The sequence below is a fragment of the Oncorhynchus gorbuscha genome, linkage group LG21, assembly GCF_021184085.1.
Source record: "Oncorhynchus gorbuscha isolate QuinsamMale2020 ecotype Even-year linkage group LG21, OgorEven_v1.0, whole genome shotgun sequence".
Classification (NCBI taxonomy): Eukaryota; Metazoa; Chordata; class Actinopteri; order Salmoniformes; family Salmonidae; genus Oncorhynchus; species Oncorhynchus gorbuscha.
In genome coordinates, this window is record NC_060193.1 from 42,183,707 (window position 1) to 42,251,622 (window position 67,916).

The 67,916-nt window shown below is 45.6% G+C and overlaps 3 protein-coding genes across 4 annotated transcripts; all 3 read left to right on the forward strand.

The window, feature by feature from the left end:
• The first annotated feature begins 1,432 nt into the window (after positions 1-1,432).
• LOC124008561 (A disintegrin and metalloproteinase with thrombospondin motifs 5) lies at positions 1,433-29,882 on the forward strand. Its single transcript, XM_046319930.1, has 8 exons — positions 1,433-2,823; positions 11,675-11,807; positions 12,431-12,598; positions 12,973-13,256; positions 21,496-21,679; positions 21,937-22,112; positions 24,636-24,811; positions 26,618-29,882. Exons 1-8 carry the CDS (start codon positions 1,729-1,731, stop codon positions 27,288-27,290), a joined length of 2,889 nt encoding a protein of 962 aa, XP_046175886.1. The 5' UTR covers positions 1,433-1,728; the 3' UTR covers positions 27,291-29,882.
• A 4,967-nt stretch (positions 29,883-34,849) lies between these two features.
• adamts1 (ADAM metallopeptidase with thrombospondin type 1 motif, 1) lies at positions 34,850-42,519 on the forward strand. Its single transcript, XM_046319925.1, has 8 exons — positions 34,850-36,016; positions 37,178-37,521; positions 37,767-37,899; positions 38,051-38,508; positions 38,988-39,174; positions 39,474-39,652; positions 39,924-40,099; positions 40,365-42,519. The coding sequence occupies exons 1-8, from the start codon at positions 35,392-35,394 to the stop codon at positions 41,101-41,103; spliced, it is 2,841 nt and encodes a 946-aa protein (XP_046175881.1). The 5' UTR covers positions 34,850-35,391; the 3' UTR covers positions 41,104-42,519.
• A 2,253-nt stretch (positions 42,520-44,772) lies between these two features.
• cyyr1 (cysteine/tyrosine-rich 1) lies at positions 44,773-57,121 on the forward strand. 2 transcript variants are annotated; one of them, XM_046319926.1, is made up of 4 exons: positions 44,773-45,264; positions 47,738-47,840; positions 51,717-51,877; positions 56,145-57,121. In XM_046319926.1, the coding sequence occupies exons 1-4, from the start codon at positions 45,183-45,185 to the stop codon at positions 56,276-56,278; spliced, it is 480 nt and encodes a 159-aa protein (XP_046175882.1). In that variant the 5' UTR covers positions 44,773-45,182; the 3' UTR covers positions 56,279-57,121. The 2 variants fall into 2 exon arrangements, with proteins under 2 accessions (XP_046175882.1, XP_046175883.1); XM_046319927.1 differs by having other exon boundaries at positions 47,741-47,840.
• The last annotated feature ends 10,795 nt before the right edge of the window (positions 57,122-67,916 follow it).

Sequence of the window (67,916 nt, forward strand, 5' to 3'; positions counted from 1 at the left end):
TCCCCTCAAGTACTCCCCGTATACCCACGACTGCGTGGCCTCACACAGTTCCCACTCCATTATCAAGTTCGCCGACGACACGAGAGTAGTAGGCCTGACTAACAAAAAAACGACAAGACGTCCTACAGGGAGGAGGTAGGCATTTTGATGGTGTGGTGCCAGGTAAACCACCTCTCCCTCAACATCCAGTAAAACAAAGGAACTGATTGTGGACTTCAGGAAGGAACCAAGCTGGCCACCCCCCCCCCCCCTTCAACGGGGCTGCCGTGGAGGCCGGTCAAAAATATCAAGTTCCTCAGTGTACACATCTCGGTGGAGTGGTAATGGTCAAGCCACATGGACACCGTGGTGAAGAAGACACGACAGCGACTATTCAACGTCCGGATGCTGAAGGAATTCCTCCCGCACACAAAGAGAAAGACGTGTCCTCAGCACTGTGAATACAGGACACACCACACACACACGCTTTTTGAGACAGTTGAACTGTGAGAACTTCTATTCTGAAAATGCCATCAATTATCCATCTCTACAGTTGTACAATTAAGACTTCAGACACTCTCCAGCCCACTGTTACAGTTGCCCCTTCAATTATTAAAAGAGCCACACTTAGGAACTTTAAAAATAACAGGCAAGTGTTAAATACACCCATTTGAATGCTGAGCTAAAGAGTGCTGTTTTCTCTTTGGCCTACTGTAAAAAATAAATGTAACCTTTTATTTAACTATAAGAAGAGCGGAAGCTTATGAGTTGTGGTGGTGGCTGGTGTTGTTGTTGTTGTTGACGTTGTGTGACTGCTAGTAGTGATGATGTCACGCTTGAGTGAAATGAGCTCCAACAGAGCCACACATCACCAGAGTGAATGCCCCTGCTCCGAGCACACAATAGCCGTTATTCTGTAGAGTAGGCTAAACCCGCGGGCGACTGGGGTAGCTGGAGCGTTGTAAGCACAGCGCTGGTTTTCCATAGCAGTCCATAGAGTGACTGCAAATGACATAGCACTCCATGTGACTGTAAATGACGGCACGTTTTGTTATATCTCCAGCCAAAACACGAGTGTCTTTTTTTTTATCTCACAAAGGAAGAAGATTTTGAGGGATGACCCCTTCGAATTGAACCCTTGCGCGCGCTCATATTTAGACTACACGCACGCTCGCGCGCTTAAAAACGCATACAGACAGACTGCCACGCTCTTTCTATCCCAACTAGTGGGAATACTGAAGATATGGGTGACTATTGAAAAATGCATTGTTCTAGTTCTCCTTTACTCTCCTGTTTGCGTCTCGGCGCCGGGGACATGACCAAAAAGGGGAGTTGGGTGGGGCGGCAGACTCGGAAGCCTCCAGCACTTGACTTTGCTTTGATTTCTGCAGACACGAGAACACAGCAGGGAGAGAGACGAGGGGGGTGGAGTGGCGAGTCAGTGCAAAGGGGCAGGACTTTTTCTCTCTCCTCTATTAAGAGGAAACTTTTGTGTTTTGTTCTCCAAGTTCAGCTCGGTCCTCAAGCCGTGTTCTCCGCTGCGCTTTTCTTCAATCTCCGCTCTTTTCTTCCATTCCCTCCGATGCCTTCATTTTTCTGCGTTTTTTTCACTTTTCATTGCAATTCTGGATATCGAGATCATGCGCATTCAAAGGGGACCTGTTCTGAAAATGGTTTGTTCTTCGTTTCCATTACTGTTTTAGTTGGAATATAAATGTTTCGCCGTGCACTACTTGTTTTGGGGTAAAGATGACCCGTGTCTTTTGCGCTTTTGCTGGAGTCATGATGGTGTTTCGCGTTATTTTGCTGTGCATCATGGAGTTGCATACTGGCTGCGATGCCGTGCTCGCCGCCGGTCTCACCACTTTCAGGGCTTTCGCTCCACCTGCACAAGAGGGTGTTGTACGGACCGTCGATCGGATTTACCATGGAGGTGGGAAGGTTGGTTACCTACTCTACATGGACGGGAGAAGGTTTCAGTTAGATATGGAGAGGGATGAGTCAATTTTGTCACATCACTTCAGTCCGAAATATGTGATGGCCCTGATGGGGGCGGTAGAAGGCGCCGCGCCTCTGCACCGGGAGTGTGTTTACAGGGGAACCGTGGACTCCAACCCCGAGTCCCTGGCGGTTTTCAGCCTCTGTGGTGGGGGTCTAGAGGGATTTTTCGCTTTGAAACACGCACGCTACACAATCACACTTCTCATCCGAAGCAAGGGACACGATAACGACGTGCGTTCGCTGGATGACAAGGATGCGAAGAGCGCGCTCCACTACTTCACGCGGGAGCGCTTCAGCTTCGAAGCCATGCCTGTGAGCGAGAGCTGTGGGACCAAGGAAGGGCGCGGGCGCATGGATGCACCGAGGAAACACCGGCGTAAGGGTCGAGGGAAGGGGAAACGCGACCGGCATGGTGTCACCCTGGACAGGGGCGAGGAGCGCAGCAGAGCGCACGGCAGAAGATGGTGGACGCAGTTGTCCAAACCTGCCTCTCCACCCTCACTGGGAAGTCGGCGCAAGAGGTCGGTTTCGCGCGCCAGGCACGTGGAGCTCCTGCTGGTCGCAGATGAGTCCATGTCCAAGAAGTACGGCAAGGACCTGCACCACTACCTGCTCACGCTGTCCTCCATCGCTTCCAAGTTGTACGGTCATGCCAGCATCGAGAACCCCATCCGTCTGTCCGTTGTGAAGGTGACCATGGTCACGGAGAAGGAGAAGGGGCTGGATGTGTCCAAGAACGCAGCCGCCACGCTCAAGAGCTTCTGCAAGTGGCAGAACCAGCAGAACCCACTGGACGACGACAACCAGCACCACCACGACGCCGCCATCCTCTTCACCAGGCAGGTAAACAAACAAACAAAACCAGAGTCCGACCCTCCCCCCCCCCTTCCCCCATCACCTGGCGGAGAAAACACATACCACTGCGCGCCAGGTCAATCCCTTCCCACTCACTGGACTAAAGCGCATTTTACACTGAGGTGTTACCCCAAGCATGACGTCAGTGTTTATTGTTGTTATGGTACTGCTTGCGTGACAGACCGTTTCTGTACTCGTACCTGTTATTCGGGGGAGTCATTTGACCCTAAATATGTTATTTACATTTTTGTTATCAAGCCGAAATCTGCTTCGGTTTAGTGTTTCCAATTTGAGTGATTTTGCGTCACTCTCGCTTTTCTCTCTGTCTGTCTTGCACAGCCTCCCACCTCTGTGTGGGCTCCTGCGTGTGTCTTATAACAACCCTAAAAAAATAGCGTTTCCTCCGCTGGTGTTTTTATGGGCAGCCTCCTCCGTCGACTCTCCCAGTCCCCTGACAACCAATGTCTCGAGCCTGTGTGATCTATCGCACCCGCTGCGCACGCACATTCTTCCACGGTTGAAGGGATGCAGTTGAAATCAGCTGCTGGTTAGAGTTCAGAATGTTACTCTCAACCAGAAACCGCAGCCAGCCTTCAGCCTTAATTTATTTTTTTCCCTTAATTTTTCCCTTTCCACTTTTTTCCCCCTCCTACATGTTTTTCTCTGAGCAGAGCTGGGACTGGAAAAAAAGCAAACACATGCACTACCATTCAAAAGTTTGGGGTCACTTAGAAATGTCCTTGTCTTTTAAAGAAACGCAATTTTTGTCCATTAAAATAACATCAAATTGATCAGAAATACAGTGTAGACATTGTTAATGTTGTAAATGACTATTGTAGCTGGAAATGGAAGATTTATTTTATGGAATACCAAGGTAGACTTACAGAGGTGCATTATCAGCAACCGTCACTCCTGTGTTCCAATGGCACCTAGTGTTAGCTAATCCAAGTTTATAATTTAAAAACGCTAATTGATCATTAGAAACCCTTTTGTAATTATGTTAGTACAGCTGAAAACTGTTTCCTGATTAAAGAAGCAATAAATCTGGCCTTCTTTAGACTAGTTGAGTATCTGGAGCATCAGTATTTGTAGGTTCGATTACGGGCTCAAAATGGTCAGAAACAAATAACTTTCTTCTGAAACTCGTCAGTCTATTCTTGTTCTGAGAAATGAAGGCTATTCCATGAGAGAAATTGCCAAGAAAATGAAGATCTCGTACAACGCTGTGTACTACTCCCTTCACAGAACAGCGCAAACTGTCTCTAACCAGAATAGAAAGAGGAGTGGGAGGCCCCGGTGCACAACTGAGCAATAGGACAATTACACTGTGCACCGGGGCCTCCCACTCCTCTTTTTATTCAGGTTAGAGACAGTTTGCGCTGACCATTTTGAGCCCTTAATCGAACCCACAAATGCTGATGCTCCAGATACTCAACTAGTCTAAAGAAGGCCAGTTTTATTGCTTCTTTAATCAGAACAACAGTTTTCAGCTGTGCTAACATAATTGCAAAATAGATTTCTAATGAGATTTCTAATTAGCCTAATTAGCCTTTTAAAATGATATACTTGGATTAGCTAACACAACGTGCCATTGGAACACAGGAGTGACGGTTGCTGATAATGGGCTTCTGTACACCTATGTAGATATTCCATTAAAAATCAACCGTTTCCAGCCTCAATAGTACCTGCCAGCTGTATGTTGATAATGTCGTCGTTCAGCCAGCATAAGATATTACAGTTTTTAATGTCCCGTTGAGAGTTTAATCTTCCTTGTAGGTCATCAATTTTATTTTCCAATGATTGCACTTTAGCTAGTAGAAAACGGAACGCAGGGGGGTGTTTATGTTTATTCGATCGCCTACGAATTTTCAGAAGGCAGCCCAACCTCCGTCCTCTTTTTCTCCATCGTCTCTTCACGCGAATGACGGGGATTTAGGCCTGTTCCCGGGAAAGCAATATGTCGTTCACGTCAGGCTCGTTGGACTCGTTAAAGGAATAAAAAAAGCTTCTGCGTGGTGAGTAGTTGCTGTTCTGATGTCCAGAGGTTATTTTCGATCATAAGAGACGGTAGCAGCAACATTATGTACAACATAAGTTACGAACAACACAAAAAAAGCAAACGTAAAAACACAATCGGTTAGGAGAATGTAAAATGTCAGACATCTTCTCCAGCGCCGTCTTCTCGACATTTTATGTTACCCCTCTGAAAACCAATAGCCTACATTTACCAAGACCACACTCGTTTACACAAGATCTCATGGTTTTGCCAATTTGACTTCAGATTCTGACCTATATTCTCATTTCTCCAAACATCACATTTCGAAGTTGCTCCAAATGTCAAATTTCGAATTGTTTTTGGCACACTGGGTTGACTCCTCCCGCTCAGCATCTTTCCATTTCTGCAAACATAAAATTTGAAGTTAAGGGTTAAGGTTTTGGATAGGGTTAAAACATAAAGTTTAGGCCTTTATTCCGAATGGTTAAGGGTTAAAAGTTGTATTTATTTAATTTTAATTCAACTAGCGTCTACCACAGGGATTGAATATATGACCTACGGATCCAAATCATGGTATTATGATGGTAATAGTACTCACTGTTACCCCTAGTGGCCGGTTGTGAAGGTATTTACGGATGTCCTCAGGACATGGACAGACCTCCAATTTCTAAGTCAATCTTGAGCGATCTGCCTGCGTTTAACACACACACACACACACATCTCAAACCCACTAAACTCTCTGCATTTTTCACCCCTCTGCTGTGGTTTCTTGGTCCGTCGGCTGTGGTTGAGGTGCCAGGTATCTTTCTTGCCTCAGGATTGTGGTACGCGTAACTAAGTCATGCAAGGTTTTTTTGTGCTGGAGATGGCTCCCACTACCAGGGAATACCGAGGTAACTTTTTTTGGCCCCGGCGCCCCTGTGGATCCTGTTGGCAGTGCCACGTGAGCATACCTGGGCTTGGTAGGTTGGCAGAGCAACGGTGCGCCAACTATTACCACCACCACCTGCATGGGTATGGACTTCCCACCCACTTGGCAGTGCTTTCCCTCTGTGTCACCTGCAGGGGGGGTAGGGTGGCATGGCTGGCACAGTGGCTGGCACACCGGGCACGGAGATACTTGGCGCTGGCACTACCCAGGGGCAAGTGACAGGTCATAACAACAGTAACAACTCTATAGCATAACAACATGATAACACCTGCAAGGTGTTTGGAGTGGGTCATGACTTATCAAAAGGTTAAAGGTCAGTGAAGCCCCCCTCAGCCGATAGGATTTGAACTCTGATTTCATGATTGGCTGTAGTGTCAGATCACTGTGTCTTTAACCCTTCCATTCATTTGTCTCTTATTGCTGTAGCTTGTCATCAAGGAAGTTAATGTCGTAGCTTGGGTGAGTCGCGCTCATTCAATGGAAGTCAAATCCATCAGCAGACTGCATTCTCACAGTCACAGACGAGACCCATCCATTCTTTGGCGATATGGGGGGGGGGGGGGGGGGGTATTGGAACATGCGGTTATTCATGCATGGGTCCAATTACTCCAGTCCCAACACCCCCCTCACCTACTGAGTGAGCTGACCCATGTGCCAGTGTCACCGGGCTCTGTGCATGCAGCACCGCGACAGAACAAGAGACACATTGAGGGGACTCGGTGTGTGTGTGTATGCATTTGTCATTTGTATGTGTGTGCAGTTGTGGGTGTGTGCATGCGCGTGTGTATGTGCGTGCCTGTGTGTGATTATTAGGTGTTACGTCACAGTGTGACCGGACGCATGACTGCTCTCGCCAGGGGACCGGGACATTAAACAAAGCCTCACTGTGAGGAGAGGAGCTCTCTACTGACAGAACATAGAGCAGGGATCATGGACTAGATTCAGCCGCGGGCCTATTTTCTTCTGGAGCAGATGTTCAGGGGGCCGGGACATAATTACAAATCATTTGTGGACTGCAAATTAGCCGCAAGAAGCCCAAACATATATATATATATAATAATATTTGACTAAAACATAATCATTCCCAACCTTGCTCACATTTGTACACGATCACATAGGTTTCTCTATTATGTGTGAGAATACTTCGAAACAGATTTCCAAAATTGAAATCAATTGGAGTTGATTTACTGGTGTCCAACAATAACAAAAGTAATTCATTTTCTTTTCAAACACTAAGAGTTTTTTTGCTCAGATAACTTGGGAGGCCAAATAAAAATTGTCCCATGGGCATCCAGTGAAGGAGCCCTGACATAATGAGAGACAGACAGAGCCCAGAAATAATCAACTTGAAATAGCCAAGAAAACATCACTAATGACATGAATATGCAGCATGGAAATATTCACCGTAGATATTGCATCCTTCGGGATGATCATGTTTATTGTAGCCTCTTACGTTGATTGTTCCCTCGTGCACTAGGACTTACGTGTTTTACGGTTTCCTTGTTGCCAGAGAGAGAGGTAGAGAGAGAAATATAGGGGGGGGGGTAGAGTGATAGAGGGAGGACACAGAGTGTTTATTGTGTGTTTACTCTGAGAAAGAGAGAGGGAGAGAGAGCAAGGACTCTGAGAACGAGAGAATGTGACTGCAGGGGGCGGAGAAAGCATAGAAACGTTAGGCTACGTCGCCGTTTTTGTTGAAGGTTACGCATCTGTTTGAAGGTTAAGGGCACGTATTCGCCACACGTCCCAAAGTAGGACTAGACTACTGATCTAGGATCAGATCTGCCCTCTTATTCATAATGAGAAGTTCAATTATTGTTGTCTCTATGTTAAAGTACAGTGCCCTGCAGATGTCCCTGTCAGTTTCACCAGACAAACAGACCGACCAGTGGTGCGCAGCCCAGAGGCTTTGCTCCAACCAATAACACCTAGGTCATTTTCACTTCATACACAAAACACACAATCACCTTATGCAGTTGCTGGGTCTGAAAAGTGAATTCATAATCTGTGAGGCAGAGTAGCCTATCACACACTCTTACTAGGCAGCTATGGCATGTAACAAGATGTTCCTTACCAGTCACGTGGACCGAGTGATGGGTCGAAAGTTGAATGGCAGAGTTTATATCGGCATGAAATACAGGATCTATGAAATACCCCAGTCTTATAACAAATAGAGGAGATATAGTCCTACCTATGGGAGTAGAGGACCGGGAAACACACACCTTAAACACATATACACACACACACACACACGCCCTTTAAGCAGACACACACAGTGCACACACACACACACACACACACACACACACACACACACACACACACACACACACACACACACACACACACACACACACACACATACACTGTAAGCAGAAACACTGTAAGCAGACACATGCACGCACACATACTGTGAACACACACTCACACATACACACACACACATACACACAACAAACATGAGCGAGGAGAAGAAGCGACGGGAGAGAGAACATAGGACATACTCTGCTCAAATCAAACACGTGTGTACATACTCAGTTCTCCACGGCACATGATAGAATGTGCGCATGTGCACTGGAGTTGGAATGATAAAGAGTATGGACATATGGACGTTTTGGAAGGGGGTCCGTCTGTTGCTGTCTGGTTCGTTTTAGTAGACAAAACAACGCCATGAACTGAAAGGATCAGCTAGTAGTTAAGGTCTGGGATGATATTCACCAAGCATCTCAGTGTAGAATTGCTGCTCTAGGATCAAACCTTATTTATTTATTTATTCTACCCCTGGAATGACGATCACCGGCTCTCTGATAAGCTGATATGGTTGAATATGAAGGATACCACCAGGTTATTGGATGAAGGTAGCCTCTTAGATGTGTGACACACGTCACAGGAGGTTTGTCAGGGCCTGACCAAGAAAAAACTTTTAGGGGTGGGCTCTAGCCTAGTACGATTGCCATTTAATAGGCTAATGTCATTCTCACCGATGACTGGCAGGCCATTCATTTCACGGTTAGTTGATACTTACATTGTTGACACTGATTTTTGAGTGACAAGTTGTTGTGGTTAGTCTCTCTGGACTCTCTCCACGATACAGTAATTGCGGTGTTTGGTGTGTGTGTGTGTGTGTGTGTGTGTGCATGCGCGCTAATGCCACAGACTGACAGTGTGTGTGTCTGTGATTGACGCGCTCCTTTACTCAGAGTGGCAGTGTGTTTTTCGAACGCAGCTAGGGTGTGTTCCCCGGTTGACCCGAGACACACACAAACGCACATACACGCACACATGTACATGTACACGCACACACAAACACACCCTGGCTCTCTTTCTCACACACATACACACACACACACTCAGTCTTCTTATATGATCGTCTACTGACCTAAATACCACCGACGCTGAGGTTGTTTTTCTCCATATTTCCATAACGGCCCTTTCCCTCCCTTCTTTCCTCCTTTTTTTTCATTTCCTCCATCCTCCCGTCCCCTTTCCCCAGGTGTCTGATTCCATAACTTTATTTCTTTTGCTCTCTCCTTCTCACCCGCCTGCTTTCTTTCTCTCGCTCACCCTCCCATATGTTCTGTGAAAGCCCCTTGGGATAAAAGGAAAATAGCAAGCTGGAAACACACTGGAGAGCGGGAGGGAGGGGAGAAAAAAAGAGAGATTGGACAGAGAGTGAAAGTGAGAGAGAGAGAGAGAGAGAGAGAGAGAGAGAGAGAGAGAGAGAGAGAGAGAGAGAGAGAGAGAGAGAGAGAGAGAGAGAGAGAGAGACGCAGAGGGAACATGAGAGGGACAGGGACAGAGTGCAAGGGACAGAGTGCAAGGGGCAGTGGGAGGCAGAGAGAGTCGGGGACAACAAGTTCAAGTGAACAAAAGAGAGTGAAGGTGAAAGAGAGAAAGAGAAACCGGGACAGCTAGTAAGTAAGAAATAGGAAAACCAGCACATCTATGGTGAATATGTTGGTTTCTACAATGTCCCTCCCGATTGGCTAGGGAGATTAGCCCTTTCTTCATTGTCCCTCCCGATTGGCTCGTTCATCTGATAGTGACAACAAGGAGTTGAAAACATGTCATGTCTATTCTCTCCATCTACACCCACATCAGGGGGCAAAATCTTAACAATGACCAACACAATGCATTTAGTGGAATGGAATCAGACTGGACTGTATTTGACTTTGTTTTTATCTCTCCTTTAGTATGTAGTATGTTTCTCGTTGAAGAGTCTCTGTCTAAAGAAAAGGGGTGTCCAAAATGGCACCCTATTCCCTACATAGTGCATTATTTTTGACCAGAGCCCTAAGTAGTTCACTATATAGGGTAAATTGGGTACCACACTAGGGCTACGGCCGAAATGGCACTGATGGCCCTATGGACCCTGGTCAAAAGTAGTGCACTATGTAGGGAATAGGGTGTCATTTCGGACACTGCCAGCGTTTGTGTCTGGAGTGAGTGTATGAGGCGTTCCCCCCCGTTGGTCATGTGTTGGAGAGCCCAGAACGGAACATAGACGGGTTTGTTCCTAAAGTGTTTCATCCGAGACGAGTAAATACACAGCCCAGAGAGTCTCTCACACACGGCACAGCGGGCCTGTCAACGCCACTTAACTAGGAATTCATCCTGTCCCCAGGGTTTTTATTTCACCTTTATTTAACCCAGGTAGGCTAGTTGAGAACAAGTTCTCATTTGCAACTGCGACCTGGCCAAGGTAAAGCATAGCAGTGTGAACAGACAACAACACAGAGTTACACATGGAGTAAACAATAAACAAGTCAATAACACAGTAGGAAAAAAAGGAAAAAAAGAGTCTATATACATTGTGTGCAAAAGGCATAAGGAGGGTAGGCGAATAATTACAATTTAGCAGATCAACACTGGAGTGATAAATTATCAGATGGTCATGTGCAGGTAGAGATACTGGTGTGCAAAAGAGCAGAAAAGTAAATAAATGGGGATGAGGTAGGTAAATTGGGTGGGCTATTTACCGATGGACTATGTACAGCTGCAGCGATCGGTTAGCTGCTCAGATAGCAGATGTTTAAAGTTGGTGAAGGAGATAAAAGTCTCCAACTTCAACAATTTTTGCAATTCGTTCCAGTCACAGGCAGCAGAGAACTGGAAGGAAAGGCGGCCAAATGAGGTGTTGGCTTTAGGGATGATCAGTGAGATACACCTGCTGGAGCGCATGCTACGGGTGTGTGTGGGAGGGGAGCCTGGGGTGGTGGGTGGAGTGGAGAGGAGTGCGTGTGTGTGCCCGTATCTCATTCATAGATGACACTTGCACTTTTACAGTTAATAACGTATGTATGTATACTGTGAGAGTGTGTGTGCATGCTTGCATGCCTATGTGTGTCTGTGTGTGCGTGCATGCTTGTGTCACCGTGTATGCGTGTGTGTGTTTCGGAGAACGAGACAGTCGATGGCATAGGGACACAGTGTTTGATTGACTGATTGATTCCTTTTTACACAGCAGAGTAGCTTCAAGGCCTCTGGGCATCATCTGTATAGATCTGTGTGGGAGCTGGAACACTGGTCAATACACAGTGCTGTATCTAAGAGAGAGAGAGAGGGAGAGAGAAACCAGGATTGGCGAGAGAAAGAGAACAGAGAGAGGAAAAAGAGGGCAGAAACGGAGAACTCAATAGCATCAACAAAATATGGGTCAAATAATGTCTGATCTTCTCTCATTTCTCATCTCTAAACTATCTGGCTTGTCCTTGCATTGTCTGTGTTTTGATGTGCATGTGTGAGTTCTACAGTATGTGTGTCTGCCCTAACTTGACACTCAACATTTAACATGATACATACATTCAATCTCAGGCGATGGGCAAAGTAAAGCAATATACCTGCTGCCGGCAGGTATTTTTTACGTCATTTCACCCTTTCCACCAACCCGCTTGCTTGTGCCCCCTGTATAGGACCTGTGTGGGCACCACTCGTGTGACACACTGGGCATGGCCGACGTTGGCACCATCTGTTCACCAGAGAGGAGCTGTGCTGTCATAGAGGACGACGGACTCCATGCCGCCTTCACCGTGGCACACGAGATAGGTGGGCACCGCTCGCACACCTGCATACAAACACACACACACACACACTCGATTACCTGCCAATACATGCATACACACTCACATTCCCACACATTTGTTTTATGTACGTAAACGTATCCAAACTCTATTGCTATCACTGTCACCTGAGGTCTCTTTATTGTCCCCAAATCCAGAGCATACTCTGGAAAACACACAGTACTACATAGACCCATGGCTACATGGAACTCTATTCCAGTAAGATCTGATTTAAACAACAGATACAACTACAGGTTAAGGAACGAAGCTGACTGAAGAGACACGAACACAGGCACACGCACGCATATGCAGGCACACGCTAACACACGTACATTGTAATGTTGTAACACTGTTGTATTGTGGTATGATACATTTCGTATTGTAGATATGTAATGGTAGAGTAGTGGTGTAATAATGTGTTGTATGTTGTACTTGCCTTGGCAGCAGCTAATGGGGAGTCTTCATAAATACAAACACACACTCTCAAGAACACAATACTTACTGCATAACACCCCTCCCCTCCACCCCCCTCCTCCCCCCCTGCCCCCCCCAAAATGATTTGTATTTCTCTCTGCCTGCCTGTCCCGTCTCTCTGTCTGTGAACCAAAGGTCACTTGCTGGGCCTGTCTCACGACGACTCCAAGTTCTGCGAAGAGCGTTTCGGCGCCAGCGCGGACAAGCGTCTCATGTCGTCCATCCTGACCTCCATCGACGCCTCCAAACCCTGGAGCCGCTGCACCTCAGCTACCATCACGGACTTCTTTGACGATGGCAACGGTAAGACATGAAGAGGGGGAGGAAAGCCGGGAGGAGAGCAGGGAAGAATATCAGGGTAGGATTGAGGAGGATGAGAAGAGGAGAGAGGAAGAGGAGAGAATGAAATCCAGAAGTATTTTGGCACTCCAGGCCAACCAGGTAACCAAGTCTTTATTGTAAAAGTCAGGAGAATAACCTCAATGACTTACTTGGTTAAACAGGGGGTTGGGCTCACCTACTGCGCATAGTTAATGTGCTGTTGTCTTTGTCCAAATTGAATCCAATGTCCCTTCACACCTATCGAGTGGCAGATTAGAATGATCGGAGGATTGACAAACCAGACAGACAAACAGCCTTTGGCATTGGCCCACGTCCACCCCTCTCTCCCTCTACAGCCGAGTGTCTCCTGGACTCCCCCCGCCTGCCCCTGCTCGGCTCAGAGGAGCTTCCCGGCCAGAGCTACGACGCTGTGCGCCAATGCCGCCTGGCGTTTGGACCCGAGTACACGGTCTGCCCGGGCATGGACGTGTGCGCCCGCCTGTGGTGCGCAGTGATACGCCAGGGGCAGATGGTGTGCCTGACCAAGAAGCTGCCCGCCGTGGAGGGCACGCCGTGTGGCAAGGGTCGCATCTGCCTCCAGGGAAAGTGTGTGGACAAGACCCGCAAGAGACACTACTCGGTAAGGAGAGGGGGGAGGGAGGGGAGGAGAAGGAATGGGAAGCAACAACGCAATAGGCTGACAGCATAGACGGAGTGGAAGACAGTGGAAGAGCAGAGTACGACTTTATTATTATGTATTATTCTCTAGAGATGGGAAGGAGGGAGGGAGGAAAAAACACAAATAAATATAATTGTATTGTATAAATATAAATATATTGTCACAAACACAGGATAGGTGCAGGGAAATGTGCTCATCCATAGTAGTACTGCACCCCTGGAGGACATTAGGGTTAAGTAGCTTGCTCAAGGGCACATCGACAGATGTTTCACTTTGTCGGCTCATGTATTCAAACCAGCGACCTTTCGGTTACTCACCCAACGCTATAACCACTAGGCTACCTCCTGCCCATTAGGGTGACAACATAGACAAGTCTCTCAAATTATACTACTTGGTGAGAGGAATGGTGGGAGAGAGGTAGTGGGGGGGGGGGGGGGCTGTGGAGTAGGGTGAGTACGGTGAGAGTGCCAACATTAGCGATGAGAGACACTATAAAACAAGGAGAGAAGGAATGATGGGAGGGAGTGTAGAGAGAGGGACAGAGAGAATGGGAGGCTGGGATGGAGTTAGGTGAACGTGTGGACAAGAGTCACAGGAGATATATACTGAGTGTACAGAACATTAAGGACACCTGCCCTTTCAATGACATAGACTGACCAGGTGAAAAGGTAGGATCCCTTATTGATGTCACTTGTTAAATCCACGTCAATCCGTGTAGATGAAGGGGAGGAGACTGGTTAAAGAAGGATTTTTAAGCCTTGAGACAATTGAGACATGGATTGTGGACATGTGTCATTCAGAGGGCGACTGGGCAAGACGAAATCATTTTGAACGGGGTATGGCCAGGCGTAGGGCTGTGGTGGTCATGACATTCTATAGTCCCCTAACTAGAATATAGTTCTAGACCAACTAGGCATCTATATTCAGTGTTGGGGAGTAGTGAACTGCATGCAATGCAACTCGTAATTTAACCAGATTTTAAAGTAGCTTGTTAGTGTTTTCAGGAGTTAATTACCTTTTTGCCATGTAGTGGTGTAGCTAACTACTGGAAATATACACTACTTTTAAAAATTGTTGGTTGTTGGCAAGAATTTCCTTTCTTTTTCAGCAGCAGACCTGCCTAATTCTCACTTGAAACACATATTTTGTGTTTAAAAGGCGATAGTACACACTCTGTTAAAGTATGACTCCAGAGTGATCTGTTCTTGTGTTTAAAAGGCGATAGTACACACTCTGTTAAAGTATGACTCCAGAGTGATCTGTTCTTGCCGTTTCAGATTTAATAACTTGAGTTAAGTAAACTATATTTTTTATTAAGGGTAGATTTAGTGTATCTTAACTTCGTCCAGTGTGCAGTTATTTGGTAGCTTGGTAAACTATATCTTCAGAGTAGACTCCCAAACACTGTCTATATTGTATATCTAGACCAACTTACTTACTAGAATATACAGTAGATCTTGTCTAGACCAACCATCTATTTCAAAGTAATTGCAAACAAAATGTTCAATGAAAATATGCATGTTTATTTTAGATGGGGAGAGGGGAGGGGATGGGAGGGGATGATGGGAGGATAGGTGACGAGAGCATAGGAGAGGACATGAGGTTTCACACCTGCTGGAGGGGGGCCCCCCTAGGGGTCCTAAGGGTGAAGAGGGGGGTACAACGACCCATTGAGAGCTGCAACAAAATAAAAACAGGACATAAGGGGGTTAGGTTAATCCTAGGATCAAGGGTGAGGGGTTACAGTCCATTGTTAGTTTATTGGTTATGTGTTGGGTAAGGGCTATACAATGTTCTACTCCTCGCCTTAATGCTACATAGCAATTTCCCCTGTGGGATTGAATCTCTCTTTCATTCTCGACCATCCTACTCACCAGCCTCGTCTCTCATTCACCAATGCCTCTTGTTCCTCCTTCCTCCTCTCCAACTCCTTCCTCCATCCACTCCTTGTCTGCGATGTCATTTGCTCTCTTCTCTATCTCTCTGTTCTTTATGTCCAGGAGTTTGGCTTGACTCCTACCCCAGTCTATTCATTTCCATCCTCTCTCTCTCTTTCTCCATCCACACTCTTTCTTTCCACCTCTTCTCTCTCCTTCCTCAGCCTCTCCTTCTCCATCTTCCTTACCTTTCCCTCTGTCAACTCTTTGTCTTTTGCCAGCTGCGCTCTCACCCTCTCCACCTCCTTCCTCTCCTCTGCCACCCCCTTCCGCTCCTCCCCCACCTTCTTCCTCTCCTCCTTCAACCCCTTTTTTCTCCTCCGCTACCTCCATCCTTTCCACCATCACCTGCTCCTCTCTTCACCTGCAGCTCCCTCTTCTCCACCTCCTTCCTCTCCACCTGCTCCTCCCTCTTCAACTGCAGCTCCCTCTTCTCCACCTCCTTCCTCTCCACCTGCTCCTCCCTCTTCTCCGTTACCTCCTCCCTCCTCTTAAACTCCTCCTCCTTCTTCTGGTTGGACTCTGCCCTTTTCTTACCCTCCTCCATGGCTTTGAGCTGAAGGACAGTCTGTAAGAATGACACTCCGTAAGTCAGTAAGAGAGGACATGTTCATTTTACAGCCTATCTCAGCCCAACAGTCAGTCGCTGGTCATGATGACCCACTCAGACCTGGGTTCAAATACTATTTGAAATCTTTCAAATACTTTGAGTGTTGCTCTTTACTGCTTGGAGTGCCAGATGGGTTGGGTTTACCGTTTTGGGACTATTCTATTGGTCTATTGAGCCAGGAAAGCTCAATCGAGCACAAGGTCCTGAACCCAGGTCTGAACCCACTACAACTAACAACCCATAGAATAAATAGAACCCACAGAATAAACCAAGAGGCTGAAGTGTAGTGTGATAGAATATAGAATTAAAATGAATTATTGTAGTTATATAGGTTGTTAGTTGTAGTGTTATAAAATTAGAATGAATAGAACCCATAGAATGAATCATTCTAATTCTATGGGTTGGTAGTTGTAGTAAGATAGAATTCAGAATGAGAATGAAGAGAACCTGTAGAATGAATCATTCTTATTCTATCTAACACCTCGACCTGAGTTTAAATCTGTGCTTGATTGAGCTTGCCTGGCGCATTGGAACCAATGGAATACTCCCAAAAGTGTGAACCCTGTCCATCCGGCACCTCAGACAGGCTTAAGCAAACGCTCAAAGTATTCTATATATTCTTTGAAGAGTTCAAATACTAGGCCTATTTGAACCCGGATCTACTAACAACATTATACATTTCCATGATGAGGGACTTGTTACCATTAGTCTAATAATTGCATGGATGTGTATAAACTGTCAAATACACAAAGTACATAAAATACATGAAGTAAAATACAGAAACTTGACACTCACTTTAGAGACTGCCAGCCTCCGTGACCTCCCCTTCATCGTCAAGACCAAAAACAATACAAAATACTGTACAAACAATATATAGAAAAAAAGTAAGAAATCAACAAAGTCAAAGCAACAAATAAAACAAAAAATAAATATATGATGTACAAAAAATAAGAGTACAATAAAATAGAAATAGAGTAGGCTAAATAGTAGGTTGAATATTTCGCAGGTGTTTGCAGCTAGCTGCAGATAGTGTTGGTAGCGGTCCAAAAATAAATACTGCTAGCTAGCCAGCTAGCCCCCGAATAGCAGCACTGTAGTAACTATTACACTCAACGGAACGACTTGATTAGTGTAGTGTCAACAACGCAGCCACTGCCAGCTAGCCTACAAAGTCAACAACGCAGCCACTGCCAGCTAGCCTACTTCAGCAGTACTGTATCATTTTAATAATTTTAGTCAATAAGATTCTTGCTACGTAAGCTTAACTTTCTGAACATTCGAGACGTGTAGTTCACTTGTCATTCCAATCTCCTTGCATTAGCGTAGCCTCTTCTGTAGCCTGTCAACTATGTGTCTGTCTATCCCTGTTCTCTCCTCTCTGCACAGACCATACAAACGCTCCACACCGCGTGGCCGCTGCCACCCTAATCTGGTGGTCCCAGCGCGCACGACCCACGTGGAGTTCCAGGTCTCCGGTAGCCTCTGGAACTGCCGATCTGCAGCCAACAAGGCAGAGTTCATCTCAGCCTATGCCTCCCTCCAGTCCCTCGACTTCTTGGCACTGACAGAAACATGGATCACCACAGATAACAATGCTACTCCTACTGCTCTCTCTTCGTCCGCCCACGTGTTCTCGCACACCCAGAGAGCTTCTGGTCAGCGGGGTGGTGGCATCGGGATCCTTATCTCTCCCAAGTGGTCATTCTCTCTTTCTCCCCTTACCCATCTGTCTATCGCCTCCTTTGAATTTCATGCTGTCACAGTTACCAGCCCTTTCAAGCTTAACATCCTTATCATTTATCGCCCTCCAGGTCCCCTCGGAGAGTTCATCAATGAGCTTGATGCCTTGATAAGCTCCTTTCCTGAGGACGGCTCACCTCTCACAGTTCTGGGCGACTTTAACCTCCCCACGTCTACCTTTGACTCATTCCTCTCTGCCTCCTTCTTTCCACTCCTCTCCTCTTTTGACCTCACTCTCTCACCTTCCCCCCCCTACTCACAAGGCAGGCAATACGCTCGACCTCATCTTTACTAGATGCTGTTCTTCCACTAACCTCATTGCAACTCCCCTCCAAATCTCCGACCACTACCTTGTATCCTTTTCCCTCTCGCTCTCATCCAACACTTCCCACACTGCCCCTACTCGGATGGTATCGCGCCGTCCCAACCTTCGCTCTCTCTCCCCCGCTACTCTCTCCTCTTCCATCCTATCATCTCTTCCATCTGCTCAAACCTTCTCCAACCTATCTCCTGATTCTGCCTCCTCAACCCTTCTCTCCTCCCTTTCTGCATCCTTTGACTCTCTATGTCCCCTATCTTCCAGGCCGGCTCGGTCCTCCCCTCCCGCTCCGTGGCTTGACGACTCATTGCGAGCTCACAGAACAGGGCTCCGGGCAGCCGAGCGGAAATGGAGGAAAACTCGCCTCCCTGCGGACCTGGCATCCTTTCACTCCCTCCTCTCTACATTTTCCTCCTCTGTCTCTGCTGCTAAAGCCACTTTCTACCACTCTAAATTCCAAGCATCTGCCTCTAACCCTAGGAAGCTCTTTGCCACCTTCTCCTCCCTCCTGAATCCCCCCTCCCTCTCTGCAGATGACTTCGTCAACCATTTTGAAAAGAAGGTCGACGACATCCGATTCTCGTTTGCTAAGTCAAACGACACCGCTGGTTCTGCTCACACTGCCCTACCCTGTGCTCTGACCTCTTTCTCCCCTCTCTCTCCAGATGAAATCTCGCGTCTTGTGACGGCCGGCCGCCCAACAACCTGCCCGCTCGACCCTATCCCCTCCTCTCTTCTCCAGACCATTTCCGGAGACCTTCTCCCTTACCTCACCTCGCTCATCAACTTATCCCTGACCGCTGGCTACGTCCCTTCCATCTTCAAGAAAACGAGAGTTGCACCCCTTCTGAAAAAACCTACACTCGATCCCTCCGATGTCAACAACTACAGACCAGTATCCCTTCTTTCTTTTCTCTCCAAAACTCTTGAACGTGCCGTCCTTGGTCAGCTCTCCCGCTATCTCTCTCAGAATGACCTTCTTGATCCAAATCAGTCAGGTTTCAAGACTAGTCATTCAACTGAGACTGCTCTTCTCTGTATCACGGAGGTGCTCCGCACCGCTAAAGCTAACTCTCTCTCCTCTGCTCTCATCCTTCTAGACCTATCGGCTGCCTTCGATACTGTGAACCATCAGATCCTCCTCTCCACCCTCTCCGAGTTGGGCATCTCCGGCGCGGCCCACGCTTGGATTGCGTCCTACCTGACAGGTCGCTCCTACCAGGTGGCGTGGCGAGAATCTGTCTCCTCACCACGCGCTCTCACCACTGGTGTCCCCCAGGGCTCTGTTCTAGGCCCTCTCCTATTCTCGCTATACACCAAGTCACTTGGCTCTGTCATAACCTCACATGGTCTCTCCTATCATTGCTATGCAGACGACACACAATTAATCTTCTCCTTTCCCCCTTCTGATGACCAGGTGGCGAATCGCATCTCTGCATGTCTGGCAGACATATCAGTGTGGATGACGGATCACCACCTCAAGCTGAACTTCGGCAAGACGGAGCTGCTCTTCCTCCCGGGGAAGGACTGCCCGTTCCATGATCTCGCCATCACGGTTGACAACTCCATTGTGTCCTCCTCCCAGAGCGCTAAGAACCTTGGCGTGATCCTGGACAACACCCTGTCGTTCTCAACTAACATCAAGGCGGTGGCCCGTTCCTGTAGGTTCATGCTCTACAACATCCGCAGAGTACGACCCTGCCTCACACAGGAAGCGGCGCAGGTCCTAATCCAGGCACTTGTCATCTCCCGTCTGGATTACTGCAACTCGCTGTTGGCTGGGCTCCCTGCCTGTGCCATTAAACCCCTACAACTCATCCAGAACGCCGCAGCCCGTCTAGTGTTCAACCTTCCCAAGTTCTCTCACGTCACCCCGCTCCTCCGCTCTCTCCACTGGCTTCCAGTTGAAGCTCGCATCCGCTACAAGACCATGGTGCTTGCCTACGGAGCTGTGAGGGGAACGGCACCTCAGTACCTCCAGGCTCTGATCAGGCCCTACACCCAAATAAGGGCACTGCGTTCATCCACCTCTGGCCTGCTCGCCTCCCTACCACTGAGGAAGTACAGTTCCCGCTCAGCCCAGTCAAAACTGTTCGCTGCTCTGGCTCCCCAATGGTGGAACAAACTCCCTCACAACACCAGGACAGCGGAGTCAATCACCACGTTCCGGAGACACCTGAAACCCCACCTCTTTAAGGAATACCTAGGATAGGATAAAGTAATCCTTCTCACCCCCCCTTAAAAGATTTAGATGCACTATTGTAAAGTGGCTGTTCCACTGGATGTCATAAGGTGAATGCACCAATTTGTAAGTCGCTCTGGATAAGAGCGTCTGCTCAATGACTTAAATGTAATGTAATGTAATGGAATACCTAGGATAGGATAAAGTAATCCTTCTCACCCCCCTTCCCCCTTAAAAGATTTAGATGCACTATTGTAAAGTGGCTGTTCCACTGGATGTCATAAGGTGAATGCACCAATTTGTAAGTCGCTCTGGATAAGAGCGTCTGCTAAATGACTTAAATGTAATGTAATGTAATGGAATACCTAGGATAGGATAAAGTAATCCTTCTCACCCCCCCCTTAAAATATTTAGATGCACTATTGTAAAGTGGCTGTTCCACTGGATGTCATAAGGTGAATGCACCAATTTGTAAGTCGCTCTGGATAAGAGCGTCTGCTAAATGACTTAAATGTAAATATGTAAATGTAAATGGAATCTGATTTGTGCCTGGATGGCGTAACACTGGAATGTTTACACCATCCGTTGCCATGGCAAATGGCCATGTCATAGAGGTAAATCAGGATCGATGTATCTTTGTGATGTCATCACAAATATCAACGTTCTAGATGATGTAATAATGATATCAACATCTGTGGCCTCTAGCAATTAAGACAAAATAATAATGCAAATGAAAAATAAAAAACACAGAACAAATAAACAAAGACGAATAGAGACAATACGTAAAAAATTCAAGACAGTTCAGATCAGCTTTCTCTCCCCCAATCCTAACCTTAACCATTAGTTGGGAAAATGCTAAAATGACCCAAGATCAGCATCTAGGGGCAACTTGTTGTAGGCTAGCATAGCACATTGCTACAGTCTGACTTTGCCTTGATGTACTGGGTTGCCTTAGAACATTACTTTCATTTCTATCATCATGCCGCCCCACACTCCTCTCAATGTATTCCACTTGCACAGACAACCACGTGCATGCAGATACACAAATGGATCAAACACACACACACACACACACACACATAACACATGCATCACACACACACAGACAACTGCATCACACACACAGACACACACACACATAAACACATGCATCACACACACACAGACAAATGCATCACAGACACACACACACATTTTACACGTGGCTTGGCTGCCGGCCAATCCAACTTTTAACGTGCTCACTAGGCAACTTTAACAGTACTCTCTTATCTCTCCCCTTCCTCTATCCCTCTCCTCCTCTGATCTCTCTTTCTCTCTCTATCTCTCTCTCTCAATCTCTTTCATATCGCCTCCTGCTCTCCTATCTCCTCTTTCTCTTTCATCTTCCCGCTCTCCTCATTCTCCTCACCAAGGCATCTAACCATGGTAGTTGGAGTTCATGGGGTCCGTGGGGGGCATGTTCGAGGACGTGTGGTGGAGGGGTGCAGTTTGCCCAGCGTCTGTGTAACAACCCGCCGCCCCGAAACAATGGGCGCTACTGCACCGGCAAGAGGGCCATCTACAAGTCCTGCAGCGTCACCCCGTGCCCCTCGCCCAGTGAGTGTAGTACTGCAGATTGACTGGCTGACGTGTGTGATCACATAGTACTATAGACACACATAAGCACACACAAGTATACATTTGCTCATGCAAATACACAGGCTTACAATAGATCAATGAATGGTAAATATTTTGACTCTCTCTCTTTCTCTCTCTTGCTCTCTCTCTCTCTCTCACACACACACACACATACACACACAGTCTGAAATTCTAATATTCCCACTCTAACATGTGGTGGAACTTACCTCCCGCAGGTAAGAGTTTCCGCCAGGAGCAGTGTGAGTTGCGGAACGGCCCCCAGACAGACCCTAAGGGGGTGAAGACCTTTGTGGAGTGGGTACCCAAGTTCGCAGGGGTGCTACCTAAAGATGTGTGCAAGCTGACCTGCCGGGCCAAGGGCACAGGCTACTATGTGGTGTTCTCGCAGAGGGTGAGTGAATAAGAGAAGGGCACTGGGGAGTGATAAGAGTGCGAGTGAGGGTACAGTACTTTGGAGTGCTGTCTTCCACTACCACTCGTCCACGACCTTTGGATTGCACGACTTGTAGTGTCCGTTCTGCTAGTATGATAATGATAAAGATGATGATGATGATATTGATATACCCATGATAATGATATATACAGGGCCTTCAGAACGTATTCGCGCCCCTTGACTTTTCCCACATTTTGTTGTGTTACAAAGTGGGATTAAAATGGATTAAATTTGTCATTTTTGGTCAAAATAGTCAGTAATGTCAAAGTGGAGGAGAAATTTGAGCATGTATAAAATATAAAACAAAAACACTAATATATCTTGATTAGATACGTTTTCACCCCCTCGAGACAACACATGTTAGAAACACCTTTGGCAGCATTTACAGCTGTGAGTGTGTGAGTCTTTTTGGGCTCTAAGAGCTTTGCACACCTGAATTGTACAGTATTTGCCAATTTTTCTTATTCCGTAACAGGATTCAATGTCGTCTTGGAAGCAACTCCAGTGTATATTTGGCCTTGTGTTTTAGGTTATTGTTCTGCTGAAAGGTGAATTCATCTCTGTCTGTTGGAAAGAAGACTGAACCAGGTTTTCCGCTAGGATTTTTCCTGTGCTTAGCTGTATTCTGTTTCTTTTACCCCCCCCCCCCCCAAAAAAAAACTCCCTTGTCCTTGCCGATGACAAGCATACCCATAACATGATGCAGCCACAACCATGCTTGAAAATATGAAGAGTGGTACTAAGTGATGTGTTGTGTTGGATTTTCCCCAAACATAATACTTTGTATTCAGGACAAAAAGTACATTTCTTTGCCACCTTTTTTTGCAGTATTACTTAAGTGCCTTGTTGCAAACAGGATGCATGTTTTGGGAATATTTTTTTATTCTGTACATGCTTGGTATACAGGCATGGTGAAATCCTTCCTCTCCGGACAACTGAGTTGGGAAGGATGCCTAGATCTAGTGTATCTTTGTAGTGACCGGGTGTAATTGATACACCATCCAAAGTGTAATTAATAACTTCACCATGCTCAAAAGGCTATTCAACATCTGTTTTTTTTTGTTTTGTTACACATCTACCAATCGGTGCCTTTTCTTTTGCTTGAAATTCTTTACTCGATTGAAGGACCTTAACAGACAATTGTATGTGTGGGTTACAGAGATGGGGTAGTCGTTCAAAAATCGTGTTAACCACTAACTCATTATGTGTTTTAAGCAGATGTTTTACTCCGGAACTTATTTAAGCTTGCCATAACAAAGGGGTTTAAATACTTGTTGACTCAAGACATTTCAGCTTTTCATTTTTATTCATTTCAAAAAATTTTCTACAAACAAAATTCTACTTTGACATTTATGGGGGATTGTGTGTAGATAGATCAGGCTGTAACAAGAACAAAGGATGTCAAAAGTCAAGCGGTGTGAATACTTTCTGAAGGCTCTGTACATGATTATATACCCACGATGACTGTGTGAATACTTTCTGAAGGCTCTGTACATGATAATATACCCACGATGACTGTGTGAATACTTTCTGAAGGCACTGTACATGATAATATACCCACGATGACTGTGTGAATACTTTCTGAAGGCTCTGTACATGATTATATACCCACGATGACTGTGTGAATACTTTCTGAAGGCACTGTACATGATAATATACCCACGATGACTGTGTGAATACTTTCTGAAGGCACTGTACATGATAATATACCCACGATGACTGTGTGTATACTTTCTGAAGGCACTGTACATGATAATATTCCCACGATGACTGTGTGAATACTTTCTGAGGGCACTGTACATGATAATATACCCACGATGACTGTGTGAATACTTTCTGAGGGCACTGTACATGATAATATACCCACGATGACTGTGTGAATACTTTCTGAGGGCACTGTACATGATAATATACCCACGATGACTGTGTGAATACTTTCTGAAGGCACTGTACATAATAATATCCCCACGATGACTGTGAATACTTTCTGAAGGCACTGTACATGATAATATACCCACGATGACTGTGAGAATACTGATGATGATGATAGATTTACGGTTATTCATACGGGAATCTCACAGTCGCTTTAAAAAACAATGTATTTCAGGGAGATGGTCTTCCACAGATAAATGATGATGCCGTTCAGTAAAGTGGAGTTGAGTGCAGGTGGTGTCGATAGTTCATCATACAGCCAGCGAAGGAAACAAATACCAGTCAGGCAGTCGGTTAGCTCTTCATCAGGCACCTCTGTCTTTGAAGTTCACGGAGACTCTTCCTTTGTGTAGGTAAGGCGAGAACATCTACCACCGACTCTGTAGCACCCACCTGGGTAATGCTTCGGCAGCTATAAGCGCCTGGGAGACCGCCACACCTCGGCAGCAATCGGCAACCATCTCCTACGAGGCGAGCCTCTACGATGAGGACGACGAAGAATGCAACCACAGCAAAGATGATAATATCTCCTTATGTCTCCGTCTCCAGGTGGCGGACGGGACAGAATGTCGACCGTACAGCAGCTCAGTGTGTGTGAAGGGCAAGTGTGTGCGTACCGGCTGTGACGGCATCATCGGCTCCAAGCTGCAGTTTGACAAGTGTGGCATCTGTGGAGGGGACAGCACCGGCTGCATCCGGGTGATAGGGAACTTCACCAAGAAGAGGTAAGGGAACCCACATACACATAGACACGCCTGCAGTTGAAAGAACATTTGGTGTTTCCATGTGTATTTTGTCCCGTGCACAGCACCAAGAAAAGACTAAACTAAAATTGAGATTTTTCACTTCAAAGTTTTAAAAAATGGGCTTCGCTTAATTATTCAAAATTCTAAATATTTGGTTGGAGGCTAATTTTTGTTTATTGTGCCATTTATCTCACATGTAGTAAGTTGCAGGTGCCAAATGGGAAAAATAGCTGTTAAAACTATTTTGAAAAATAAAAATGGAACCTTCTGCTCTGTTGCACTCGATTGTAAAGTGAAAGGGTGCGAGTAAACGGAATTTTCACGTATATGTACATCTTGAGTGCATTTGAAGGAACGGTCTATAGATTGTCTTCCTCTCCATCTTTCATTCAACACATCGACACATTCTTCTTTAAGATATCAATGTCTCACACTCACTCTTTCACTCCCTCTAACATCCACCCTTCTCCCTCATCTCTAAATACGTCATGAGTTTGTAATTCTAAATCACACCTTATAATGGTGAAGATAGACATACACTATATACTGTATACCCCTTCAAATGAGTGGATTCTGCTATTTCAACCACACCCGTTGCTGACAAATGTATAAAATCGAGCACACAGTCATGCAATCTCCATAGACAAACATTGGCCGTAGAATGGCCTTACTAAAGAGCTCAGTGACTTTCAACGTGGCACCGTCATAGGATGCCACCTTTCCAACAAGTCAGTTTGTCAAATTTCTCCCCTGCTAGAGCTACCCCGCTCAACTGTAAGTTCTGTTATCGTGAAGTGGAAACGTCTAGGAGCAACAACGGCTCAGCCGCGAAGTGGTAGTCCACACAAGCTCACAGAACGGGACGTCTTCGGTTGCAACACTCACCACCTTGTTCCAAAATGTCTCTGGAAGTAGCGTCAGCACAATAACTGTTTGTCGGAAGCTTCATGACATGGGTTTCTATGGCTGAGCAGCCACACACAAGCCTAAGATCCCCATGTGAATTGTCAAGCGTTGGCTGTAGTGGTGTAAAGCTCGCCGCCATTGGACTCTGGAGCAGTGGAAACGCGTTCTCTGGAGTGATCACGCTTTCACATCTGGCAGTCCAACGGACAAATCTGGGTTTGGCGGATGCCAGGAGAACAATACCTGCCCCAATGCATAGTGCCGACTGTAAAGTTTGGTGGAGGAAGAATCATGGTCTGGGGCTGTTTTTCATGATTCGGGCTAGGCCCCTTAGTTCCAGTGAATCGAAATCTTAACGCTACAGCATACAATGACATTCTAGACAATTCTGTGCTTTCAACAAGTTTGGGGAAGTCCCTTTCCTGTTTCAGCATGATAATTCCCCCATGCGCAAAGCGAAGTCCATACAGAAATGGTTTGTCGAGATTGGTGTGGAAGAACTTGACTGGCCTGCAAAGAGCCCTGACCTCAAAACCATCTAACACCATTGGGATGAATTGGAACGCCAGTTGCGAGCCAGGCTTAAATCGCCCAATATCAGTGCCCAGTCTCACTAATGCTCTTGTGGCTTAATGGAAGCAATTCCACGCAGCAATGTTCCAACATCTAGTGGAAAGCCTTCACAAAAGAGTGGAGTCTGTTATAGCAGTAAAGGGAAGACCAACTCCATATTAATGCCCATGATTTTGGAATGAGATGTTTGACAGGCAGGTGTCCACGTACTGTTGGCCATGTAGTTTACAACATACCGGGGAACATACACACACACTCCTCACTCTCCTGTAACTGCTTTCTCCCCTCTCTCCCTCCCCCATGCAGTAAGGGCTACACAGACGTCGTGAAGATCCCAGCGGGCTCCACCCACATCAAGGTCCGCCAGCACAAGCCCAAGGACCAGCCCCGCTACACAGCCTACCTGGCCCTGCGTCGTCCCGGTGGCGACTACCTCCTCAACGGCAAGTTCATGATCTCTACCTCAGAGACGGTCATCCCCCTCAACGGCTCGGTGCTCAACTACAGTGGCTGGAGCCAGCGGGACGAGTGGCTACACAGCATGGGCCCTGGGGCCCTCAGAGAGGCCCTTACAGTTCAGATTCTGGCCACGGACGCCAAGAGGCCCCTGGATATCCGCTACAGCTTCTTCATGTCCCGTCGTGTTTCGGCTCCACCGCCACCACCTCCCCCGCACACCTCCACAACTACACCCACCACTACTACTACAACAACCACCTCTACTAGATCAAGCAGTAGAACCATATCGGCCCCGTTTTTGGCCCTGGCTCTCTCTACAGCCCCAGGGGTGTCGACCGCGGCGGCGGCCTCTGGGCCCCAGTGGGTGACTGGCCCCTGGATGATCTGCTCCAGGACTTGTGACACAGGCTGGCAGAGCCGCACGGTGCAGTGCAAGGACCCGCAGGCCAAGCTGGCCAAGGGCTGCCCTCTGGGCGACCGCCTCTCCGCCTTCAAACAATGCCTGGTGAAAAAGTGTTGAGAGGACCAGAAACAAGACTCCCCTGAAAGTAGGGGGTACACACAGACAGAGAGACTGGCTATTGACAGTCAACCCCTCCTCTTCCTTACCCCCCCCTCCACCCTACTATGCCAGGCCCTGCTTGGCACAGCTACAGACATACGACGGACACATGTGAACACTTCCGAATAGTGCAGCCGCCCAATCAGCAACCACCCACTTGTCACATCCCTCCTCTATCGGAAGGTTTTGTTTGTATTCCCCTGTTAATGACATGTTTTGTTTGCTTCTCTGTATGTTCTTGCTACTGTGGGTTTTTCATGATTTGTCCGCTTTGTCTCTTTGTCTTGCGTGACTGCACACCTCCGGACAATGGGCCTCCGTGCTAGTCTGTCGAGGGGCAGTTTTTCAAACGATCCGTACTGTAACCAGTCCAGAAATGGGGTTGAACCGCACTGCAAACATCCCAGGTCAGAAAATGGACATACAGTGATAGACTGAGTTGGGGCAGAGTTGTGCCCAACAGCTAGTGCTGAGCGATTTTAAATCTAAATTTTGTTTATTATTTTGGTTTTTAAACAACTAATTGACAGACTTTGTTTCAATTATTTGGATCCCATGTAGTTATGGTTTTTTTCTGTGAACTCAATGTGCACATGGGGCAGTTTCTCTAGAAATAAATCAGATCAAGCCCAAACTATGCGATGGAGTTGTAGTTTACATCAGGCCAATATTCTAAATAGTTTAGTGCAGAAAATGTGCTAATTAACTACAATGATCATAATGGATTGCGTGCGTACTTGTCCGATCTGTGTGTTTCTTTTATGCCTGCTACATCAGGTTAGTACAGAAGAAGGTGCATTCGAGAGGGAAAGAGAGCAGTTACTTTGCGAAGTATCTCTACCTGAAAATGCATAGTCTAAGGGGTTGATAGTTGGTATTCAGTAGTCATAAAAGTATGCCTTATTTACTTCGAAGAACTACTAAAATACTGATTTTGTCAGACCGCATAGGCAGCAGCTCTATAGGAAGGACTTGGAATGAAATAATAAAATCATCAAATTAAACAAATGTAATATACACAACTGAAATATTTTAGTAAGTGATAAGTAGTACTGAGCAGTCGCTATCATTATTACTTGTTTTATTCTGTGTTACAGCATTCAAACCACATAATGCATAGTGCATTTAATATTTCCAAAATGGTTTGAAATCGAAAACCATGATTATATTTTAATAATCGAACCGAAACCGAACCGACTTCAAAAAGCACTAATCGCTCAGCACTACCAACTGCCAATTCCCAGTGACACCAATAGAGTGACACTGGGCCAAGAGACCACGGTGAACCTTCAACTCTGACCTTTGGGTGGGGCTAAGCTTGACATTTGAGTGTTTTGTCTTTGTGTGTATGGGTTTGTTTATATTGTGAACATACAGTGTTTTTGTCATACTCTATGTCCTAAACTCTTTTAATGGACTTTAACCCTCAGTTCCATTTGTATCACTATGCGGGTGCTAGAGGGTCGCTACCATTTTGTCACTGTGTTTATCTGTCTGTCTGTCTTTCTGTCTGTTTGTCTGATTAGGAAAAAAAAGCAATTCTTGCTAGTATGACAATGTGTGCACTGGATACTCGCAAATACAGCAAGAGGGAAACTAACCCAGTCATACCTGACCAAATACACTTCTACAGCTCTCTCTCTCTCTCTCTCTCTCTCTCTCTCTCTCTCTCTCTCTCTCTCTCTCTCTCTCTCTCTCTCAACATATTGACACGTTCTTGTTTAAGCTATCCATTTCTCACACTCAAGTCTTTCTCTCACTCTGACATCCACTACCATCCATTCTCTGTCATCCCTCTGTCCCTCATGAGCTTGTAATGCGAAACCACACACCCTTTGACAGGTGGTGATAGACATGCAATATACTGGATACATATGGGATCTTGCAACATAGGCACAACTCACTGTTTGTCATACACAGACACACATTCACATAAAGAATACACAGCACCCCCAAATGACTTAATTACGAGTATTTTCACTGTATTAGGCCCACATTAACGCATAATACACACATATGTACACACACATTTTAACTCGCACAATACACGTTTAGATAGAAGCAACAGTATCACATATGTACAGAATACATTTTGCACACACACATAAATATGTTTTAAAAAATTCCACCGCACGCATGCAAACACACACGCACACACACACACACACACACACACCCACACGCACACACACACACACACCCACACACCCACACACCCACACACGCGCGCACGCACGCACACACACACCCGCATGCACGCACGCACACACACACACACACACCAATATAGTGTATCTGTATTACTGTTTGACACTTCCCATGGGAAAAGACCCTTTCGTTGAAAGAAACACAGCACTGAACTTGTAATTTATTGTTTGTAAAACTGGTATGTGAAAAAAGAACCATGTGATGAATTTATTTATTATTATGGTAATGTTGTATCATGTTTACTATTTAACTAAGAATATGACTGTGCAGAATAATTCATTTTGACGAAAATTGTGTTTTGCTAGTCATCTACATGAATATATGTACATAAAATGTATATATTTAAAAGCTCTGTGTCGGTTTCATTCATTTATTGGACGTGTTCAGAACTTTTTTTTTTTACATTTTACTAAGAAAGACCCTTGGGGTACGAAACCTCTTTTGAAAGGGCGACTTGAACTAACGTAGCAAAGTCTCTCTCTCTCTCTCTCTCTCTCTCTCTCTCTCTCTCTCTCTCTCTCTCTCTCGCTCTCTCTCTCTCACTCACTCACTCACTCACTCACTCACTCACTCACTCACTCACTCACTCAGATTTTGTACCTTACATACAAGAGGTTAAAGCTTAGTTCCCAGATCATGTCAGATGATGGCATACGGTCCTGTAACCACGCAAACAGCGGCTACAGTGGAAGTAGTGCCCCGTCACCATGTGGTCAGAACTACTCCTGTTCGATCGCGTGACAATGCACTCATGTCAAATGGAACATACGATAATCAGTCCTTTCTTGGACTGATATAAAATCCCAGTTCAATCATTTAAAAAAATATATATATTGACAATGAATGACGTTTTTTCGTTTTGTCAATCGGAATTTCGGGACAGCCAGACTACACCGGTCTACAGCAGTATAACAGCCAGGAGAGAAGAACGCGAAGACCATTTCCACTCTTTATGAAGAAGAGCGCAAACAACTGATAGGGGATAAATGTATAACCATTATAAATCACAGCATAAGTCACAGTTAAGAAAGGCAACATAAAACCTAGATGGTTGCTGTTTAGTGTGACCCTCACCTCATGGAGTTCAGGGAAGACCATACACTTGCTCTTTCCTTCTCTATTAAATGGCTGTACCTCATATACAGTGGCCAGACAAAGTATGTGAACTCCTTGGAATTACCTGGATTTCGGCATAAATGTGATATCAAATTTGATCTGATCTTCATCCAAGTCGCAACACTAGACAAACACAGTGTGCTTAAACTAATAACACAAATGACTGTATTTTTCTTGTCTATATTGAATACGTCATTTAAACATTCACATTGTAGGTTGGGAAAAGTACGTGAACCCCTAGTCTAATGACTTCTCCAAAAGAAGTCATTAGATTTTGGTTAGAGCTGCCCTGCCCCATAAAAAAACTCACAAAATCTGAGTTTGCTATTCACAAGAAGCATTGCCTGATGAGAACCATGCCTCGAACAAAAGAGATCTCAGAAGACCTAAGATTAAGAATTGTTGCCTTGCATAAAGCCGGAAAGGGTTACAAAAGTATCTCTAAAAGTCAGTCCATGGTAAGTCAAATGCAGAAATTTCAGCATTGTTGCTATTCTCCTTAGGAGTGGCCGTCCTGCAAAGATGACTGCAAGAGCACAGTGCAGAATGCTCAATGAGGTTAAGAAGAATCCTAGAGTCTCAGCTAAAGTCTTACAGAAATCTCTGGAAGATTCTAACATCTCTGTTGACGAGTCTACGATACGTAAAACATTAAAACAAGAAAGGTGTTCATGGGAGGACACCACGGAAGAAGCCACTGCTGTCCATAAAAAACATTGCTACACGTCTGAAGTTTGCAAAAGAGGACCTGGATGTTCCACAACGCTACTGGCAAAATATTCTGTGGACAGATGAAACTAAAGCTGTGTTGTTTGGAAGGAACACACAATACTATGTGTGGAGAATAAAAGGCACAGCACACCAACATCAAAACCTCATCTCAACCGGCTGTTTTGATGACTCTGCTTGCTATCCACGGAAAAATTAATTCCCAAGTTTATCAAGACATTTTGCAGGAGAATGTAAGGCTATCTGTCCGCGAATTGAAGCTCAACAGAAGTTGGGTGATGCAACAGGACAACGACCCAAAACACAGAAGTAAATCAACAACAGAATGGCTTCAACAGAAGAAAATACGCCTTCTGGAGTGACCCAGTCAGAGTCCTGACCTCAACCCGATTTGAGATGCTGTGGGTTGACCTTAAGAGAGCAGTTCAAACCAGACATCCCAAGAATATTGCGGAACTGAAACAGTTTAGTAAAGAGGAATGGTCCAAAATTCCTCCTGACCGTTGTACAGGTCTGATCCGCAACCACAGAAAACGTTTGGTTGAGGTTATTGCTGCCAAAGGTGGGTCAACCTGTTATTAAATCCAAGGGTTAACATACTTTTCCCACCCTACACTGTGAATGTTTACACAGTGTGTTCAATAAAGACATACAAAATTATAATTGTTTGTCTGTTATTAGTTTAAGCAGACTGTGTTTGTCTATTGTTGTGACTTAGATCAAGATCAGATCAAATGTTGTGACCAATTTTTGTTGAAATCCAGGTCATTCGAAAGGGTTCACATACTTTTTCTTCCCACTGTACCTGCATTTACTAAGGTGTTGTCTTTCACTGCAAGATTGATGACGACGATGATAGATCATTTTACCACAATCCCATGTCAGATGAGAGTAGAAGTGTGTGCGTGTGTGCAGTGCTGGCATGCGTGCGTGCGTTTTCCCTGTTGCTATTTAAAAAGACATCGAAAGAGCATAGGGCATACGGTATGATTCACTCCATGATAAGAAGGGGCGGACGGAGTGTGGTATGCCAAAGTGCAGACGCCACATTAGACACACACGCACACACACACACGCCTACACACACCCACACACACTCTAGAATGTGGTCACATTCATTCTTTTTTTTTATATAGCCAATGGGGATGGAGTGTACTTATTAATCTTCACGCCCTCATATAAATGAATATGTGTGATAAATGTGGTGTAGTGGACTCCATCTCTCCGTATGACACGTCCACGAAGATAGCGCAATAACTGTTACTCCCTTAAGAAACTAACGTGTGTACAAGAGTCAGGGTGTAGCTGCATATGATATTATAGAATAGCCCTGACTCCCTTTACAGAGGCACTATGGGGTTCAGTGATCGCTCATTTCAAAGTTTACAAAATGGATGTAGCAATCCCAGATTGACATGTTCACTATGTTCTAGTGTGTTGCTCCTCTCTAGGGACTAGCAAGAATGCTGTGGAGTCACCGTACGTCCCTATGGGGCCCTTGTAGAGTGTACAAATTGATGGAAGTTCCAGTCCTGGTGGTACTGAGGTCTGAGAACACTGAGGTCAAATGTGATGTTGTGCTGCCATCTGCAGGCTATAGGGCTTTTGTAACCAATGAATGATCCGCACCAACACAATAATACTACATGACTTACGCCTTGCAAACTCTTTTCTGTGCCTAAATGAAACACCCAATACAAACAAGGCAACAACAACAGCCTATGGCCTTCACTTGTGTTCCCAAAATGCCATTGGCCCTCAGTACAAGTCATTTAGAGATCGCAGAGGTGCCAGACCCATTTGAAGTATATGCCATCGGGCAGACTGTTTCATCCAACGTGACTTAGAGTTATGTATGCATACATTTTTTTGTATGGGTGGCCCCGGGAATTTAACCCAAAATCCCGCCGTTGCAGGTGCCATGCTCTACCAACTGAGCCAAACAGGACAAGATGTCATTCGTAATACAGAATGAATTCAAAGATAATGGATTTGGGCAATCAAAGACCCCTCAAACAAACATTGGGACTAAATGCCCCTCTATGCCACAGAGAGGTGTACAGTTGAGGCTGGTATCATGGCCCTGTTCATTTTATAGCCCTTTTTTTTACAATCCCTAATGCATCCATACCAGGGTAAATAAAGATAGAAATTACAGTCTTCCGTACAACCAATTCATATTTTTCCCCCCTTACATGTGTGACATGCAAATGCTGAGCCAAAGGTGTCTAGTCTTACGTGGGACTAGCATGTGCCATGTATTGGATTTATGGCAGTAGTAGAGGCGTTGTTACTTTTTTGTTCCACGGCCCACGTCTGACCCCTGTTGGACCACTACGTCACTACAACTAATTCCCTCTCCCCGACCTGTTGCGCTTAAGGTGGCCCATCGCAAGGCTCCCCCTCGAAACGGTAAGTTAAATGCATACGATGGGCTCCAGCTCACGCGTTAATAAAACGCATTTAACTGATGAATTGGTTAGAAATGTCTCCCTCGTATACTTCAGTTGCCAGGCCCATACTCATAACAGACTCGCAGTTCACTGAGAGGCTGAGACCACCGTGTAATGGCACTTCATACGTCTTATCTCTTGATCTTTATCTCTTGGCTTATTGGTGTTCCTGCGCTGTACCTGTGACGTCTCGTTTTCGTTCCCGTACGGTATGTACCACTTGTCTGCCCTGTCATCTGGGTGAATAGACTAACATGCACATGTAAATAGACTTGCCGTACATAGACACGGTTGGGTTTAGTCTTTGATTGGTGTGTCACGTATCATTATTCAAACGTGATCTCTAATACTTAGCGAATATTTACTCGGTCACTGGGAGGGGGCGAGTAATCCGGGGATAATTCGTTTGGAAAGGTTCCAGAGTAGTGATGCGGTTTGCACCATATGTTTGAGAAGAGGAGCTGGGAAGACGAGCGCGGGGAGGGGAGGGGGTGTCCGTCCAAGGAGAGGGGCCCTGGCCTCGGAGGATTGAGTGGCGAAGGAGATACGTCCAAGGGACTATTCCACCTTAAGAACCCACCGGCCCCTCTGAGCTCCCTCTCCCCGAAGAGCTACGGAAACCCGCCAGGCCGCCACCGCGCACAAGCTCGCTTGGCACTGAGGCTATGCAAACGACTCCTCGCTCCCCGTATCGAGCCCCGGTGCGACGGTTGCCATGTCTGACCTGCTATCCCCACATCTCCAGTTTCAGACACCACAACACTGCCACAGATAAACCACTGCCACCTTCATGAAGTGTAATTTACGTTCAACGTGTGGGTATAGCCTATAGGATATATGAGCACAGCGTAAATGTAGCAGGGGCGAAAAGTATGAGAGTTTTTAGTGTAAATGATGAGAACGTTTAGGGGGAGGACGGGGGTATAGGGAGAGGAGTGAGGGCTGTAAGTCCCGCCTACAAGCAGAGCAGGGGGAAAAAATGTTCTGGGCCAAACGCGTCCCACTCCACATTGATTGATTATTATGGCACGTCTCTATGTCTGCGTTTTGTTGCGCACGAGATTTCGTCTCTAAAAGATCAAAGGGGCTTCAGGAAGGGGTGGTCCTGAGTAGGGGGATATATAGGGAGCCGAGGTCTGTCCTTCTTTAAGGCAAAATCAGAGCAGAAACTAGACGGCACAGTAGAAAAAAACCTGCGCCCGAAGTCACATAGAAACTCAAACAGCTGTTGAGTATTCAAGAGAGGGCTGAAAGAAGCACCAACGTCCCGAAGAGTTGGAATTTATCCACTGCTGAGCTTTTTTCGACCAAGAGAATATAAGACTAGAGCTTGAAGCAACAAGACATGAAGTCTGAGCTGTAGACAACTTTGAATGGGTTTTGCACTGGATTTGTTTCCGTTTTAGTTACACTTACACAATTTCTGGAGGTGTTTTAGTTCTTGGACTGATATTTTTTTAGTAATTAGTGGAGTCTTTTACGGATTTTACTTGCTTCCGCCAGACACTTCAATATCATTTTATCTTTCAGTTTGAAGGGTTTTGACACGGAATATGATGTGGTTCGTTTGCTTCTCGTTCTGTTTGATTACCGCTCTGTGCGTGAGCGCGGCGCACGGCACATGGGAGGAAAGTACAGTTGTACCGGTTAGACTCGACCCGGTTCGGCCGGAGAGGGAAGCCGAGCAGGGCCGGACCCTTTCGGTAGAGGAGCGAGAGAAGGAGTCGGAGATGCGGGTCTACCGGTTGGACGTATTTGGCAAACGGGTGGTCTTGGAGCTAGAGCCGGACCAGACCTTCCTGGCACCTGGGTTTGTGTTCCATGTGGTGGGGAGCCCGGAGTTGCAGGCGCAGCGGGACTCTGACAGCAGCACAGCCGAGACTCAGTGCTTCTTCTCGGGCACGGTGAACGGGGAGGAGGACTCCGCAGCTGCGCTCAACCTGTGCCACGGACTACGGGGCGGCTTCTACCTCCAAGGTGAAGAGTACTTCATCTATCCCAATAATTCGACTGATGCACAGCCTATTGATGGGGACCTCCACCTCATTCGCCGGAGAGGTCAGGCATCTTTTGCAGAGGAGAGCAGCTCAAAGTGTGGGGTCAACGAGGACGAGGACAGGTTGCCAGAGAATCAGGAGACAAAAGTAGACCATGGAACCACTAACTCAGACCACCCAGGTATGCATTCACACTTATAAAACCTTTGACTTGGGTCCATTTAGGAATATGTTGACTTTAAATCATATTCATAGGCCTACATCTTTTAGTGAGAAAAAAACATAAGCCTGGCTGTGGCAGATAGTCACTTAGTTGTGTTGTGTGTCTACATCATGTATGGCAAACGAAAAGGACAAATTCCTGTACCAGCCGTGTCCTGGGGCTTCAATTTCTGGAACGGGCATTAGTTTAGCCTTGAGAATTTGTCTATCCAAACTACCTCATCTTCTGTCTTGGAGTGATGCGTAAAATACCACTTTTACGCAAACATCTTAGCCTCTAATAATTACACACAGCGAAGGCTGTATATTTAAATGTTGAGGTAAGGGTGGATAAGTCGATACTTTGATCGGTGCACAGCTAGGGTTAACGGGGAATGGGCTCAGCTTTGACAGTATACGCAGGCAAGGGGAGAAGGGGGAGGGTAAAGGCTCGGAGGAAGTGAGCGGGGAGTGACCGAGGGAGGGAGGTACGGGCCGGGCACGGGGTCTGGTGGAAACTAGTCTCGCCGCTTCCTGGTACTGCACGTTGCAGGTCAGCACTGTCAGACATTTTCCCAGATTTTTTTTTCTCCCCTCTCACATATAATTTCCGCCCAGTGAAGGTACATTTGGGAATGTAGTCCTTACGAAGAGACGACCATACAGAGAAAACGATTTCACGTGAAATTGCACAGAGGAACTCATGTAAACACGTGTTTTTGGAACACTAAAACATGTAATAATCACATGTGAAATGCATGTGGTTTTTCAGTAAGGGGCTGCTGAGTCACCCAATGAGAGCCGCTGGAGCTGCTCCTGACGCACCTGGAGAGGTCGATCTTCTCAGTGCTCAGGCGCTCTTCATCTGTCCTAGAAAATACAACTTTGTAGCTTACAATCCATGATGGCCTGTGGTATCACTTGTTACAACTCAAATAAAATCACTTGTGACCACTCAGATATTTGCCATAAGCAATTTGACATTTCATCTTCAAGTCTCTCATCGCTCATCAGACTGTATAGACTAACAGTTCATCAATTTAAACCAGAGAAACCAGGCTCTCACAAGAGAACTGTCTTAAATGTCTGACTCTAGGCCAGTTTGTCTCACCTCTCTCGATTCTTCTCTCTTTCCATTCAGCCCACCACCAGCGGTCCAAGCGCTTTGTGTCCACGCCCCGCTTCGTGGAGATCATGATCGTGGCCGATCAGTCCATGGCCGAGTTCCACGGTGCCGGACTCAAGCCCTACCTGCTCACCATCATGGCGGTGGCATCGCGCCTCTACCGCCACCCCACCATCCACAACTCCATCAGCCTAGCCGTGGTCAAGCTCTTGGTGGTCTACGAGGAGGAGAGCGGCCCCCAGGTGTCGTCTAACGCTGCCCTGACTCTCCGCAACTTCTGCCAGTGGCAGCGGCAGCACAACCCGCCCAGCGACCGCCACCCAGAGCACTACGACACGGCCGTGCTCTTCACCCGAACGGTATGTTGCTTTTGTGTTTTAACACTGTTTTCACAATGTTTTTTACACCGATGTTTACTGTGGTAACAAGCAACACCTTCACAACTACTTGGTTGCTTTCCAAATGGCACCCATTTCGCTATATAGCTCACTACTTTTGATTTGAAACAGGGTTCTGCTTTATGGTATGGGTTCTGTGTCTGTGTGTGTATGTGGGAAAGCAGTGAGTTTGACAGATGTGTTTTGTCCCTTCTCACCCCCTGTAGGACCTGTGCGGCGCCCACTCCTGTGACACGCTAGGCATGGCGGATGTGGGCACGGTGTGCGACCCGGAGAGGAGCTGCTCCATCATCGAGGACGACGGGCTGCAGGCGGCATTCACCGTGGCACACGAACTTGGTAAGATGATACCCTGATGCCAAGCTGACACATATGCACCACACATTCACATCTCTGTCACTCGCCACACGCAGTACACATCTCGTCTCTCAGTCCCAAACCAACCCCTTGTCTCCCCTCTCTCCATTCCTCCCTCTCTTTTGTGGCTTAGGCCACGTGTTCAACATGCCCCACGATGATTCCAAGCAGTGTGCCAGCGTCAACGGTGACCATTGGGGCTCGCACATGATGGCATCCACCCTGTCCAACCTGGACCAACTCCAGCCCTGGTCGCCTTGCTCCGCCCTCATGGTCACCTCCTTCATGGACAACGGACACGGCCAGTGCCTATTGGACAAGCCCCACAAGTCCCAGCCGCTGCCTGCCACGCTACCCGGAACCGTGTACGACGCTGACCGCCAATGTCGCCTGACTTTCGGGGAGGAGTCACAGCACTGTCCCGACCTGAGTACCACATGTGTGGCACTCTGGTGCACAGTGACCACAACCAACGGACTGCTGGTCTGTCAGACCAAGAACTTCCCGTGGGCGGATGGGACGCTGTGTGGCCATGACAGCTTCTGCCTGGCGGGACATTGTCTGAGCAAGACTGAGGCCGCTCGTCACCAGGTGGGTGTTAACTCTGTTATAACACGGCCCTATGACAAAGTCTTAAAGTCAAGGGGAGTGATGGAATTGGTCCGTTGGGGGGAAAGGAAGTATAATGCAGATTTGGGATTGGCTAGTTTGAGCTACATTGGATTAGGTCCAATGTCATGTCTTGTGCTTTAGATATCAGGCTAGCTATAGGAGTGTTGAAATGTTATAGGACACTCAAACTCAAATCTGGACCTTGAAGCCAGTTCCATTGCCTTATTATTAGAGACTGATTTTGACCAAGGACACCAGGTGTGTGCAATTAATTATGAGGTAGAACAGAAAACCAGCAGGCTCCGGACTTCATAGGGTAAGAGTTGAGTACCCCTTATAGGGGCTATAGTGTGTGTAACTATGAGCTTTTTAGCTATAGGACTACCTATAGGACTATTGAAGTGTTATATGGGCTAGTGTGTGACTATGAATGACGATGATGTCGTCTCCTGTTGCAGACTCCAGTGAACGGTGCCTGGGGAGTATGGGGACAATGGGGAGACTGTTCCCGTACCTGCGACGGAGGGGTGCAGTACTCCTTCAGGGACTGTGATAACCCTCTGCCCAAAAACGGGGGCAAGTACTGTGAGGGCAAGAGGATCCAATATCGCTCCTGTAACACAGAAATCTGCCCTGGTAGCAATGGTAAGAGCCTCTACTAGCCACACTTATGACATACTTAGTTCATGCTTATTACATAGCTGATACACTAATTACTCTCATTACCCATAAATATTCATATATTTATACTTTGAAATTATACAACCTTATTTAGACACATAGGCCACTGACTTGCATATTGTACCCATAGTTATACTTTCGACACGTTCGAGAATAGCCATATTTGAATTTCACGGCCTACTGTAAAGTTAACATAAGGCTCAAGCTAATCTAACAGTGAATATCACACCTCTCTCTCTCTCTTCATCCCTCTTTCTCTGTAGGTGTGTCATTCCGCGAGGAGCAGTGTCTGGCCCACAACGATATTTCGTCACAGGTCTCATTCGGTTCGGGAGAGGGCGTGGAGTGGGTTCCCAAATATGCCGGTGTCTCGCCCAAAGACCGCTGCAAGCTGGTGTGCCGGGCCAAGGGCACAGGCTACTTCTTCATTCTGAAACCCAAGGTAAGTGAGGTCACACCACAGATACTTTTGCAAAGATGTAGACAAACACTGTCTATGCTAGCTAGACTAGCTAACACGGCCTAGGCTAACTAGGCTAATACTGTCTAGGCTAACACTGTCTCTAGGCTATCTATGCTAAGCTAATGCTGTCTAGGCAAACTAGCCTAACACTTTCGAGGCTAACTAGGCTAACACTGTCTCTAGGCTAACTAGATTAAGCTAATGCTGTCTGGGCTAACTAGGCTAACATTTGTTTCTCTGCAACTGTCAGGTGGCTGACGGTACTCCCTGCAGCCCAGACTCCACCTCAGTGTGTGTGCAGGGTCAGTGTGTGAAGGCGGGCTGTGACCGAATCATCGGCTCCAGCCGTCGCTTCGACAAGTGCGGCGTGTGCGGAGGCAACGGCTCAACCTGCAAGAAAGTGTCGGGTGCCCTGGAGCGTGCCAGGTGAGAACAATGACCTATGACCTCAAAACAGCCATCTTTGACTAGAAATGACTGTTTTCTAGTTGAACCCATTTTCTAACTTTTACTACAGTCTGTAGAATCCTATTTTTTCTCTAATTAATCTATCTCTATCACTCTAAACCTCTTAGCCCTGCCATCTCTTTTTAACACAGTCTCTTACTCTTACAATTAACTTAACTCTTACACTTATGCATAACTTTTTATCATTGGCTATGTTTGACCCTTGTGATTTTCTGCCCCTCAGGCCTGGTTACCAGAACGTCGTGACCATCCCCGCTGGCGCCACTCACCTGGACGTGAAGCAACGTGCCCCTGGTGGTGGTCGCCATGACAACAGCTACCTGGCAGTGTTGCGCCAGGACGGCACCTACCTCTTGAACGGCGACTACAAGCTGATGACTCTCGAAACAGACATCGCCCTCAAGGGGGCGTTGCTACGATACAGCGGTAGCTCCGCCTCCCTGGAGCGTCTACGCAGCTTCTCGCCCCTCCCCGAGGCCCTGACCATCCAGGTATTGTCTGTAGGTGACTCGCCCCGTCCCCGTGTCAAATACAGCTACTTTGCCCCGAGGCCCACTTTGGCGTCACCTAGTGGTGGAACGGTGGCACGCCGCCAGTCCATCAATGCCATCCGGGAGCTGGGGGATGCTGAGTGGACCCTGCGGGAGTGGGGCCCATGCTCGCAGAGCTGTGGGGGCGGTACTCAACAGAGGGAGGTCCTGTGTCTGGATCCCCAGGGGCGGCCATCGCGGGAGTGCCCGGAGGAGCTGCGCCCGTTGGCTTCACGCCCTTGTGCCACACAACTCTGTCCTTCATGGTTCCTGGGGGAGTGGTCGGCGTGCTCCAAGAGCTGTGGCCGTGGGTTCCGCAAGCGCCCGCTACGCTGCGTGGGACACAACGGGCGTACGCTCGCCCACGAGAGCTGCGACCCCAAAGACAGGCCTCGACCTCTGCTGGACTTGTGCAACCAGAGCACCTGTTAAGACTGTCGGGACTCACCTCATTATTACGTCCATGAAGAACAGCTCATGAAAGAAAGAAAGAAAGAAAGAAAGAAAGAAAGAAAGAAAGAAAGAAAGAAAGAATGAAAAGGACTAAAACAACCATATCATCATGAACTTTGCGCCTGATAATACATTGACCAATCATGAGAATGTTTACATCCCAAGCAGAGTGCTTTCGGGGGTGTTTTCGGGGGGTCCAATGGGTCCAATGTGGCCGACTGATTGACTGACACTGCAGAGCCAACAACCTCTCTCTCAACTCCCTCCAGCTACTTTGAGGGTAGACTTTAGTATTGTTTGGGTCTGCTCCGTGCCACTGCCACCCCTAGAACACCACACAGACTTGGTGCAGCTGCCCACTGGGCTGGCATGGGGGCACAATGCAGGCACACTGGGACCTTCTCCCTCCCGCTACACCCATGTCAGTGGAGCTGAGATGGAGGAAGAGTTTAAGTGGACACTTCTCTTTCGAAAAAGCATGCTGCTTTAGGTGCCAATGACATGCTTGTGTGTGTGTGTGTGTGTGTGTGTGTGTGTGTGTGTGTGTGTGTGTGTGTGTGTGTGTGTGTGTGTGTGTGTGTGTGTGTGTGTGTGTGTGTGTGTGTGTGTGTGTGTGTGTGTGTGTGTGTGTGTGTGTGTGTGTGTGTGTGTGTGTGTGTGTGTGTGTGCTGTCTGTCCTAGCTGGACTGGACAGACATCTTGGGGGGACTATATATGCCAGATGTATCACTGTACAGAATTGGCTACCTTGGGTTGAGGATGTATGTATATGTATTAGAAACAAATGAATGGTCTCACTGCCACACATTCCACTCCCTGTATCGGTTGGAGGCACTTCCTGTTTCAAAGGTTGCAGAACAAAAGACAATCCGAATTGTCCCTCCTAATCCATACAACTTTGTACGCAACCAAACTAACTCAATACAGTTCATTTCAATCAACTTCGGGTCATTCCTAAACAAGTTGGTATGTGCTGCTAACATTCCAGTAGAATCTCCCAATAGACTCGTTCCAATAGACGTATTATTCAAAATGCATCCCGGACTGAACAAAATAAATTTCAAAGCCATATCACTCGGCCCCGCCCCAGACCAAAGAGGTGTGAGAGCAAGCGAACGCGTGTGTGTGGCTTCTCTCCTGCTACTACTTCATAAGTAAGTCTCTCCTGCCTTCCGAGAAGGTTTTTTTTTTTTTTTTTTGATGATGACGTTTTGTACAGAATATCCAAACATAATTTATTTTTGTTAAATATAATCTTGTTGCTTTTATATTATTGTTGTATTTTTTATTTGTTATTGTATTGAAATAACAGAAGGATGTAGAGTATATAGAGTATTTATACAGTATTATATATATGGTCCTAGGTTTATGAATAAAGTATCACGTTGACCTATACACTGTTGTCACAAGTGTGGTGTGTCTTGGTATTCTTACGCATCCCTACACACACACAGCTCAATAGATTCGACTCTATACATACACCTCAATCTATTCCACTCTATGCGTGTGCACACACACACACTCACACACACACAAACATACTCACAAACATGGCCTTCGTCAGCAAATATATGGTGGGATTTGTGTAATAAACATAATCCCCTTATATACTCATATGTCTGATCATGTCTCCCTTATGGACAATGTGTAATAAACATATTTTCCACTGGGTGGCAGTGTTTCAATGGCCCCTCCGGACTTCCGCTGGGTCTCAGGATAGGAATGCTGATCTCAAATCAGTACCCCCTGTCCATGTAATCTTATGCATTATGATCTCAGCACTCCTATACAGGCTCTGATGTATTATCAGTTTAGCCTTTTAGTCAATAATGAATTAATAGATAACATAGACAACAGGAACCTGATCCTAGATCAGTACACTTATTCTGAGAAGCTTTATGAATATGGCCCCTGATGTAGGATTTGCAAAATAAATTGTCCATAATGAATAAGATTATATAGACAGCAGAGACCAGATCCTAGATCAGCACTCCTACTTTGAGACGTTTCGTGATTGCGGGCCAAGACTCAAAGGAAGTCATTCCTCTGTAATTATGGGAGAAGAAGACTCCAACATCACTGTCACTTGGGTAACAACAAAAAATGGTCTCATTTAAAATGGCACCCTATTCCCTATGTAGTGCCCTACTTTTGACTGACCGGGGCCCACATGGCTCCGGTCAATAGTAGTGCACTGTAAAGGGAAGAGGGTGCCATTTGGGACGCAACTAATGTGGCAGCAGATTCTGTAAACAACAGGTTTGCAGAAGAGAAAAAGCATGTCCTGAATCTGTATTCCCTCTAAGTTTAGCCTATGTTGACTATAAGAACAAAAGAGCCAATGAAGAGAAAGGAAAAGAGGAGCCCAAACAGTTAAAGCTCAATGCTAACTTGTCCACGTTACAGTGATAAATGTTTCAACCCCTGAAAAGACAGACTTGCAATTTATCTAAAGAGCATTTCAAATCTACCACCACAGAGTCTCTGTATAGGACTAGATATATTCAATGCTGTGCTCTTTCCATAAGCACTGTGGAGTTGCCACTAAGGTAGCCTACCACATTTGTGTTGCCGTCTGTTGTTGCCAATGGAAAATGCTTCTTTCCTTGGGAACTGGGACTTGATCGAATACAATTACACTATTGTTGGTACTTATGTTAAGTTTTCCCATCTCTGCCTGCGGGTGCAAGACGAAAGGCAAAAACTCCCACCAACAACACCCAATTAATTAACTGCCTAAAACCCCTGACATCTGTGAGCAATTATGAATGGGTGGCATTTCTGTAAAAGGTCACGGTTCCCTATGAAATGAAATATGATCCAACAGACTAGTAACGTGGGAGTTGAAGATTGCACTTCCTGCAATAAAGCTGTCATAAGAATGACACGATGCCACTCTGAGGTGTAGGGTGAAGTTGCCCCTAGTCTACGGTCGTGGGTCAGTTTAGCATTTCCCCCATTAACGGTTAAGGTTATGATCGGGGATGGGGAAGCTGATCCTAGATCTGCACCTAGAGGAAACTTCAACTAGAACTCATGCATTACATTTTTAGAATTAATCTATCTATATATCCAAGCTCCTCTTTCATGCATCATGGCTAAGCCAAACTTGCGATTCACGCTTATTCCGTCTTTATTAGCATTGGAATATATATTCGTAATAAAGAGATACTGGACTGTTCTCGCTGACAACAATTAGTATTTTATGCAGAATGAGTGGCAATATATGAAGGCATAACCATGTTTGACTGTCACACAAGGTAAATAGGCATAGACTGATTAAATATTGTGTTTGAGAGGGGGGGGGTCATTCAACGCTTGAGAAACCCATTTAGCCTACATTTTACAAGATGAAGAAGTTTAGTTCTAAATTATATCAAACAAACTCCGTGCTCCTTGAACATTTAAAATATAGGTTCATGGATGTTTTGTGGAGAGGGGATGGGTGGACATGTTGAGAGGGGCAGATTGGATATTGTTTGGTTTCTGACTAGGGTCGTTGGTAAACAATGTTTTTTTTAAAGTATATTTCCTCTCAAAATGATCGTGTACACGACATCGAGCTATATATATATCTTTTTTCATTTTCAAAGTGGTCGTGATGGCGGGGGCGGCGGCGTCTTTTATGCCGGAGAGATGTGAATGTTATTGAGGTACTTCCATCCCTTTCCCCACCCAGTCAACAGAGTCATTTGGGAAAATAGCTTGATGCGGGGGAGGGGAAGCGCTAGGACCCACTCCAGGGGAAAAGGGGAACAGAAGAAAACAGCGAGGAAAGAGTGAAGGAAACACTATCAGGGATACGAACACATGGAAGAAGAAACGAATGAGACTTTTCATTCTGATTTGAGCAATTTTATGACTGGAGCAAAGATCCATTCATGTGCGTTCATGGCTCTCTTCGATTGTACTTTTTAGAGAACTCCGTTTAATTGCGCATATCAGCGAGGTTTCGGCGAGCGACTATGTCCCATAGTCTTTTTAGGCGCATATCGATGGAAAACGCGGACGTCGTCGTTTGGGAATAACTGTGAGCGACATTTAGAACAAGTAGGCCTATGCTATCAGTCGATATGGGAAGAACAGAGGCAGCGGGGTGGAAATTCCTACGGGACTCTCTCCTACTTTGTCTTTTTACCGGTAAGAGTTCGTTCATTTGTCCCTGGTTCTCTAGGATGCTTTATCGTCTTTAACGTGCGCAAATGTTTTATTCTTAGCAAAAGTGTTCCTTTTAACAACGGGTTACTTTTTTTTATTAGGCTAATTGTGAATGTGAACTCCTCAACCCAATGCATGGATGGTTTCACAACGTAAACGAACGGTAGCTATATATCGCAAAAATACGTGCTTTAAAGTAGCCGGTCACTAACTTAGACATACTACCGTTAATTTACTCAATGGTAAAAGAGGCCCTGGGTAAATAAAACTACTGTAGTTTACTGTACGTGTCGCCACTTCTACAATGAAAAAAAGGCTCAATTGAGTTTTAATCTCGCAAATGTAACCCAGCAATTCGCATAAAACTTTACATCAAATACATAGAAGAAAAGAGTGTGTGCGAGCTTGTGTGCGTGTGTGTGTGTGGGGGGGGTACAAGCCTTGCTCGACGCCAGTCGCAGAACTATACTGTCATTGTCCCCAGCGTAAAAAGCGACAGGACGTGGAGGTAAGGAGCTAGACCTCAAGGGACCACCCATATAGACTCCCATTGTTGGATGACATGCACATTAAAGTAGTTACACTCCACACTTCACAGGGAGAAATATGTTTGCAGCCCGAATGGTGCCCTATTCCCTACACAGTGCACGACTTTTGACCAGAGCCCCATGGTCAAGGCTGCTATTACAGGCCCACACAGCCTTTTCAGGGTTGGAAAATACAATCTGCCATCAGTTTGGAGGGATGTGTTGAAAATAAGCCACCCCCTTTATTTCAACTGCTTTCTCATTTTGAGGCCACTCTCCCAAAGCCACCCCCTTTATTTCAAGTGCTTTCTCATTTTGAGGCCACTCTCCCAAAGCCACCCCCTTCATTTCAACTGCTTTCTCATTTTGAGGCCACTCTCCCAAAGCCACCCCCTTCATTTCAAGTGCTTTCTCATTTTGAGGCCACTCTCCCAAAGCCACCCCCTTTATTTCAACTGCTTTCTCATTTTGAGGCCACTCTCCCAAAACCACCCCCTTCATTTCAACTGCTTTCTCATTTTGAGGCCACTCTCCCAAAGCCACCCCCTTCATTTCAAGTTGTCACATATCCATGTGTCTCCACTGAAGGACTCTCACCACCAGAGGCCGGATTCACAAAACATTACTTACGAAAAAAACCGTAAGAGATTTCTTCTTAAGAAGGTTTTGTGAATCCAGCCCCAGCTCTCCAGAGCCTCAGAGTGCCTGTAACCTTCAGTGCATCGTCTTTGTCGCGCTCACATACACACACAGGTTTACACATTTTTAGATTACATTTAAGTCATTTAGCAGATGCTCTTATCCAGAGCAACTTACAATGAGTGCATTTATCTTAAGATACTGTAGCAAGGAGAGACAACACATCACAAACGTGTCAGGTGCAGTTTCCCTCAACAAAGTATTTATCAGAAAAGTCAGTTCAAGTGAGAAAAGAGGAGTGCCTTTTTTTTACACTCACTCACACACACACACACACACACACACACACACACACACACACACACACACACACACACACACACACACACACACACACACACACACACACACACACACACACACACACACACACACACACACACACACACACACACACACACACACACACACACACACACACACACTCCCCACCCAACCACGACTAACAGGGTATACAAAAGGAAAATCTTTGGTGAGAGAGAGGTATCGGCAGGTTCAGACTAGTGCAGAGAGAAAGAACACAGAGGTGAAGTTAGTGAATAGTGTAGTTGACTAAAAGTATACGCTTTCACGTAAAAAAATATATATATTTTCAGAAGTTTTTTGGATGATCTCCATTCACATAGCCCTGTTGTCCCACAACTCATCTTATTGTTATCACCCTTTTTGTTGTGTTGTGTTGTGTTGTGTTGTGTTGTGTTGTGTTGTGTTGTGTTGTGTTGTGTTGTGTTGTGTTGTGTTGTGTTGTGTTGTGTTGTGTGCTTATTGGTTTATGTTTAGCTCCCACTCTACAGGATGAACACCTTTTAAGGCTTAATAAACCCTCTATAAGGACTATATGTTTCCACTTATCAAATACCTTGTTTTTTTGAGTTTAAGTGCAATTACTCTAGTGGAGAAAAAAACTCTTAAGTTAAATCCTTGATCTTAGTGACATTTCCATGTTTAGAAAAGGTTCAATTAAGCAAAAGACAAAGTTTTAAGTGTATCTACCGATGCCACTCTCCATTATGTTTTGAACATTTTTTAATATGAAAACAGCATTGTGATTTTGGCCTTTAAAGGGTTTTGGAAAACCTTGATTCCAAAGAGCACACTCTACCTTTCTCTCAGCATATTAGATGCAGGGTGTGTGTGAGTGTGTGCATGTGTCCGTAGTAGAGGTAGGTGTGTGTGTATGCGTGCGTGTGTGTGTATGCGTCTCCATATAATGTATTGAATCTCTCCAGCAGGTCACAGTGAGGCCCAGTGTGATGGCTGTGTGGAGTACTGCTGTGAAGGCTCTCCCCCTTTCTGCTGCTCCTACTACGCCTTTATGGGAGATGTCCTCTCGTAAGTATACACACATATGCTCACACACAATGTCACCTTCTATACATACGCACATACTCAGTCTATAAACACACACTCACCAACTACACACACACACACAATCACTTCTCTACCACTTCACCACCTGCCCTTTCCACATGCAGTGTATGGCCCCTCTGAGAGATTTGACCTTCGTCATTTGGCTCAAGACAGCTGGCCTCTCGCTTTCTCAGTCCTCCTCACCAGTCCACCTATGGAGTATAACACATGCTACCTGCTACAGTCCACCAATGAAGAGGATAATGGTATTAAAGTGTTGTGTAAGCATGGAACATGAATTAATGCCACAGTTTTCACACCATAAAGTCGATGCTGAATAGGTGGGGGATTCACAAAAAAGTGCTATTGAATAGGCCCATTGAATGTGGACTCATTTTATCTAGCCATATAATGTAGCTCTTTCAAGGCCATGGTTGTCATAAGGTAATGGGAGGGAATAATGGTTCCTTGTCTCAAGAGAGATATCTCATCTCATTCTACAGCTTCTCCACAGCCTTTTAAATGGATTTTTGACCACATACATACACACACAAAAGCACACGCACATGTACACACATACACACACACACAGGTCTGAGTCATATAATCAGCTGTTTGAGCAGATCTCCATGGTTGCACCATAGACATGTTTGGTCATTCATCTTAAGCTAGCTAGGTGAGACAACAACATATCGCAATCTTACTGCACCGCTGCTTGGACTCCACCTGGCGATGTTATGCACTTGAGTGAGGACCCAAAAGCGGTTTAACAAAAACAGAGTCCTTTAATGTAAACACAGTGAAGACATAGATCCTCTTCAGATGTAGATAATGGAAAAAAATAGACAACCCGCGGAGAGGGCGACAAATGAAACAAAAAGTCCTTCTGATAATTACAAAAGAGCCCCCTTCTTAGCAGCAGAGGAGAATAGCTGGGTTAGCGGCGACAGGCTGCAGGTCTCTCTGGGTAGGCGCGGGTCGTAGAGGAACAGTGGTACCTGATCTCACGTAGCATCAGATGAACTGGACACAGTACAAACGATAAGACAGTTAGCTGAGTACAGGATGCACTCGCCAGGCAGATTCCGACAGGACGGGACAAGGATGAAGCAAACGAGACGATAGTTTGTTTCTGGCATGAGAAACTCAAACGAGAATCTGACAAAGAAAGAAGCAGGAACAGCGAGAGAAATAGAGACCTAATCAGAGGGAAAAAAGGGAACAGGTGGGAAAAGGGTGAACGAGGTAGTTAGAGGAGATGAGGAACAGCTGGAGGAGGAGAGAAAGAGAAGGTAACCTAATACGTGAAGAGTGAAGAGAAAGAACAGGAACAAGACATAATATGACAAGACATGACAGGCGATCTGTTCACCATTTGCCCTAGCCTGACTCCCCCTGTCTGGTCTTCCCCGGTCTGGTACCCCCCCCCGACTCTGAATTTACAATGGCTAGCCCCAAGTCGTTATATATTTTATTATTTTGCTATGCAGTGCCTTGATTGTATTACTGTTGACGATATCTGGAAATATGCATGTACACCCTGGCCCATCTAGTGTTGCTAGCCCCAATTCTGACTTGGGCTCTGATATCTGCTTCACTGATTTCTGCTCCCGTAAAAGCCTGGGTTTTCCGCACGTAAACACTAGAAGCTCATTACCTAAAATGGATCAATTGGAAGTGTGGGTTCACAGCTCCAATCCAGATGTGTTGGTCATTACTGAGACATGGTTAAGGAAGAGTGTTTTGAATACTGATGTTAACCTTTTTGGTTATAACCTTTAAAAGCAAGACAGATCTTCCAAAGGTGGGGGAGTGGCAATCTTTACCAAGGATCACCTTCAGTGCTCGGTTGTCTCCACCAAGTCTGTCCCCAAACAATTTGTTTTGCTGGTTTTAAGTATTAAACTTTCAAATAGCTCTTTGTTGACTGTTGCTGTGGTGATATCGTCCTCCATCAGCACCAGCCTGTACCCTACCTGCCCTAAGCTCTCTCCTGGCCCCTTACACCAAGTCTGAATTTGTCCTGCTAGGTGACCTAAACTGGGACATGCTTAAACCACCTGACCAAGTCCTAAAGCCATGGGACTCCCTAAATCTTTCTCAGATTATTACCAATCCCACAATGTATGACTCCAAACACCCAGAAAAGGATACAGTTCTCTCTGTAACAGTTATCGCTCTGTGGGTCTAACCCAAAGAAGTTCTGGAAAACTGTTAAAGACCTGGAGAATAAACCCTCCTCCTCACAGCTACCCAATTCCCTTAAAGATGATGGTGGGGTTGTTACTGACAAGAAGCACAAGGCTGAGCTCTTTAATCACCAAATCATTAAGTCAGGATTCCTACTTGACTCAGCCATACCTCCTTGCCCATCCAACGTTTCCTCATCTCCCACCCCTTCTAATGCGACTATCCCCGATGCTTCTCCCTCTTTTTCAACCTGCCCTGCTACAAAGTTTCTCCTTGCAGGCAGTCACTGAGTCCGAGGTGCTAGAAGAGCTCCTGAAACTTGACCTCAAAAAAAATATATGGGTCAGATGGTTTAGACTCTTTCTTCTTTAAGGGTGCTACCCCTATTATCGCCAAGCCTATCTCCGACCTTTTTAAACTGTCTCTACTTTCTGGGGAGATTCCCATTGCTCGGAAGGCAGCCACGGGTTCATACTTTATTTAAAGGGGGAGATCAAGCTGATCCTAACTGTTAAAGACCTATTTCTATTTTGCCCTGTTTATCAACAGTGTTGGAAATACTTGTCAATAATCAACTGACTGGCTTTCTTGATGTCTATAGTATTCTCTCTGGTATGCAATATTATACCTGCTCAGGTTATGGATGTGTCACTGCAATAAAGGTCCCCAATGATGTCACCATTGCCCTTGATTCTAAGCAATGTTGTGCTGCTATTTCTATTGACTTGGCCAAAGCTTTTGATACAGTAGACCATTCTATTCTTGTGGGCCGGCTAAGGAATAAGGTGTCTCTGAGGGGTCTTTGGCTTGGTTTGCTAACTACCTCTCTGAAAGAGTGCAGTGTATAAAGTGAGAAAATCTGCTGTCTCAGCCACTGCCTGTCACCAAGGGAGTACCCCAAGGCTCATTCCTAAGCTCCACACTCTTCTCAATTTACATCAACAGCATAGCTCAGGCAGCATAGCTCAGAGTCTTATACTCAGTTGGCCCCTCCCCGAATTTTGCTTTCTTCGTGTCTAACAAGCTTCCTCTACCTTAACCCTGTTCTGAACACCTCCACAACGAAGGTCATGTGGTTTTGTAAGAAGAATGCCCCTCTCCCCACAGGTATGATTACTACCTCTGAGGGTTTAGAGCTTGAGGTATTTTTTTTTTTTTTTTTTTTATCCCAGCCCCCATCCCCGCAGGAGGTCTTTTGCCTTTTTAGTTAAATAAAGGTTAAATAAACGTTAAAAAGCATGTTTTCCCTCAACAAAGTAGTTTTTAACAAAATAGCATTTTTGTGGGAGGCAGTGTCTGTGGGATTTATTTAAGATACTCTTTAAAGAGGTAGGGAGGTGAATTGAAATTCCATGCAGAATTGATTTGTGAGAAGATTCATTGGATGAGATTTTATTTTTTTACCTTTATTTAACCAGGCAAGTCAGTTAAGAACATATTCTTATTTTCAATGACCGCCTGGGAACAGTGGGTTAACTGCCTGTTCAGGGGCAGAACGACAGATTTGTACCTTGTCAGCTCGGGGGTTTGAACTCGCAATCTTCCGGTTACTAGTCCAATGCTCTAACCACTAGGCTACGCTGACTTACCAGCAGCCACAAACTAGAATGAAAAGGTGAGCATTCAGTCAAAGTGACTAACGTGTTTGTGTATGTGTGCGCTTTCTAGGGGCACGGCGATCTCAGGCATCGTGTTTGGTGTGGTGTTTCTGATGGGAGCGCTGGCGGCCTTCTTCCTGTGTGTGTGCATGTGTGTGAAGAACGGGCGAGGGGCCCAGGTGGACGTGTTCAACCCCTCCTACATCAACACTGTGTCCCAGGGCTACCCAGGTAAGACTGATCTAGGATCAGGTCCCCTATGTCCATATAATCTTATTCATTATGATCTAAAATGATAAACTGATCCTAGGTCATCTTTCAGGGTCCATATAGTTTAAAGTCTTATTAGTCAAATGCACAAGTACAGTGAAATGCTTAAAGGTCCAATGCAGCCATTTTTATCTCAATATCAAATCATTTCCAGGTAACAACTAAGTTCCTTCCTGTGATTGTTTTCCATTCAAATGGCAAAAGGGAAACAAAATGAGCTTCTTCCAAAGAGCAATTTCTTAAGCAAGAATTTTGCTAGGACTGTCTGGAATTGGTCTGAGTGGGGAGAGGAAAACTGAAAAAGATATGTTATTGTCAGAGAGATTTGGAACTCTTTTGTATTAGACTTTTAACTACACTGAACAAAAATATAAACACAACATGTAAAGTGTTGGTCCCATGTTTCTTGAGCTGAAATAAAAGATCCCAGAAATGTTACTCTAAATGGGCATTATCATCCTTTTCGCATTTTCACAGTATTATTCCATATACACTGCTCAAAAAAATAAAGGGAACACTAAAATAACACATCATAGATCTGAATGAATGAAATATTCTTATTAAATACTTTTTTCTTTACATAGTTGAATGTGCTGACAACAAAAACACACAAAGATTATCAATGGAAATCAAATTTATCAACCCATGGAGGTCTGGATTTGGAGTCACACTCAAAATTAAAGTGGAAAACCACACTACAGACTGATCCAACTTTGATGTAATGTCCTTAAAACAAGTCAAATTAGGCTCAGTAGTGTGTGTGGCCTCCACGTGCCTGTATGACCTCCCTACAACGCCTATGACCTCCCTACAACGCCTGTATGACCTCCCTACAACGCATGCTCCTGATGAGGTGGCGGATGGTCTCCTGAGGGATCTCCTCCCAGACCTGGACTAAAGCATCCGCCAACTCCTGGACAGTCTCTGGTGCAACGTGGCATTGGTGGATGGAGCGAGACATGATGTCCCAGATGTGCTCAATTGGATTCAGGTCTGGGGAACGGGGGGGCCAGTCCATAGCATCAATGCCTTCCTCTTGCAGGAACTGCTGCACACTCCAGCCACATGAGGTCTAGCATTGTCTTGCATTAGGAGGAACTCAGGGCCAACCGCACCGGCATATGGTCTCACAAGGGGTCTGAGGATCTCATCTCGGATCCTAATGGCAGTCAGGCTACCTCTGGCGAGCACATGGAGGGCTGTGCGGCCCCCCAAAGAAATACCACACCATGACTGACCCACCGCCAAACCGGTCATGCTGGAGGATGTTGCAGGCAGCAGAACGTTCTCCACGGCGTCTCCAGACTCTGTCACGTCTGTCACAAGTGCTCAGTGTGAACCTGCTTTCATCTGTGAAGAGCACAGGGCGCCAGTGGCGAATTTGCCAATCTTGGTGTTCTCTGGCAAATGCCAAACGTCCTGCACGGTGTTGGGCTGTAAGCACAACCCCCACCTGTGGACGTCGGGCCCTCATACCACCCTCATGGAGTCTGTTTCTGACCGTTTGAGCAGACACATGCACATTTGTGGCCTGCTGGAGGTCATTTTGCAGGGCTCTGGCAGTGTTCCTCCTTGCACAAAGGTGGAGCTAGCGGTCCTGCTGCTGGGTTGTTGCCCTCCTACGGCCTCCTCCACGTCTCCTGATGTACTGGCCTGTCTCCTGGTAGCGCCTCCATGCTCTGGACACTACGCTGATAGACACAGCAAACCTTCTTGCCACCGCTCGCATTGTTGTGCCATCCTGGATGAGCTGCACTACCTGAGCCACTTGTGTGGGTTGTAGACTCCGTCTCATGCTACCACTAGAGTGAAAGCACCGCCAGCATTCAAAAGTGACCAAAACATCAGCCAGGAAGCATAGGAACTGAGAAGTGGTCTGTTGTCACCACCTGCAGAACCACTCCTTTATTGGGGGTGTCTTGCTAATTGCCTATAATTTCCACCTTTTATCTATTCCATTTGCACAACAGCATGTGAAATGTATTGTCAATCAGTGTTGCTTCCTAAGTGGACAGTTTGATTTCACAGAAGTGTGATTGACTTGGAGTTACATTGTGTTGTTTAAGTGTTCCCTTTATTTTTTTCAGCAGTGTATATAAAACACAAGAAAATCACATTTTTGACTGCACTGGTCCTTTAACCCCTTACACTTGTGAAAATTGGCTGATATGGATAGGGACAAATTTATATATTTTTTTTTAAAGAATAACTATACATAGCATATGCATGAGCATGGTAGCAATTGAAAGAGAACACTTTGGAGATTATGGGGAAATTTATCAGACCAAAGGTGAGGACAAAACCGTTCACCTTACACAAGACTGATTCCAAACATTACACTGTTGATTTTATGTGCATCTTACATTTACTTTACTTTCCATTGAAATGATGTGGAAACATCAGTGTGTGCCCCGTCGTCAGCTAAGTTATAAAATACGATCTTACGGTGTCAGGCTTTCAAAAGGCACAGGACAAATAGTCATTTTGATGCACGTAGAAGGGAGTCATTAGTGCATTCAGGTGCATGTTTAAATAACACTAAAAATGGAACATTCTACATCAAATGCCTGTTTGCTTAATTAAGACTGATGCCATGCAAGCGCTTACACATGCATACACACACTTGCATTGAAACGAACACGCCTGCACACACACACACGGGGGCACACATACACAAATGTAAATAGTGCCACACGTGCACACAAACGCATACAGTTGGCCTTGTGGTCGTGATTTTTGTTGTCTTTGATGCCTTTCTTTTGCGTTGCTGTTTTCCTTTGTTTTTGTATTTTTCCTCTTTTGTTCTTTTTGTCGGTTGTTGGCGCATTGGGTCTGTCGGTTGTGGTTTTGGTTGAGTTGGAGGGGGATGGTGACGGGTGGGGAGTGGGGGAGGTTTTTCGAGGGGGACTTGTGGGGGTTTCTTGGATGGTTGAGGGGAAGCTCTCGAGGGGAACTGTGTGTGTGGGGGGGGGGGTCTTGGAAGGTTGGAGGCCTGGCGTTTGGGAGCTTGAGAGGTCGCTGGTTCGGGTCTCCGATTTGAATGGGTGGGGATCTGAATGCCAAGAGAGTTCAAAGCTGTCATCAAAGCAAAGAGTGGCTACTTTGAACAATCTAAAATCTAAAATATCTTTTGATTTATTTAACACTGTTTTGGTTACTACATGATTCCATATGTGTTATTTCATAGTTTTGATGCCTTAACTATTATTCTTCTTCAATGTAGAAAATAGTAAAAATAAAGAAAAACCCTTGAATGAGTAGATGTGTCCACCACACCTTTGACTGATACTCTACAGTCAGTGCATATAGTCCTAGGTGGGGGTGGGCAGCTAATGTCTATCTGTTTTGAAGTCCCATTGCTTGGAAGTCTCATAAGCTGCCTCGGAGCCTGTTGGTACGAGACCTGATACTCTGGTACCGCCTGCCGGACGGAAGAAGAGAGAACAGGGGTGGCTGGAGTCTTTGGTATTTTTTAGGCCTTCCTCAGACACTGATTGGTGTGTATGTCCTAATCTTATTCATTATGGTCTAAAAGGGCAAACTGATCCTAGCTCAGCACTCCTACTCTGAGACGCTTTATGAATACAGGCCGTAACAACTGCTCCTCCACTAACTTGCTGAACAGAAAATTACCCGGCCACCAATTTACCCATTTCCCTGCAGTGCAATGATTCCACCAATAGAGGACATTGCTCCTCCACCAATGATCAACACATACTGAAGTCTAGAACGTTTCTACCAGTGGAGGCTGCTGAGCGGAGAACGGCTCATAACAATGGCTGGAATGGAGACAATGGAATGGTATCGAACATGTGGTTTCCATTGGTTGATACCATTCCATTGACTCCAGTGGAGTCTGGTGGGAGGAGCTATAGGAGGACGTGCTCATTGTAATAGCTTGAATGGAATCAATGGAACGTGGTTTCCATATGTTCATTTTGTGTTTTTATATGTGTTTGATATGAGCCTGTCCTCCTATAGCTGCTCCCAACAGCCTCCTCTGATTGACTCCATTCCAGCCATTACTATGAGCCTTCATCTCAGCAATCTCCACTGGTTTCTACAGCCCCAGCAAAACAGATACAATGACATAGCAGGGTCTGTTGTACTTCTATGTTGTATGTGTGTAGTATGTGTGTATTGGCAATCTTTATTTATCCATCAACTACTGATAACAAACATGCACTTTTCTCTCTCTGTGTCTGTCTGTCTCTCTCTCTTTCTCCAGGACCCCCACCTCCCTACACCTATGACTATGAGATGTACCATAGTACCATGCGCCCCCCTCCCTACACCCCCACCCCACCTAGGACAGACAGCTACTCCCCTCCCCCTCCGTATCCGGGCTGTAATCGCAAATGACTTGAAGACAAAATGGAGAGTCCTGACCAGGCTACTTGCCTTTCTGAAGGAGCACATCATGGATTAAGCTTGTGCAGTGTATTAGCAGGGAAAGATGAGACTGTACGCATATCCTTTCGAACCTCTGGGTCACTTAAAATAACTGCATGTGGACTGGACCACTTTGACCTTTTCTTGTTGGTGTGACTGGGTCAATTAAACTGATTGGTGTTTTGTGTGTGTGTGAGGGGGGGGGTGAAAACAAACCTCTGAATCACTTAAAATTACTGTGTGGACTGATCCACTTTTGAACATTTGATGTGGGGGTGGGGGTCAATCCAACTGATCAGCTTGTCGGGGGTGAAAACCACTAGTAGTATTTGACTCATATTCTATGTCAATGAATATGAGTGAGGGGACAAAGTACGTAACGTTATTTGAAGATGTGGATCTTTGTTGTACCATTTCTCTGGTAGAGATATCTGTTAGCTGTCTTTCCTTTAGGCCAGGTGCTCTTCCCTATCTTATTTCAACAAGGCAAAGGAGAGAAAACTGTAGCCTAGCCCTAGATATGTTTGTGCTCTATTGCCAATTCCTTTATGTGGCAATGACCGGAGAACATAGCGAGACAGCACAAACAAATCTGGGACCAGTCAAGGAAAACTGTGTGAAACTATGAATTGTACCGTAGAAACAGGATGGTAAACATACGGCCCAACCTTAACTATTAGTGGAGATACTACAAAACTGACCCAAGATCTAACATCTAAATCAAACTTTATTTGTCACATGCGCTGAATACAACAGGTATAGACCTTACTGTGAAATGCTTACTTACTGGGCCGTACTCACTACCCTCTGTAGCGCCTTACGGTCAGATGCCGAGCAGCTGCCAACACAGGCGTTGATGCAACCGGTCAGGATGCTCTTGGTGGTGCAGCTGTATACATTTTTGAGGATCTGAGGACCATTGCCAAATCTTTTCAGTGTCCTGAGGGGGAAAAGGTGTTGTCGTGCCCTCTTCACAACTGTCTTGGTGTGTTTGGACCATGATAATTCGTTGGTGATGTGGACACCAAGGAACTTGAAACTCTCGACCCGCTTCACTACAGCCCGTCGATGTTAACGGGGGCCTGTTCCACCCGCTTTTCCCTGTAGTCCACGATCAGCTCCTTTCTTGCTGACATTGAGGGAGAGGTTATTGTCCTGGCACCGCCAGGTCTCCTATAGGCTGTCTCATCATTGTCGGTAATCAGGCATACACTGTTGTGTCATCAGCAAACTTAATGATGGTGTTGGAGTCGTGTATGGCCACGCAGTCATGGGTGAACAGGGAGTACAGGAGGGGATTAAATACACACCCCTGAGGGGCCCCAGTGTTGAGGATCAGCGTGGCAGACGTGTTGTTGCCTACCCTTACTACCTGGGGGCGGCCCATCAGGAAGTCCAGGATCCAGTTGCAGAGGGAGGTGTTTAGTCCCAGGGTCCTTAGCTTAGTGATGAGCTTTGTGGGCACTATGGTATTGAACGCTGAGCTGTAATCAATGAACAGCATTCTCACATAGGTGTTCCTTTTTTCCAGGTGGGAAAGGGCAGTGTGGACTGTGATTGAGATTGTGTCATCTCTGAATCTGTTGGGGCGGTATGCGAATTGGAGTGGGTCTAGGGTATCCGGGATGATGCTGTTGATGTGAGCCATGACCAGCATTTCAAGGCCACTTCATGGCTACCGACATGAATGCTACAGGCGGCAATCATTTAGGCAGGTTACCTTCGTTTCTTTGGGCACAGGGATTATAGTGGTCTGCTTGAAACATAGGTATTACAGACTCGGTCAGAGAGAGGTTGAAAATGTTAGTGAAGACACTTGTCAGTTGGTCCGCGCATGCTTTGCGTACACGTCCTGGTAATCTGTCTGGCCCCGGCGACTTTGTGAATGTTGGCCTGTTTAAAGGTCTTGCTCACATTGGCTACCAAGAGCATTATAACACAGTCGTCCAGAAGAGCTGGTTCTCTCATGCATGCTTCAGTGTTGCTTGCCTCAAAGCGAGCATAAAAAGCATTTAGCTCGTCTGGTAGGCTCGTGTCACTAGGTAGCTCGCGGCTAGGTTTCCCTTTGTAGTCCGTAATAGGTTTCAAGCCCTGCCACATCCGACGAGCATCAGAGCCGGTGTAGGATTCAATCTTAATCCTGTATTGACACTTTGCCTGTTTGATGGTTCGTCTGAGGGCGTAGCTGGATTTCTTATAAGCGTCCGGATTAGTGTCCCACTCTTTGAAAGCGGCAGCCATGACTTCTGGTTGGGATATGTACGTACGGTCACAGTGGGGACGACGTCATTGATGCACTTACTTATGAAGCCGATGACTGAGGTGGTATACTCCTCAATGCCATTGGATGAATCCCAGAACATATTCCAGTCTGTATTGAGCGGGTCAATGGTACTTTCTGACTTAGTTTTTGCTTGTAAGCAGGAATCGGGAGGATAAAATGGTCAGATTTGTCAAATGGAGGGCAAGGGAGAGCTTTGTATGCTTCTCTGTGTGTGGCGTAAAGGTGGTCTAGAGGTTTTTTTCTCTCTTGTTGCACATTTGACATGCTGGTAGAAGTGAGGTAAAACTGATTTAAGTTTGCCTGCATTAAAGTTTCCAGCCACTGGGCGCATCGCTTCTAGATAAGCATGATCTTGTTAACTTATGGTCTTATACAGCTCATTGAGTGCAGTCTTAGTGCCAGCATCGGTTTGTAGTGGTAAATAGACAGCTACGAATAATATAAATAGTGTGGTCTAGAGTAGAGGTCGACCGATACCGATTATTGGCGGACCCAAAAAAGCAGATACCGATTAATCGGACGGTTTTTATTTATTTATTTGTATTAATGATAATTACAACAATACTGAATGAACACTTATTTTAACTTAATATAATACATCAATAAAATCAATTTAGCCTCAAATAAATAATGAAACATGTTCAATTTGGTTTAAATAATGCAAAAACAAGTGTTGGAGAAGAAAGTAAAAGTGCAATATGTGCCATGTAAAAAGCTAACGTTTAAGTTCCTTGCTCATAACATGAGAACATATGAAAACTGGTGGTTCCTATTCCCAGGTAAGAAGTTTTAGGTTGTAGTTATTATAGGAATTATAGGACTATTTCTCTCTAACATTTGTATTTCAAATACCTTTGACTGGATGTTCTTATAGGCACTTTAGTGTTGCCAGTGTAACAGTATAGATTCCGTCCCTCTCCTCGCCCCTACCTGGGCTCGAACCAGGAACACATCGACAACAGCCACCCTCGAAGCATCGTTACCCATCGCTCCACAAAAAGCCGCGGCCCTTGCAGAGCAAGGGGAACAACTACTCCAAGTCTCAGAGCGAGTGATGTCACCGATTGAAATGCTATTAGCGCACATCCCGCTAACTAGCTAGCCATTTCACATCGGTTACACCAGCCTAATCTCAGGAGTTGATAGGCTTGAAGTCATAAACAGCTCAATGCTTGAAGCATTGTGAAGAGCTGCTGGCAAAACGCACAAAAGTGCTGTTTTAATGAATACCATCGCTCAGTCAGACTATCAAATATCAAATCATAGACTTAATTATAACATAATAACACACAGAAATAGGAGCCTTTGGTCATTAATATGGTCGAATCCAGAAACTATCATTTCGAAAACAAAACGTTTATTCTTTCAGTGAAATACGGAATCGTTCTGTGTTTTATCTAACGGGTGGCATCCATAAGTCTAAATATGCAGGTTTAAAAATATATACTTCTGTGTACTGATTTTAAGAATGGCATTGATGTTTATGGTTAGGTACAGTCGTGCAACGATTGTGCTTTTTTCGCAAATGCGCTTTTGTTAAATCATCCCCCGTTTGGCGAAGTTGGCTGTCTTTGTTAGGAAGAAATAGACTTCACACAGTTCGCAACGAGCCAGGCGTCCCAAACTGCTGCATATACCCTGACTCTGTTGCAAGAGAAGTGACACAATTTTCCTCGTTAAAATAAATTCATTTTAGCAGGCAATATTAACTAAATATGCAGGTTTAAAAATATATACTTGTGTATTGATTTTAAGAAAGGCATTGATGTATATGGAGCAACGACAGTCCTTTTTCGCGAATGCGCACCGCTTCGATTATATGCATCACAGGACACACTAGATAAACTAGTAATATCATCAACCATGTGTAGTTAACTAGTGATTATGATTGATTGATTGTTTTTTATAAGATAAATTTAATGCTAGCTAGCAATTTACCTTGCCTTCTTACCGCATTCGCGTAACATGCAGGCTCCTCATTGAGTGCAATGTAAGGCAGATGGTTAGAGCGTTGGACTAGTTAACCGTAAGGTTGCAAGATTGAATCCCCGAGCTGACAAGATAAAAATCTGTCGTTCTGCCCCCGAACAAGGCAGTTAACCCACCGTTCCTAGGCTGTCATTGAAAATAAGAATGTGTTCTTAACTGACTTGCCTAGTTAAATAAAGTTGTAAAAAATAAAAACGGTGTCCAAAAATACCGATTTCCGATTGTTATGAAAACTTGAAATCGGCCCTAATTAATCAGCCATTCCAATTAATCGATCGACCTCTAGTCTAGAGCTTATCATAAGGTACTCTACCTCAGACAAGCAATACCTCAAGACTTCTTAATATTAGACATCGCGCACCAGCTGTTATTGACAAATAGACACACACCCCCACCCCTCGTCTTACTAGACATTGCTTCTCTGTCCTGCCGATGCGTGGAAAATCCCGCCAGCTCTCTATTATTTGTGTCCTCGTTCATCAACAACTCAGAGAAACATAAGATATTACAGTTTTTAATGTCCCGTTGATCATATATCATCCATTTTGTTTTCCAATGATTGCACGTTGGCCAATAGAACGGATGGTAGTGGAGGTTTACTCACTCGCCTACGAATTCTCAAGAAGGCCCGACCACCGCCCATTTTTCTCTGTCTTTTCTTCACGCAAATTACTAGGATTTGGGCTTGGTTCTGAAAAGGCAGTATATCCTTCTTGTCGGACTCGTTAAAGAATTTTTTCCGAGGTGAGTAATCGCTGTTTTGATGTCCAGAGTTATTTTTGGTCATGAGAGATGGTAGCAGCAACATTATCAACAAAATCTACCAGTTCAAAAATAAGTTACAAACAACGTTAAAAACGAACATTTGGTTAGGAGCCCGTAAAGCGCCAGCCATCCCCTCCGGCGCCATTGTCCAGATCAGCGTCTAGGGGCAACTTCACCCTACTCTGAGCAGGGCTGCCTATATGTGCACAGTGAAGACGGGTCTGGGCCTGCTCTCGGAGGACTGAGGAATGATTTACATTTTACATTTAAGTCATTTAGCAGACGCTCTTATCCAGAGCGACGAATGATGAAATTAATTCTATGATGGTGTTGTTTCTCAACAATCTTTCAGTGTTGTTTATATGTTGTCGATATGAACATGTTCAGGATGAAAGTTAAATTAAAGTTTCCAAATCATATTGTCTGCTCTGCCTCAATAAATACCCAAGAAAACCTCTAAACTCAGTACACCAGTCAATGGCCGTGTGTGTGCATGCACGAGCACGTACCCACGTGTGTGGGAATCGGTAAGTGTGAATGAGTGTATACCATATCAGTGAGTGTATAACAGAGAGGATGTAGAAGGGAGAGAGCACAACAACAAGTCCAGCCTAGACGTAATTTGTGCTCCAGATTCAAGTAAAAGTAAGCCTCTGCATAAGGGCTATTTGAGATGCTCATTCTGCTCACACAAAGGAGGAAGACAGCCAGCACTTCGCTGCAGTGAAATTGCTAAGGAAATCCACCCTTTTATTCAATAAGGGGTCGTGCAAGGCAATTTTCCCACTCCTTCAAAATGGCTCATATTGAAGATTAATCCAATTTGTATTTCCAACAGAAAAATATTCTACCTCTGCCATATTATTCAGCTCCGGGGTGAAGTTTCCCCCTAGGTACAGATCTAGGATCAGCTTTCCCACCCCAAATCCTAACCTTCGCCATTAGTCTGGGGGGGGGGGGATTATCCAAGATCAGTGTCTGAGCCTAGGAGCAGCTTCACCCTACACATAGTATTCATGCAGGCAGCTCGATTGGTGCCTCAAATCATAACAGGTAGGCTACTGCTGGTTATTGAGATCATAAATAGTGCACTATAGGGTGCCATTTGAGACACAAACCTAAGGTCATCGGAGCTGGTATTGACCATTGGTGGTTTTTGACATGTGCTTCATGTCAAAAATGTGTCACATGGCTATGAAATTGAAAGTTAGTTTGAGCACATTTCTTTAATCTTGAGGGCCATTTCTATAATACTCAAATTGAAATGAATTGTGATTTAAATTAATTGTGCCTACTCAAATTTGCACCATGAGCTGTCCATTTCTGACTGGTTGTGCTGGGTCTGCTGTTTCAAGGTTCAGCACCACAATGTAAGTTGTGAGGTCAACAACTCTAATAAATACATAATATGCAAGAAACATATTTTATCAATTAAATTATAGTGGTAGCAATCTATTAAAGCTATTTCATCTCCGTGCTCTCCTCAAACTAAACAGAACATAGGCTATTCCTCACAGAAGAGAGGTTTTTGGACTAGGCCTAATCATAAATTATTTTTTGAAGAAACCTTTGACTGTGAATGTGCACTGGAGACCTGGTGCTTAGAGCCAGCATCATTTGTACCGGAACAAGTCATCTCACGGTGAGTGCGAGGAGCTGGCACAGGACGTACTGGGCTGTGGAGGCGCACTGGCACAAATGGAGGCGCACCGGCATAAATGGTACCGGACTAATGACACGCTCCTCGGGGAGAGTTTGGAGAGCTGGCACAGGACGTACAGGGCTGGGAAGGCGTACTGGAGACCTGGTGCGTGGAGCCGGCACAGATTTGACCAGACTGATAGCACGCTCCTCAGGACAATTACGGAGAGCTGACTCAGGTGGCATTAAACTGATAACACGCTCCTTAGGGCAAATGTCGTGCATCTTCCACCAACTCAACAACTCTCCCATTTCTCTCTCCTCTAAATTCTCCCTCATCTCACTGACGGTCTCTGACTCTCTCCATTCACTCTCCTCCAGTTTCTCCCTCTTCTCCCAGACTGGCTCTGGTTCACTCCTCGGCTCCGCCGACCACCCCTTGTGCCCCCCCTGTTTTTTGGACTTTCTTTGTGGCCGCGAACCCTGGTGTCGTCGCTGTCCTTCCTTCTCTGAAGTGCGCGTCACCAGTCCGGTACCACCTGTGCCGGCTCCACGCATCAGGCCTCCAGTGCGCCTCTCCAGTCCTGTGCCAGCTCCACGCACTCGCCCTGAAGTGTGTGTCACCAGTCCTGTGCCAGCTCCACGCACTCGCCCTGAATTGTGTGTGTCACCAGTCCGGTGCCACCTGTACCGGCTCCACGCACTAGGCCTCCATTCCGTCAGTGCTCGGTCTAGATACGGTGTCCAGTCCCGCTCCATGGGCGGGTTCTTCGTCCCGCACCAGAGCCGCCCCTGATGCTGGTGGATCCGCGGGATGAGCAGGTTCTTCGTCCCGCACCAGAGCCGCCCCTGATGCTGGTGGATCCGCGGGATGAGCAGGTTCTTCATCCCGCACTGGAGCCGCCACCGACACTAATCATCCCCCCTACCCTCCCCATTTGGTTTCAGGTTTTGCGGTCGGAGTCCGCACCTTTGGGGGGGGGATACTGTCACGCCCTGACTATAGAGAGCCATTGTTTCTCTATGGTGTAGTAGGTCAGGGTGTGACTAGGGGGTGATCTAGTATATCTATAATCTATATCTATGTTTTGTTCTAGTTTCTTTTTCTATGTTGGTGTTTTGTATGATTCCCAATTAGAGTCAGCTGGTAATCGTTGTCTCTAATTTGGGATCATATTTAAGTAGTTATTTTCCCACCTGTGTTTGTGGGATCTTGTTTATGTGTAGTTGCCTGTGAGCACTCCATTGTCTTCACGTTTCGTTCATTCTTTATTGTTTTTGTGCGTTACAGTTAATAAACATGTGGAAACCATATCACACTGCACCTTGGTCCGATAATTCTTACGACGAACATGACACAATGTACACTTCTGTTGTTCTGCCCCTGAACAAGGCAGTTAACCCACTGTTCCCCGGTAGGCCATCATTGTAAATAACGATGTGTTCTTACTGACTTGCTTAGTTAAATAAAATAAACATGCCACTCTGTTCTGGGCCAGCTGCAGCTTAACTAGGTATTTATTTGCAGCACTTGACCACACTACTGGACAATAATCAAGATAAGCCAAAACGAGAGCCTGCAGGACTTGCTTTTTTGAGAGTGGTGTCAAAAAAAGCCTCTCCCAATCTTTACAACCATTAAATCTATGTTTTGACCGTGACAATTTACGATCTAAGGTAACACCAAGTAATTTAGTCTCCTTAACTTGTTCAACAGCCACACCATTCATTACCAGATTCAGTTGAGGTCTAGAGCTTAGGGAATGATTTGTACCAAATACAATGCTCTTAAGATTTAGAGATTCTCAGGGCCAGTTTATTTCTGGCCACCCATTCCAAAACGGACTGCAACTCATTGTTAAGAGTTTCAGTGACTTCATTAGCTGTGGGTGTTGACACATATATGGTTGAATCATCAGCATACAGCATACATGCATGTACACACAGGCTTTGTTTAATGCCAGTGGCACGTCATAAGCTTTGTTGCAACAAGGATCCATCCACCATGCCTCTGGACTACACCCCTTCCTGTGGGTGGCTGCCTGGGAGACAAAAACAGGGTGATTAAAGTACACAATTCATCACATGAATCACATGATACGTTAACCATGCAATAGGAATGCTTGATTGTTACACATGGAAAGTAGTGACACCTGTGACATTCTCACCCAATTTAAAATGAGTGTTTCCTCACACTACTGAGTGAAAACACTGCAAAATGACACACGGGCAATATTATGTTTCACACACCGGTTAGCAAAAACAATTACAAAAAATATAACCCCCCCCATATTTACTCAAAACAATCAACAAAGTCCCCTTGAACATAAAGGTCTCCAATACCTTCTAGCTAGCAGCCAGGGCCATTCTTGTAGTCGTCTCCATCGACCGTTTCCTCTCTCCTGGTAGACCTGGGTCATCAAGTGACCCCATCCTGGTCGCTACAGCCCCATCGCTCACCCACTTTGAGTGGATCATTCCGTCCAGCTCTCTGCAGGCCCCCATGGCAGTGTTATTGTCCCCGCCCGCTGTCCTGTACCTTTGCCCCACCTCTGGATTACCAACCTCTGCCTGACCCTGAGCCTGCCTGCCGTCCTGTACTTTTGCCCCTGTTGCTATAATAAACATTGTTACTTCGACACGGTCTGCATCTGGGTCTTACCTTTATCCTGATACCTGGCCCCTCATCAAAGATAATGGTTGGTCACACATACGCAAACACAGAGCACTGATTACATTATCAATGTTGGTTATGATCATCCTGGTGGAACCAACCTGATGGCTGTGTTCACCTTTCTATTTCACTTCAGATTTCATAAAATGTGAAGTGAAATAGAGTGGTGACAGGCTGGTTTCGCCGGGCTAGGTTATGTCCAGGACATTATATTCACCCAAGAATTAGAGAATAAGCAACAAACAATGCCCTTCACATAAATTATTTTTCACAATTGGTTTATCAAATGTATCAAAGTAATGAAGTGGGTTACCTTTTGTATTCGTACAATTGATGAGGCCGTGAAAGCTGTTGCCGAAGGTTGCCTGTCGGATACTTGCCATAAAGTGGCTGTTCCATTCATAGGAATGCTCACAGCGAGGGCATGTCTGCATGATACTGATGGCGGAGAACAATTGGCCCAGCGTCGTTAGGGTTTGGCCGGGGTAGGTCGTCATTGTAAATAAAAATGTGTTCTTAACTGACTTGCCTAGTTAAATGTAAAAAAAATTAAAAGTCTGGCACCCAACTATACACTTTGTCTAACAGAAAAACAGGGTCACCAATTGTCATCATCCTTCAATTCTAAATATAGCTAGAGAAATCATCTAATTTGGAAGCTAATTCTATGCTTTACAGATGAAGACTGACTGGCTCGAGATTGGATTAGATTTAGGCCGGTGACGCCGTTACACTATACAACCAACTGTGACATGTTTTGCTGTGGCCCTGAGTTGGTTTCAGTTTGTTGCTGCCAGTTAGCACACTGTTGTAATCAGACATGAGTAAATGTTTAACGCCATAGCTGCATCCAATATTTATTGGATGCAGAACACTTTATTGCACTGTATTCAGATATTAAGCTATTTCAAAATACATGTATGCTAGGGTTGAGGTTAGTGCATCTGACTAGTAATTATTTGGCCGGGTTCAATACTTGCAATAGAATATTTAATGTTTTGCTCTCCCAAAAGCACTTGACATTCTCTCAACCAGCTTCACCTGGAATGCTTTTCCAACAGTCTTGAAGGAGTTCCCACATATGCGGAGCACTTGTTGGCTGCTTTTCCTTTACTCTGCGGTCCAACTCAACCCAAACCATCTCAATTGAGTTGAGGTCAGGTGATTGTGGAGGCCGGTCATCTGATGCAGCACTCCATCACTCTCCTTCTTGGTCAAATAGCCCTTACACAGCCTGGAGGTGTGTTGTGTCATTGTCAAATCACAGTCCCACTAAGGGAAAACCAGATGGGATGCCGTATCATTGCAGAATGCTGTGGTAGCCATGCTGGTTAAGTGTGCCTTGAATTCTAAATAAATCCCAGACAGTGTCACCAGCAAAGCATCCCCACACTATCATATTCCTCCTCCTTGCTTCACGGTGAGAACCACACATGCGGAGATCATCCGTTCACCTACTCTGCGTCTCACAAAGACACGGAGGTTGGAACCAAAAATCTCCAATTTGGACTCTTCAGACCAAAGAACAGATATCCACCGGTCTAATGTCAATTGCTCGTGTTTACTGGGCCAAGTAAGACTCTTCTTATTATTATTGGTGTCCTTTAGTAGTGGTTATTTGCAGCAATTCTACCATGAAGGCCTGATTCATGCAGTCTCCTCTGAACAGTTGATTTTGAGATGTGCCTGTTACTTGAACTCTGTGAAGCATTTATTTGGGTTGCAATCTGAGGTGCAGTTAATTGCCGATTTCTGAGGCTGGTAACTCTAATGAACTTATCCTCTGCAGCAGAGGTAACTCTGGGTTTTCCTTTCCTGTGGCGGTCCTCATGAGAGCCAGTTTCATCATAGCGTTTGATGGTTTTTGCAACTGGACTTGAAGAAACTTTCAAAGCTCTTGCATTGATTGACCTTCATGTCTTAAAGTAATGATGGACTGTCATTTCTCTTTGCTTATTTGAGCTGTTCTTGCCATAATATGGACAGTCTTTTACCAAATAGGGCTATCTTTTGTATACCAGCCCTACCTTGTCACAACACAACTGATTGGCTCAAACACATTAAGAAGAAAAGAAATTCCACAAATTGACTTTTAACAAAGCACACCTGTTAATTGAAATTACATTCCAGGTGACTACCTCCTGAAGCTGGTTGAGAGAATGCCAAGCGTGTGCAAAGCTGTAATTAAGGCAAAGGGTGACTACGTTCAAGAATCTAACATCTAACATCTATTTTGATTTATTTAACACTGTTTT

Excerpts from the sequence above, each read along its gene's own strand:
- LOC124008561 (XM_046319930.1), top strand. The coding sequence starts at position 1,729 with ATGACCCGTGTCTTTTGCGCTTTTGCTGGAGTCATGATGGTGTTTCGC. Across the intron at positions 12,599-12,972 it reads CTTCTTTGACGATGGCAACG|CCGAGTGTCTCCTGGACTCC; the intron begins GTAAGACATGAA and ends CTCCCTCTACAG. Across the intron at positions 21,680-21,936 it reads CACCCCGTGCCCCTCGCCCA|GTAAGAGTTTCCGCCAGGAG; the intron begins GTGAGTGTAGTA and ends TACCTCCCGCAG.
- adamts1 (XM_046319925.1), top strand. The coding sequence starts at position 35,392 with ATGATGTGGTTCGTTTGCTTCTCGTTCTGTTTGATTACCGCTCTGTGC. Across the intron at positions 38,509-38,987 it reads CTGAGGCCGCTCGTCACCAG|ACTCCAGTGAACGGTGCCTG; the intron begins GTGGGTGTTAAC and ends CTCCTGTTGCAG. Across the intron at positions 39,175-39,473 it reads AATCTGCCCTGGTAGCAATG|GTGTGTCATTCCGCGAGGAG; the intron begins GTAAGAGCCTCT and ends CTTTCTCTGTAG.
- cyyr1 (XM_046319926.1), top strand. The coding sequence starts at position 45,183 with ATGCTATCAGTCGATATGGGAAGAACAGAGGCAGCGGGGTGGAAATTC. Across the intron at positions 45,265-47,737 it reads CCTACTTTGTCTTTTTACCG|CAGGTCACAGTGAGGCCCAG; the intron begins GTAAGAGTTCGT and ends GAATCTCTCCAG. Across the intron at positions 51,878-56,144 it reads TGTGTCCCAGGGCTACCCAG|GACCCCCACCTCCCTACACC; the intron begins GTAAGACTGATC and ends CTCTTTCTCCAG.